Here is a 72,089-nt window from a genome sequence, read left to right on the forward strand (position 1 = left end):
TCGTAATTACGAGAAAACTATCGCGTAATTACGAGGTAATTATCGCGTTATTACGAGATAATCATTTTTTATCTCGTAATTACGAGAAAAGTATCTCGTAATTACGAGAAAATTATCGCGTATTTACGAAATAACTATCGCGTAATTACGAGATAAGATTTTTATCTCGTAATTACGAGATAATCATCGCGTAATTAAGAAAAACCTATCGCGTAATTACGATATAAGAAGGTTTTTTATCTCGTAATTACGAGATAATTATCGCGTAATTACGAGATAATCATTTTTTTATCTCGTTATTGCGAGATAATCATCGCGTAATTACGAGAACACTATCGCGTTATTACGAGATAAAAAGTTTTTATCTCGTAATAACGCGATAGTTTTCTCATAATTACGCGATGATTATCTCGTAATTACGCGATAATTATCTCGTAATTACGCGATAGTTTTCTCGTCATTACGAGATATTTATCTCGTAATTACGAGAAAAAAAAATTTGTGACCCTTATAGGCTTTCGTACTTTCGTAAGTTAGCACAAAACATTAAAAAACGAAATTTTCAAATGTTTTGAATTTTTAATTTCCATATACTTACTATTTGACCATATGATTTACACAAATAGCAGTTTCTTGTTTTAGAAGTGTAGCAAGTGTTTAATAAGGCTACCATTGTTGGATGCACAAGTCGGTTTGTCTAAGGTCCAGGGTAAGAACTGACTCAACCCCCCAACCCTATTTCTACCATTTTTTATTATGATGAAATCAAAGAAAATTAGTTTCAATCCACCTTTCCATGTGAAACCCTCTTCATCAACCTTAAAGATTTTTCAGATTTCAGACAGTAATAATAAATTAAGCATACAAATTCATAACTTGAAGCAAAGATGCGTGTCTTTCTTTTTGACGCTTTTGAGTTATAATTTGCAGTAAATATGAAAAACAAATTATGTGCATAATAAATATGATACGTGCCTGGATTTTTGTTTTTAATTTTTATTTCTAATTATTTTTGTAGTTACGTTGCTGTCGTGGTACTTTATACATCTCCTTTCATTCATAAGCCAAGATAAAAATTTTATTGACAGTTAGTTTCATGTCCAGTAGCAAATATTTCAAACACATTCAGGATGAGAACAAACTATAAATAAATGTAATACCTTGGTTCTGTAATAGGAATCGACCGGGGAAAATGAGGGAATTTCAACAGTCACCAGCTGAAAATGTGGGTATATTGGACAGGGCATGAATTTTCTCCCTTGCATCAGGCTACCCACGAACCCATAAAAGAGTTGCTGCAAAAATTCTTAACGTGCAGGGAGTGTGGTACTCTCTCTTCACAAGGCCTCAATTCGTCCCTTTTCTAACCAGACGTGGTTGCGTATTCAAACATCCCGCACCACCAAACGGATGCTCCATTTTGCCAAGGGTTTTACTTGTGGTCGGAGGAAAACCATATTTCTATACCACGAGTCACCTTTGGGGTTCAAGGATGAAGACATGCTTCTGTACATGTCTTGTATGTACAAAAAATGAGAATAACACAGGCCTGTATATACGTAACATATATATGTACAGGCACTCTTTCATACATTCAATTAAAAATATGGACTTAAAATATGAACAATTTTATTATATGTTATGAATTAATCTAATTTAATATGGCCATGTTCAGATAATATTATGTTGGTATCTTCTTCTGAAAAAAATAGAGCTAAATTTCCCTGAATATATTAGACATCCGGACAATTTCCAAAGAGTCTTCATCATTATCAAAATTTAGAGTATGGTATCTTCTTGTGTATACTTTAAAGGTCTAACCACATCATTACGACATTTCTTTAAAAACATATCACCTAATTATGGATCGAAGCTGCAACTTAGGTAGATTGTTACAAGTATGCACATGTACATTTGTACCACAACAATGAAGAAGAATAGCATACTTTACCAAAACCAATAAAATTGAGAATGGAAACGGGGATGGCCAAAGAGACAACAACTCGACAAAAGAGCAGAAAAAAGCCGAAGACTACCAATGGGTCTTCAACACAGTTAGCAAATATCGCACCCGGAGGCAGGCTTCAGCTGGCCCCACAATAATAATGTATACTAGTTCATCGAAATGGACGCCACACTAAACTCCAAAGTAACGCTCCTTCTTGTATTTCAGAAAAATCATTTAAGTTATTTTAAGGATGTCTTTCAATGCAAACATTTTTAATCTCATTTTTTAATATTTTGTTTATACTTACTGTTTTAAAACTCTCCCTTACAACAATAAATAGCACTGAATAACCTTTTGAATTAATAGATAGATATGTGTAATTTTTTTTGTAAAATCTTCAATATGTATTGATTTAGACTCTAGAATACTTCGGATTTGTAACCTCCAAGTAAAAAAACTTGTTGAATAATAAGATGTTATTTTTTTTTAAATATTTAATCGAAATATTACAATGCATGTATTTGAATAAATCCGTGTGGTGGTGGATGAAAACGACAACTATTTCACATGAAGGAGCCAAACCAGCTACGAAACTCTTATTCATCTGTTAATTGATCTTTATACATGACACGATATGTGGTTTATAATTATAATTGACGTAATGTCCAGTGGCAAACATTTCAAATATGCCCAATAAGTTAGCAAATCGAATTATTCATTTATTTATGGTCTTCAAAAATCGACGATCGCGGAATGAAGGGCAGGAAATTAAGACTTCAAACGTTATAGCAGGATTGTTAAGTATGTGTGTGGATTTGCCTTGCAGAAAGATAAATGCTCCTCGCAAACAAGACTTCAAACTTAAAGTTGACATACTGTTGCTTCGTATTTATGCATCCGATATACCAAACAGCTAAAGTACAGCCACCTCAATAAGGGTCTTACATCCGAAAAACCTGGGCCAATAATTTGGTTTGAAAAAGGGATAGTATAGTCATGCATATTTTTAATTCAGGTTACAAAATGTTCAAGCTTAGATACATTACATCTGGGTTAAAAACAGCTAGATTCAATGCAACTTTCTTTAATTTATATATAGTATATATAATTTGAAAGGAACTTTAAGATTTTCAGGGATATATAGTTTTTAAAATGATATTATTATGAATGAACGCTGTTACATGTTAATCTAAATCACATTAATATAAACTGTATCTTGGTAATAAAATATCTTAATCACATTAATTTAAACTGTATCGTGGTAAAAAATATCTAAATCTCATTAATATAAACTGTATCGTGGTAAAAAATCTTAATTCAACTTGATAAATGTTGTTAGACATATACATGCAACACTTTGACATATGCTTGGTTCAAATAAGTGCAGCAATTTTGCAATTTCAAAATGAATTGAGTGAGTGGTTTAGTGTTTTTTGATTGGAAGCATTTATGTAACTTTCTAAGACCCCATCTACACTTGTAAAAAAGATCGATCTTTCTTGAGATCGACCTTAAAAAGATCGATCCTTTATCTAATGTAAACAGGAAAGATTGATCGTCAATCGGACTTAAAAAGTCCACCTCCAGAGGTGGTTTTAAGAAGATCGATCTTATTTGAATCGATCTTTTTTCAAGGGTAAACGCTAAGATCGATCGCGATCGATCTTTCTTCAAGTGAATGATATATTTAGATATGAAAATAAATCTGCGCATGTTCGGCGCCAAAACCACATGTGTTAAAAAACGATGGATGGGAAAAGATTCCACCGTTTTTGGATCATTCTTCTGAATCGATAAATTCTAGTTCTTTGCTGCAAATCCTCATCTTCAAAGGCATTGACAGTTTGTTTTTAAGTGATAGTCTTCTCCCATTTCTTTGTTTAATGACGTGTGACGTGTGAACCAAAAGGATAATTGATAACTGCATACGAAATTCCAATGATCCAACTATTTTCTCCATAATTTTGCAGTGTGTGATAGTTATAGTGCACTCGTTATTATTCAATTCTATTTTTACGATTATTTGTTTACGAAATGTAAAGTAATCAGGTCAGACTGGTTTTGTTTATGTTGCAGTGTAAATGCACTAGATTAAATAAGATCGATCTCGATCGATCTTGCTTGTGCAAATGTAAACGCGAACTGGTCTTTTTAAGATCGATTTAAATAAAGATCAGTTCTATTTCGTACAAGTGTAATATTTTAAAGAAGACGTGTTTCATGTAGTATATATACACAAATTCAATGTTGAATCAAATGCTTATTTTATACTTGTTTCCTTCAAATTTAATCAATACTGAATGGTAATAACTGTGGACAATCAATAACAAGCTTTTATAGCCGACCATTGGGGGTGTTTTTTGTTCTCATTGTTGAAGGCCGTACGGTTGCCTATAGTTGCTCACATCCACTGCATTTGAACTTTGATGGATAGTTGTCTCTTTGGCAATCATACCACATCTCCGTATTTTTGTTTGTTTGTATCCATATTATTTTAAGATAAAACATGATGTTATTATTTCTTTTTTTCTTGTTTTGCTTATTTTCATTTTCATTTTTCGTTCAATCATTTTGACTTTTCTTTTTCGTCTTGTTTTATTTTTGTTTTGTTTTGTTTTGTTTTTTTTGTTTTTTTTGGAAAGGGGGAGGGGGTGGGGATAGTTTATTTTTTTCAATAATTTTTACAAACCCTGGACCATTCTAATTTTTTAAATAGAAAAATTTTACGTCGCTTTTTGTTTGAATTCAATTATAAAAATTTTTTTTTTATCTAAAGGAAAGTATTAATTGGTTGAGTAAATAAATTATTTATACTTAACTCTTACTATTGCATTACAATTTTTATTACGTTTTCAAGTGTACAGAATATCCTGCACAGTACCTCAAACTATTTTTTTATAAAAAAAAAGGGAATTAACCCTTATCAGGTATCTATAATGACAATATTTCATGGAGTTAGTTTTCGAGCGAATCTTTGTCGTATTTGTGCAAGTGAATATGTATTCGAATTTATAGTCTGATTAATTGACAACAATGGATCGTGAATAACGCAACCATTACGTTCGTCAGTGTAAATTTTTTAGCAGAAATTGAAAGTTTAACTGACTGGATGATGATGTGAACAGTGAATAAATCTAACGTTACGGCGCTTTTTTTTTTGTTCTTTTAATTCGTAATTCGTCAATTCGTGACACATTTACATAAACTGGACATTGTTGTAAAGATAATATGTTGTACATTGCGGGGAGCGATGGATCTTTGAAAAATATGTTAACATGGGGTATCTTTTCCGGGGGAAACTCAAAATGTTGTTGATTTTCTTCAAAATTAGACACCTTATTGACGAAATTGGATTAGGATACCTACAAAATTTTATTGTTCTCAACTTCAGGATGATGCATGCAAAATTTTGATGTCTGTTTACGTTTCTATTAATAGCGCTAGGTCCCGATAGGATATTAAATTGTTGCATATGATAGCGAAAAATAAACGTTATGGATAATATTACCGATTTTCACATTGTTATGAAATATAGATATAAAAAGGTAAAGTCTATAACTTTTAGCCTAGTTTGATTTTAATTTTTAACTGACATCGAATGAAAAAGTTTTTTTTTTGTAATTTTTAAAGTGTCAAGTTAAGTTTTGACAATAGATTGTAGATCAAGTGTTTGGTCGAGTGAATCGGAGTTTAGCAAATGTTCAATTCTTCTCGAAGCTGAAATACGGTCAGTGTTGAAACTGAACTGAATCTTAATTCCTTCTTGTCTAAAGTCAATAGACGGAGATCGGGAAGCAATTATAGAGGCTTGACCACTGGCGATAGTGCGTGTATTTGAATTAAGATAGCTTACTTGTGTCTTCTTGAACTCCGACAAAATCTCATTGTTCTGTCTTTGTAGAGCCTTATTCAAAGAACTATTAAATAAGGAAATTGCATCAGCTGTTGAAAGATCACTGTCGTCTTCTTTTAAAGTTAGTTTTCATTCATTTGTAATTACCGAAATTTCTTCTTCAGACATAATACACGTGTCTATTCTTTAGGCTATAGCGAGGGTCGATGGTCAGACATATGAACGCACGGTTCTAAGAGCAAACAAATTGTCACATGTCATAAATAATCATGAACAGACAACGAACTAAATTTTATATCTTAATTTTAATTCCAATTTACTGAGCTGGACAACTTTGAATTTTCTGAAACTGACAGTATCAAGATGCTTGATTTTTTTATTGACAACATATTTGTTATGTTTGGAGGATGTGTTTTTCAACAAACTATCGGCATTCTCATGGAAATCAATTGTGCCCCTCATCTTGCCGACTTGTTCCTTTAATCTTATGAGGCTGACTTCATACAGGAACTGCTTAGGAAGAAAGAATAGAAATTAGCAATTATCTTTATCTTTATTTTCCGCTATATAGATGACATTATCTCACTTAATAAAACAAAATTTGGTGATTATGTTGAAAGCATCTATCCCATCGAACTAGAAATAAAGGATACAACAGATACAGTTAGGTCTGCCTCATATATTGACTTTTATCTAGATTTTGACAATGAGGGTCGGTTGAAAACAAACTTTACGACAAAAAAGATGATTACAGCTGCCCAATTGTGAACTTTCTATTTCTATGTAGCAACATTCCAGCAGCGCCTGCATACGGAGTATATATCTCCCAATTGATACGCTATTCCCGGGCTTGTATTTCCTATCATGATTTTCTTGATACAGGGTTGCTGCTCACAAGGAAGCTATTAAACCAAGAGTTCCGAATGGTGAAGTTGAAATCATCCCTTCGTAAATCTTACTGACGCCATCACGAGTTGGTTGACCGTTACGGAATAACCGTTTCACAGATGATATCGCATATATTCCTTATGTCTTAACTACAATCCCGTTCCCTTTTCACGAATGTGACCTACCGAATTAGACTATTCACCGGGTTTGTAATAACATGAGCAACACGACGGGTGCCACATGTGGAGCTAGATCTGCTTACCCTTCCGGAGCACCTGAGATAACCCCCAGATTTTGGTGGGGTGCGTGTTGCTTAGTCTTTATTTTTCTCTCTTGTGTCTCGTGTACTATTATTTGTCTGTTTGTCTTTTTCTTTTTTAGCCATGGAGTTGTCAGTTTATTTTGGATCTATGAGTTTGAATGTCCCACTGGTATCTTTCGCCCCTCCTTTTAACTAGAAGACAGAGGCGAAAAATACGACAGAGATATTCAACCTGACAGGCTTCGAAAAGCTGTCAACATAATGGCAAAAAGTGACCATTATTTTTGCATTCGATGAGCCCAAGAAAAATACTATTCGCCTGAGCTGTACATTTGCCGATATTGACATTTAACTGATGGTTGTTTCACAGGGGGAGTGATACATTTATAGTAAGTGACGCAATCGATCTTGATCCGTTTGTAGTCAAAGTGATTTCTTAGTTTGTTGTTTACCTTCTTCTTCTTCTTCTTCTTCTTCTTCTTCTTCTTCTTTTTCTTCTTCTTCTTCTTCTTCTTCTTCTTCTACTTTTGTTTTTATGCGATACGATAATCATTTAACTATTGCTGCCTGTACGTGACAGTGAATGGAGGTTTTTCGATTTGATGGTCGCTAGCTACACTATTTAGATTGCTAATTAATAATGAATACAGTTTTAATATTATTTCGTCCTTAATTCAATTGCAAACAAAACTTAATAAAAATATGACCAATTCTATTGGAGTTCGTGAATTTCAGGAATATCGGCTGTTGAAATATAAGTCTAACAAACTTAAAAAATATCTTTCAATATAAATACCCAGGTATGAAGCAGCCATTCATGATTTCAAGTATCCTTAAATCAAGAAAATCAGGAAAATGGCCATTGTTATATTATAGTTCGTTTCTGTGTGTGTTACATTTTAATGTTGTGTTTTTGTTGTGTCGTTGTTCTCCTCTTATATTTGATGCGTTTCTCTCAGTTTTAGTTTGTAACGGATTTGTTTTTATCTCTATCGATTTATGAGTTTCGAACAGCGGTATACTACTGTTGCCTTTATTTATATATTTTTATGTTCTGTACCAAGTCAGGATTATGGCAGTTAATATCAAATAGTTCGTTTCTATGTTTGTTGGCGTTTGTTTTTGTTGCACTTCTGTGTTCCTGTTGTTCCGTTGTTTTCCTCTTATAGTTGATGTTTTTTCCACAGTTTTGATTTGTAACCCGGATTTGTTTTCTCTCGATTTATGACTTTTGAACAACAGTATACTGCTGTTGCCTTTATTTATAGAACTTGACGAGATGGCTATTACCTTTCGTATTTAAATATCATTCAATGATTACAAGAACAAGGACCTCCCGTGCTGCTCAATAGGAACCTGTATTGCTTGATTAATCGATTTATAATTTACGCAAATTTTAGCACTATTGTGTTATTTCGTGGCGGCCAGTTTTTATTGACGGAGAAAGCCAGAGTCCCCGGAGAGAACCACCGACCTTCGGCAGGAAATCTGACAATCTTAGCGGACCAAAGTTCTCATTTTTGTGTAAATAAACCCAAATGTTCATATAAAGTCGTATACGTTGAATAAAAAAAATCCATCATTTCAGATAAGAGTCTTTGTTGAATAAAATTAGCAAATAATATTTAAAAAACTGTGAAAAGCTATAACGAAAATATTTATAAGAAGTTAGCATTGTTAGTAGGTAAATTATTTGTATGCTGTTTGACAATTTATTATATGCATTAAATATATTGTGATATATTCAAAACTTATTTATGAATTTTTATTATAGAAATTATTTCAGTGCCAGTAAAATATACATCACCTATGCGAGAATACTATGACAATTTGCCCACTACATCGTGGTCTTTAACATTCAACTCATTTACATTCAGAGATAAACACCCAACTACTAAGATCAATACAAAAAGAACAACCACAACCCAAAAGATTCAAACAAACGATACAGGTAAAGAAAAAATATATATGTCTGTATATGCTACTTCTGAAAGCTGACCTCATGAACACATTTAGATATCAAGTTGACACAGTTATACACAACATTAAACTCTGTAGATCTTATTATTTCCAAAATATACAAAATTAACTTAGTTTACACGTAAGTGAAAGGATGAGTTCATTATGTTGTAACACGATTTATAGGAGATGCTTATCCTGATGACGCATCCAGTATCGATCCCATTTTATTTTGTTCTTCTTATATTTGTATGCTCTTTTGCATTTTTGAGATTTGAACATTGTGAAACAGCTGTTGATTCTAATTTCGAACTTATCCTCTGATATTCTATTTTTTTCAATCAATGAATGAAACATTAAAATGTAACTTAAGACAAAAAGTGAAAATGTTCTTAATTGTTGTCCTGCGCCTTAACATTTGGCGAAAATCTTATCCAGACATTGTAAACATTAAATCTACTGGAACACAGAATGGAATTGATTTCCGCCAATATGAATAATTATATAATAGATATAAGAAGATGTGGTATGAGTGCCCATGAGACATCTCTTTCATCCAAGTCACAATTTGTAAAAGTAAACCATTATAGGTCAAAGTACGGTCTTCAACACGGAGCCTTGGCTCACACCGAACCGCAAGCTATAAAGGGCCCAAAAATGAATATCTGCATTTAAAAACATAGAAGTCAATAATATAATGTCAAATTATAAAACATTTTCCAATAATATTGTTTAGTAATAAATAAAGTAAGCTGGTGGTATTTAATCTGTTGATAAATAAAGCATATCGTCCTATGCATGCCTACACTTCAGAAATAGTTGCTTTGAACTTGAAAAAGGTTTGAATTTAACTATCGTTGGTCATTTATAAGTAATGATTTTATTGTGATTATTTGCAGGCTTGAATAGCAGAGAAATTATTATTTATTCGATTTGTGGCTGCGGGTTTGCTATCGTTCTACTACTTTGTACTGTTTGTCAGCGCCGATACAAACAGATTTATGGCAACTTAAAGAGGTATCAGACTGGCAATAGAAGACATATTCAATTTCCTGAGCTACCAATGGAGGACATTGAGGGAATATATGAAGAGATAGAAGAATCAAATATGGTATATAACGTTCACAACATAATTGATTATAATATCACAACTGATGACACTAATGGCAGTTATGTTCTGCCTGACAGTAACGACTATCTTACGCCGTATCAACCTTCTGATGAAGATGCGCATACTAATAGCTTAAATGACAATAAATCAGAATCATCAGTATCATTAGGTGGAAATTGTCATACCTTAAGTGATCACGAATCCACTTCACCAAGCTCAGACGTACAATACAGAAGATCTAGCTATCTTAATCCATATCAACCAATTATTCATTCCGCAGATGATCATGACTATTTATCAACTCATAACAGGGACTATTCCGGTTCATCGGGGTCAGGAACAAAAACGAGTGAATCTGGTTATTTAAATCCATATCAACCAATGATTCCAGACACTAGTTTACATGAATATAAATCTTTCCTCAGTATTTCAGACGATTCGGGTTCTTCGTTGTTAGATACATCTACTGACGAAATAAGACTTAAATTTCCACATCCAGTGAGTTGTGTATTTTCTAATACAGTTTCAAAGAACTTAGATATGATGACTGATGATTCAAATGAAAAATTCCAAATTCAAAAGGGAGAGAGTTACTTGGACTTGAAATAAAACAAGTTGATTCACTAAATTATTTCTGCAAGGACAATTTTCGTTCATTCAAACCAAAATAGTAAAAATAGTAAAATATCTGAACAATGAAGAAGAATTTCCATATCAAACAGATTTCGATTAAATAAGAAAGAACCGGGAAAGAAACATGACCATCTCTTCATAGTTTACGCAACATCCAATAATTTTGAATCTGATGTTTTGAATTTTGTTCTATGAATGGGACAGGCAGATGGCACAAATGAAATTTTATATAACGATAATCATTATATAAGAAATTATTGTAAAGCGAACTTGAGGGGTCCATCAAAAGGTCTTCCAATTATTGAGGGAGACTTTTGCTTTCATTTCATTTCATTTTAGGCGATAAAATGTTATCATGTTTTAACTTAATGCTGAAATTCCGCATACCATATGTAAACTATATTATCATTCCAATTGGCCATGTTTAAATACTAATCAATCCTCAAAACTTAATGCTGACTTTTCAAACCGTTAACCATATGTGCGTGGTATAAATTTGAACTCTAAAAATCGTGGAATTGCATGCTTTTGTACGTAATCATGTATGTCCTTTTTACTTAAATTAAAAGGTATTCCTATTACTGTTGAATAGAATATGATATTTGATATTTCGCAGCATCAGTTTTCAAAATTTTGTCCATGTTAGAATTGCAATAGAATAATGACATTTAATAATACTCCAAGAATTTTCAATATTGTCCCGATTTACACATAAAACCTCTGTTAAGCACAGTTTCGGTTACATTGTAAGAAATATAGAACATTAGACAAACAATCAGCGCTAGACTTGGTTCTGAAAAAAAATCTCGAAAGTTTTACATATTAAACATTAATAGCAATATTTCAGTCTAAAAGGTCATTTTGATCTGATCAAGTCTTACTCGACTGAATTTACCGCAAGAGAAAACCGGTAAGACTTTTTCAGACGTTCATACGCTGTTTCGATGGAGTTCCGTAAATATATATTGATAAGTATTATATCTCGAAAACGTTTTAAAACAAATTGCAGTCTTTGCGATTCGATATGAACTTTAAATAAAATTGAGAATGGAAATGGGGAATGTGTCAAAGAGACAACAACCCGACCATAGAGCAGACAACAGCCGAAGGCCACCAATGGGTCTTCAATGCAGCGAGCTTCCCGCATCTACTTCAAGACGTGCGTGATTTCTATGTAACCATTGACACAATTTAATATAATATTCTATATTTTTCATTATAGATATTCACTGTTTTAGCAATTGTTTGCATGTGTACAAATTCCAAAAAGTATTATCAAACCACTTCGCCCTATTTTTAAATAATGTAAAATAATTATTCTTTGCCAACTATTGAAATGAAAATATATTCTGAGTATCTAATTTACTTTATTCTTTCTTTGCTTTTGACATTTGTTTGATACAGTGTATTTACATGTCAATAGCAGTGCAACGCTAAAGTTATTTTATCAATGGAAGTAAAATGAAATATAATACTTCCATGTTTTAACATACACAAGGATAAACTGGGTAAAATTGGACATCATGTTTTGTTAATAAATGTAATAAGAATACAAGCATGTTTTAAAAATTTATTTAGCAGTTTATTTTTATCAATAGATAATGTATCTGTAAAGAACGATTTTCATACTTTTCTGACATTGTGTTACCGTTAATTACTTTGATCAAGAAATAATAGAAGACAAAATATGCTATAGAAAAATAGGAAATGGCATAAGTTAAAACCCAATTGATAAACAGAAACTGTATATAATTAAAAATCTAGTGTACGGTTTATATTTCTCTTTCGTAGCTGATTTGTTTCTCATTACACGCGTTTGGTTCTTCATTTTAAAACAAGGAGACGCTTTCTTTATTTTTATCAAAGAGCAATGAAATAACGTAACGAACTGACGTGTACTAATAACCGGAGCAGTTTATAGCATTTTCATTTCGATAAAAAAAATGCAAATAAATAAAATTGAAGGTATTTGTATTATACTCTTACATTCTAAAGTCTGTTAATAAAAGTAAATGATTGATAGAAAAACACTGATTGTATTGTATCGATCGTAAAATGAACGTTCAGTATCAAAATTACACATCGATGGCCACTTCGATGTTGAACTGATTCAACAGAAAATTAAAGTTTGATTAAGTTGAAATGCAGTTCTATAGGTTGCACTTTGTAAATACAGCTGTTTCACAAGCCACGCCTCTTTTGGGGAGATATATAATATTCATATATATTTTAATTTGTTTACGTACTGGTTCCCAGATATGATCTCTATGTTTCATCTCATAGAGAAATAACTTTGGAATGTAACTGGTATAAAAACACAAAGGTACCGGTGAAAAATGAATTGTGAGGCAAACCAAAATTAAAGGTATGAATAGTAGAGAATTTTAGTATAAGTTTGAACTCGTAGAAGTTTGGGGCATATAAATGTTGAAAATATAACGCACAGCCCTATGTTTTGACCTTTGAATAAAAAAGTAGTGCATATCAACTTTCCATTCTGGGATATAATTTCTTATGAAACTTCATAGTAAAAGTTGCACAGCTTTAGCCGCAAAGGGAGTTCCTATGGAAAATTGCTTTATCTATATTTACAGAAGTGCAACCTATATTGGGTGAAAAAAGACAACATATAGAATTTCACCAAATCTGGTTTATCTCAGAGATTTAAATACAATTAACTCAAATATAAATATAAGTTTTATAAATATTTCATGTAGATTGAGAAAATCCAGGGCCTTAAACATGATGACTCAGCATAAATTCACAGTTTACAGTATGCATAGTTTACTTAAAACCCTGAATGCAAAAAAAAATTCATAATGTATGCATATTTTTAATTCAAATTGTATAGAAATGCTTATATTAATTCTTCGCATTCATTGAAACTAATAGATCATTGATGAATATTGTTGTTCGGGTGTTTTGTCCTGTGGATTACCCAAAAGAAAGCCGTAACACCTGAATTTGTTTTTTTTTTTTTGTGACCGCAGCAAAAAAAATACAAGCTAGAAATTCAAAAATAACTCAATAAAACTAACAATAATGTCTTCTATCATAAATGTGTACTAAACATTCCATATACACAAAAACAGCAGAATAATTTAGCTAAATTGAGGCCCCAGTTGCAAAAATAAAAACAGTGAAAAAAGCCTACACCTGGGTCATAAAACATATAATTTAACCTGTAAATGCTATGATTTTACTATTATTCTAAAGTTCTTTTGTATATAAAACAATAATGGTACTTGAAAGTTATGAAAACAAAACAGATGTTAGCAGTCAGTTCGATGATACTTTTAGCGAATTCTTACATCAGACTGGTAACTTCATAAAAACAACTTTGCAAAATTGCAAATATGGCTTTGTTTAAACACTTCTAGCTCATGTATAACTAAATTATGTTAGAAATATGGTAAGAGATGATATTGTTGCAACAAGATTCTAAACTGACCATTTGAGGCAGAAATTGTGAACTTTATTGACAAATAGGCATACATAAAGATGTAGACTGGAGACACAGGCATGATTGGATACTTTATATAATTTTGAATGTTGGAGTGATTTACTACAAAACTTTACATTTATAGCATTCTGAAATGCTTTCAATTTGTTATCAGAATAGTTTCAAATAGGTTCTAGCCATTTCATCTCAGCAAACATGTATATAGGGTAAGCTGACAATATTTAAAGTCTTGTTTGTTAATTCTTTAAACATTGATACAGGGGTGGATGTATACAATGTACTGTAAAAGAAAAGTTAGAGTATATGTAGTGATTTCTTTACGGCTATAATTCTGATAAATAAGTATTGTTGTAGAAAAAGTGTTTTTCAAGAGTTTTCTATTTGAATAAATGTTAGTTCATACGCAACAATTGTAACATTTATTTATATTTAATAAACATGTATGTCAACGAAAGGACACGAGTGACATGAATATGCATAGCTTTGTTCTAGCCTGAAAAGGTGATCGTATGTCGGCTATAAGTCATGTCTACGGGATGCTTTGTTGTGATTCCGAGTCAAATTGACCTATGTTCCAACTTTACTCATAAATAATGCTTATGGAAAAGAAGTATATATATCAATCTCGACTAAGTGTTTTGTGTTGCTGAACTAAAAACCTTACGCACTCATTTGATAAAGAACTTTCAGTTTTGAATTTCCCTTGGAGTTCGATATTTTTTATATTTTATATTATTATATTTGATTTTCGGTATTTTTTTCCAATGCATTTGATTCTCTTGAATGGAACTTTATGTCAGAAACCTTGGTAAAATTTGGCTTTAAAAGAAGTTTTATATTATGTATTCAAACATTGTACACAGACATAAAAGGCTGCTTACTCTACAATGGTTGGGTATCCAGAAGTTTCAATATTTTTTTGCGGAATTCTACAAGGATGTCCAATTACGTAGTTAGCCTTTGTATTGGAAGTTGAAATTATGGCAATTAAATTAAGACAAAAAAAAAAACCACAACGGTTTAGAGGTGACATTAGATGGTAAAAAGCACTCACTGAAAATATTTCAACTTGCAAATGACACAACCCTATGTCTTAAATCACAAAAAGATGTTATTTTAGCAATGAATTTAATTAAAACTTTAGGAAGCTTATAAGGTCTACAATTAAACAAGTAAAAACTGACGGATTAGAAAGTAAGGACAAATTTGAAAACATAAATTGGAAAACTGATTACATTTAAAGTCTAGGTTTTTATTTTGGTTATAACAATCAGGATTATCAAAAACTGAACACTGATAAAAAGCTTTAAAAATGTGAAAAAATAATATCAAATTAAACTGGATGAAAAGAAATTTAACATTAATAGGTAAAATAATAGTTATAAAATCATCCTTGCATTTCTTCCAAAATTAACTTATATTGCATCAAACATGTACATACCAATTAAAAGAAATAATACAAAAGTTTAAAACTCTATTTCATACGGAATGAGAAAAAAGATAGAGAAAACCTATGTAAAGACTAGTTGGGTTAGAAATGATTGACATAGACATGTATCTCAAAGCACTTCATTTACGCTGGAGTTTTAAACTTAAACAAAACGCTGGTGATAATTGGTCAATCATATCCCAAGTTTACCTAAACAAATTTGGTAAGAACCTTTTGATATTCAAAATGACCATTGAAATAATTAATATGTTAGACAAAAATTATTTTGATTTCTTCCATTCCTAAGTTTTATCAGCAACCGATGAAAACTTGGATTAATGTAAAAAGTAAAATCACAAAAATACTGAACTCCGATGAAAATTCAAAAAAGGAAATTCCCTAATCAAATGGCAATATCAAAAGCTGAAACACATCAAACGAATGGATAACAACTGTCATATTCCTGACTTGGTACAGGCATTTTCTTATGTAGAAAATGGTGGATTAAACCTGGTTATAAAGCTAGCTAAACCTCTCACTTGTATGACAGTCGTATCAAATTCCATTATATTGATAACGATGTGTGAACAAAACAAACAGACATAATAGGTAAAAATGTCAAAAATGGGGGAAAAGCAGTCAACATTGGGTAATAATCTTAATCACTATAAAAACAAACAAATATGTAACAAAGAAGCACAAAATGGCATATAGACCAAGCATATTAGCAAAAATTAAAGACAAGAATACACAAATTTACCATAGCACAATAACACAATGATGGGATGTATAAGTACAGAGCCACGTCAACAAATGCGTAGCTAAATGACCATACGGGACAAAAAATAATTTTGAAAGTAACTTAACGTCAACTTTCCCTTTTGGAGAAAAAAGTAGAATAACAAAATACCGAACTTCAAACGAATAGAAAACAACTGTCGTATTCCTGACTTTGTACAGGCAATTCAAGGAAGTGATATCTTTTTTTTTTGATAATTTTCTAAATTTGAAAAGGTGGATTCAAAACTTCATGTTAAAATGAAATCATTACTGACTGACTTCTTTTACCAATAGTTCTTTTAAGTCCGCTGTTTATCAATTTTAAAAAATCTGTCATTCACAATTAGTGCGATATAAACAAGAATTGACATTTGTATATTTGGCATGTCTAATTTTTTTTTTGAAAAGGAGATTCTACCTTTATTCTAATTGCTTCATGCACGTTTACTGGTTGAGATCAGTATATCCATTCCTGGTGTTGATGTTTTCAAAGTTTTATCAAGTTTATTTGTCCACATTTGCTCCTCAACGCATACATAATGAATTAAATTTTATTCGTTAACTGTTTTAATTGTGAATATTTATAGGTTTGCATAAAAGAGAAAAAATTATCTATTCAATCGGTGGCAGTACATTTGTATTCTTTATACTTATGTGCAGAGTATGCAAGCAACGGTATAAAGTAGTCTATGGAAATGTTGAGAGGTACCACACGGGCAATAGACGACGGATTGATATAACAGACAATCCACAACGGTAAATTCCTCTTGGAGAAATTGGGGGACTATATGAAGAGATAGATGAATCAAATATGATAGATAGCATTGTTGACCTGAGGGAAAACAATGTGTCAGTTACCTATTCTAATGACAGTTATGTTCAGCCTGATAGCAACAACTATCTTACACCGTACCAAACCTGCTGATGAAGATGTAAATACTAATACCTCAAATGACAGTAAATCAGAATCATCAGCTTCAAATAATCAACCCATAAGTGATCATGAATCTACTTCATCAAAGTCAGACGTGCTTGGGGAAAGATCTGGCTATCTTAATCCGTATCAACCAATTATTCATTCAGCAGATATTCATGAATATTCATCTACTCATAAAATTGATGATTCCGGCTCATCGGGGTCAGATACACAAAGGATTGAATCCGGTTATTTGAATCCATATCAACCAATGGTTTCTGACAGAGATTTACATGAATATGAATCTGTCCTTTGGAGTTCAGACGGATCGGGTTCCTCGTTGTCAGATGATGTACTATAGGAATAGGAGTTTGTTTTCCATGTCCTCTTCAAGATCTTACATCGGACATTTTTGTTTTGTTTTGCAATACTGCCTGATTTTCCAATCAAACCTCTGTTAAAAACAGTTTCGATTAAAATGTTAAAGGGATTCCACAACAGACAACAATACATGTTAATGTACCTTTCCAAACAATGAGTGCCGGACATGATTCTAACGATATTTTTTTTTATCTTGAAATGCTTAGATTTTAAAATAAGACATACTGTTGTTTCTTATTGTATTCTGAACAGAAAATCAAACGAATTTCGACTTTCTGTTATGAATTGTATAGTTATCTTTCTGGATGATAACAATTCTCAATAAAGATTTTACAGACATTTTACCTCATATTACTCAATTGGTTTAATGACATTTTGTTCACTTATACTAAATATTTGTATATAAAGGATAAGGGGTGAATGCACACGACAAAACAAAACTCATGGAAGTAAACAATATATCAATGGAACAACTTGTAGTTGCTCATAATCAAGGCAGATGCTGGGATGCTTTCGGTCTATTGTTTGAATTCTTACATGTGTCTGAGATTAGATCGGTGTTTGTCGTTGTTCCTTCATTTTGTTTGGAGTATGGTTATTCAATGTTATTTGTTCCATGTTTTGTACTCAAGCCTTTTTCCTATACGTAATTTTGCAGTTCCGATACTCTTATCTAAACATTGCTGTAAACACAAAAATTGGCTGTTGGATATAAAACAATAGAAAATGATATATCAATTCAGGGCGCAAAATCCTTACCAGTCTCTCCAAATAAATCCAAAACATTGAAAGGCATAACATCTAAACAATAGCAGGCACAGTATAGGAAACAGAAGGGTTGAAAATGTTCCTTGGTTTCTTCATTGCGTTTGACTGAAACAATTACACGAATCCTTATATTACTTCTCGCGAAATCTAAACCGACGCCCACATACATAAAAACTATTGAAAAAAAAAACGGAAGTCGTACTTTGTAAAAAAATTCTCTGAAACTAAAATTATAAAGCTGCTTGATTGATTGATGGACAACATATTTGTAACGTATGGAGGACGTGTTTTTCAAAATATAATCGGCATTCACTAAGGAACCAACTATGCTCCTCTTCTTGTCGACTTGTTCGTTTATTCATATGAGGCTGACTCCATACAGGAACTTCTAAGGAAAAAGAAAAGAAGTTAGCAGTATCCTTTAACTTCCCTCTCCGCTATATAGATGATATTCTCTCACTAAATGACTCAAAATTTGGTGACTATGTTGAACGCATCTACCTCGTCAAACTTGAGATAAAGGATACAACAGATACAGTTAAGTCTGCCTCATATCTTGACTTACAGTTGTATCATTGGCACTCATACCACATCTTCTTATATCTATTTACATCTAGAAATTGACAATGATGGTCGGTTGAAAACAAAACTTTACGACATAAGGAAATTATTACAGCTTCTCTAATTTTTGTGCTATTTTCACATTTCTTGATCGATGTGTGAAAAATATTTTCCTCACTAGTGAACTATTTGTTGTAGGCAAATGACTGGTCGAAATTTAATTATGACGTCAAATTTTCTTGGTTTTTCTAAATTTCCTATTGTGACGTCATGAAAAAAGGCGACCATGCCTGATGACGTCACATATAAAGAACACAATTTTCTGCAAATTTTTGAAAAGGAAGGATAAAAATCATTCGAGAAACAAATTCCACCACTATAATTAGTGTATTACGATAGTTCTCCACTCTCAACAGTTAAATTTTAATTATTTAAAAAGCTCGGCAAGCTTCGCGCTTTAAATATTAAAATTTAACTGTCTCGAGTGAAGAAATATCGTAACACACTTGTTGCAGTGGTGGAATCCATATTTCCCAAATGTTAACGTTTCATTTCTATGTTGTAATATTCTAGTAGCGCCTGCATATGTAGTACATATCTTCAAGTTGATACAATATTCAATGGCTTGTATTTTCTATCATGATTTCCTTGATGGGGGATGCTGCTCAGAAGGAAGCTTTCAGACCAAGAGTTCCGAGTGGTGAAGTTGAAATCATCCCTTGGTAAATTTTACGGACGCCATCAAGAGTTGGTTGACCGTTATGGAATATCCGTTTCACAGATGACAACTGATATGTGACAATTGTCGTTACTACAATCCCGTCCCCTTTTCACCAAATGTGACCTACCGAGTTTTACTTATCACCGGGCTTGTACTAACATGAGCAACACGACACGTACCACATGTGAAGCAAGATCTGCTTACTTTTTCGAAGCACCTGAATCACCGAGTATTTGATTGGGATCGTGTTGCTTATTCTTTGGTTTTCTATTTTGTGTTTTGTGTACTGTTGTTTGTCTGTTTGTTTTCCTTTTTATCCATGGCGTTGTCAGTTATTTTCTACTTATGTGTTTGAATGTTTCTTCGGTATCCTACGCCTCTCTTTCACTAAAGACACCATTAGTATATTTGTATTTGTAAAAAAGAACGAAAAGAAGTGATCAATCTCTTTTTGTTTTTTTACGACGTCACTTACGTTGACAGAAATTATGATTGTTGCTACGATAAATATCCATGGCAATCTTCAACAATGGTTTGCATCAACCAAGTAATCATTTTGTTAGAAAATGTTTCAAACATTACGTATTGTATTTCAATTTCTAGTGTATAAATGATGTAATTATGCTATAGTTCCAAATCACTTAAGTTAAAAAAAAAGAAATGTTGACCTTAGATGACGTTTTCTGAACTGTTTGGACCTTTTCGTTTTATGCTATAAAGCCTTTTGTATGTTTGATTTCCTTTGTTTCTAGTGTTTAGCTTACATGATTCAGTATATTCAAGAACAAAACTGTATTCCGATTGGAACATAAAAAAAAATCTCCTTTAACACATAACTTCTTGTATCGGTAGTAATACAATAAGATCATAAAATTTATATACTGATATGAACCTGCAGAAATCCTTTTACTTCATTCACGTTGCCTGTTTGGGAAAAAAGTAAAATATTATTACATAAGGTTATTTTTTTAAGTAGACTAAGTAGTACTACAAGTTTATTTTAGGCTTCAATATAGTAAAATGTAAATCTCATGAAGTACTATCTGCCAAAAAATGATATTTTATAGGATTAGTTTACAGGCGGATTATATCTAAACAATATCTTTGCAATTTGTTTTCAGCTATTGCGATTGACTGAGGTTTCGATTGTTTACAACAAAAGCTTGAATAGAAATTCGATTGATGATGAGTTAAAAAGATAAAAAAAATAATAAACAAAATACTTGATCATGATACTTTTGTGAAAGAGAAATTTAGAGACAATAACTTTCTTTATTACATTTGAAATTTATTCTTTATCATTCGTTCAAATGAATGGATACTAAATTTGGCTCTCTAGGGTTACAATGCTTTCATTTACAATATACCCCCATGTACTAAACGTGTACGGTTCATTTATAAAACAGTCTGAATATCGTAACTAAGATTGATTTGTTCCTCTAGCCTACACAATATTAACATTTAGACAAGGGGTCAAGACATAAGATAAAACAAATACAATCAGATAGTAGATAAATGATATTATAACATGTAAACCGGCTGTGTATTCACACGCACATAAATGTATAAAGCATTCCTGTTTTTTTTTTTTGTCATTGTTGGTAAGTATAACTTTTTAATAATCGAATGAAATACAGAACTCATTGTGTTCTTCCTATTTTGCGGATATTTCTACTTATCGGTCTGCTTGAACGGATGTTCAAAAGCAACAACTTTTAAACAGACTGAAGGCCGATTTTGCGATAAAATTTTCATTGGTTTGTGTTCTATTTATTTTGAAAACTGAGTGGCAGATCGCCGAAAAGCAGCAAAATCCATTTTTTTAAAAACATATCAAATTCCAAAATTAAGCATTACGTCCATGTGTGTATCGTCAGCCCAGCTGTTAGCATTTCTGTGCAGACATGAAGTATCATCGATGCGGTCACCTTTTGTAAATTGAATGTCAATAAAAAAAATTCATAGATGTACTATAATTTGTCACAATGATTTTGACTTTTGTTTTCTATACTCATCACATTGGTAATTGATGTGGCATCCAAATGGTTTTAATTCGAGAACCACCGAGGAGTCTTGATTTAATAGATACCTTGTAAGAAAAAGCCCTCTATTAAGGTTTACACAGGAAGTGATGTAAAATTACATGTTTTATACATTTTGTGCTTCCAAAGCGCTTCCTTGAAATTCCCAATATTTATAATACTATGGATATCATCATAGGAATGCGCACTTGTCTGCTAAAAACTTATCAACCAAAGGTTACAAATGCAAATGTGTCGTCAGAAACAAATACAAAATAATATTAAACAAACTTGTTGTCTAAATAAAGCTATCAAAATGACAAAAACGAAATGTTGGCGCACATTTTCAAAAAATCAAAAATAGACAATCGGTAGCACGACAAATTCATGAGATCAAACTCATATAAGATAACGGAACAAAACCAGCCAATGCATTCTTACCGCGTACCATCAGTCATTAGTAACACGGATGCGGTGTCAAACAACCCTTAAATATTCAAAAACACATAAATGCATTATACAAATAGAATCACAACGGAAAAATTGCTCAACAATCACTACGTAATGATTGTTGACAGAACATAAGCATGCAGGATATCTCGGTTTGAAAATGTCAGCACCTTCTTAAAATAATTGTATATCAGCCAGGCTAGTTTGTTATATTGCTTGACTAAATTGAATTAAAAATGTATTACAAACAGGAGATCATTTACTTGAAGACGTTTAACTATTGTAGTGAGTGGTCAATATTGTCGTCATTTCAAGTCAGAATGTAAAGAGACAAGATGCCATCATTATGACAAACTTCAATGCAATGCCCACGCTAATGTTTGTCAATGTTGGTTACCAGGAAAAAGTGAGTTTATGTATTTCCTATCTATTTCCAGTTTTCCCACCGTAGTTACATATTATTTTAGAATTGAAATACAAGTACTAGCTTTTGACATACTGTTTTAAGTTTACAAATTTTAGATTTTTAACTTCATAACAAAATTTCTCCGTTAGATTAAGACTAAGAATACATTTAATTTATCCCAAGAGAATACATCTTATTTATCCCAAAAAAATACATCTTATTTATCCCAAAAGTGATGGTATATGATGGTTTCAAGTTCAAAACTGCTTGAATATAGTTACATAGATATGGAAAGTTGACAATTGGAAAGCTGAAATTATCTTTTTTGTCGTGAAGATTTGGTCCCAACCGATCCTCAATCAGCGAAGTTCTACAGGTAATTCGATATATGAAGCAGATTTGACTGTATATGTTGTATTTTTTTATTGAAGTTCGATGTGATGGCTGCGTTCAACATAGGTACCAATCTTTGAATTATTTATCGAGAGAACCTCATCTATATATCAGAACGTGAAGTAAAAGGATAATGACAGCTTATGTTCATTCTTTCTTCCAAGTTCTTGTATAAACATACCAATAGCGGATGTGACAATCAAAAATCACAGGTCAAAGAAGGATGGACATCGTGATTGTTAAATGAAAAACAAACAGTCTACAGATAAATATTAAGTTTATGAACAAGAGATTGAGTACTAAGAATAAAGGCAACAATAGTATACCACTTTTCAATAGACATAATTCGATTAAGCAAAACCAAATCCGGGGTAACAAACTAAAACCGAGATAAAGACATCAACGATACGAGGAAAGCAACGGAACAACAGAAACACTGAACTATAACAAAAGCAAACGTCAACTTACATAGAAACTGACTGTGGTAACAAATGCCATATTCCTGATTTTGAACAGGACCAAAATCCATGTTAAAGTCAAAGAGTGTAGGCATTAATCACCCGTTGTATTGTTCATATCAACATTCAGTAATTTCTCATACTCCTTAAAATGGCTTCATAGAATAGCAGTGAACAATTTGCTATGCAATGATAATAACAAATTCCGTAAGACCATCCAAGTTACACATCGAAGGTTAGACAATCCGATAACTAATTGAATTGTATTTATTTTACGTTTTCATCTTTAATGATATAAAAAAAATGAACTCAAACCCCTATTATTCATGTTAATAATCACTATATTATATTTTAGCATGCTACACCATGGAAGACGAAGAATGTGCACACGCCTGCTTTTTTTCAAATACGGTGTATAGCTGCGATTTCGGAACGTGTGCTTTTTAAACTTGGGGCAGGGTAAGGGGGGTTGAGCGATAGATTTGTATAAGACAAGTAGTGCACAAGAAGTTGGTTAACGGTTCTATTATTGAACCCAAACATTAACATTTGTTGTTAACATGAAGACACCGTCATATAGTATAGTCTATTAAGTAACAAGGGTCGTAGGTTGTATACGGTTAATTGTCCATATAGTTGTACAATATCAGAAGGCCATATATGAAAGCTTTTTTTAACTGTAACAAAGGGCATGGTCTGCTAGGTAGTCTAAATTTAAGAAATACGGGGTCCGTACAAAAAATAATGTCCGAACTACACGGACTCCTTAACTAGAGTGACTCCTTAACTAGGGTGTGCTCTGACACGAAAGCTGCTCAACCAGAGGTATAAGTAAGAACGAGTGAAATCGACACTACATACGTTTTACGGTCATCATCATGAATTGGTTGAAAAACATGATGTGTTGGTGTCTCAACTCAATATCGACATGTTTGCGCGGTTTCAGATATTTGTATATAGAGAATATCATATGGCTTTTTCAATATCACATCCGTATCAACCCGAGACACCAATATAATCCCAAGAGCTCTGCTCGAGGGATTATATTGGTTGAGGGTTGATACGGTGTGTGATATTGAAAAAGCCATATCATATACACTTTATTATATACATATACCTCACGTAGATGTTTTTTATGTGACATGACGTCATACAGATTATAGGTTCGACATGACGTCATACAGATTAGGGGTTTGATAAAGCCTTTGCAACAGTGACTGCAATCGATGACGTGACTTCATACAGATTAAAGGTGTGATAAAGCCTTTGCAACCGTGCTGATATCGATATCATCACGGGTGGCTGATGCAGCATGCTTGCCAATGATTGTATTACACATACAATTTATCTGTATTTCTACTAAGTATATAATAAACATGTATAGTTGTCTGATTACCTCATTTCACAGTATGTATTTATATGGCGGGTGGTGCATGCATAGCAGGAGACGTTTAACCTGTTGACTTAGCAGGCCTCGCTCCTGTTAGAATTCGTGCGATTTCCTCAGTTTTTGTTTGTTATCTTGATTTGTCTCTTCTTATTCGATATACAAGATTGGAACATTGGTAAACTACTGTCGTCGTATTTCATATCTTGATCTTTTCCTTGATATTGACGCAGATGGACGACTTTAAACAAGAATCTATGACAAAGGATTAAGCTTTCTTATTGTCAACTCCCAATTTCTCAGCAGTTAGAAACCATTTTTCCTATCAAATGGAGTTTACAATTAATATCACTCCAGTAAAGCCCGAGGCCAAATATTTGAAATCCTAAGGCAAACGTTGAAGATCTGATAAAACCAAATATAACCTCCTATATTCCTTTGGTTATTCTTTTTACTCTATTCTGTTAGCAACTTGTTATCTTATAAACATTTGGTTATATTGTTTCCTCTATTTTGTTAGCAACTCGTTATCTTATATTCCTTTTTATTGGCCTAGATTTATCTATTCCTTTAGCAACTCATCATCCTAAATTCATTTGATTGGCCTAGTTTTCTCTATCCCTTTAAAATATCATGTTTTGTTCTGTGGTAGGGGACAATTTTCACCAGTCTTTTTGCAACTCATTATCCTGCATTCCTTTTTTGTACCAGTTTCCTTTACTTTAGCCTATTCATCCTGATTTCCTTTTGTTTTAGTTCCAGATTTTTCTATTGATTAAGCAAATTATTGTTCTGATTTTGTTTTGTCGAAATTTCTCTAATCCTTGTACACCTCATTGTTTTTTTCATGCTATATCCTAGTTTTCGCTAATTTCTTTTTTTTTTTGCATTTATTCTCTATTCTATAATCTCATCAAACGATCCTCAAACAATAGGCGATTGGCTTATTTACTCCTTATATGGTACAGAACGAAAAATAGTTGATTTTTAAGAACAAACTTTTACAACTATAACATGGGTTAGTTTAACTTCCTTGCATGACAGTCATTTTCTGGTCCAAATTATAATCTTTGTGTTGATGTTATACATGGATCGGGGAAATATTTTCCTATGGCAAATCACAACTGTTGTCGCTTTGTACTTCTTTATTCCATAGAACTAAAGTACGTCAGACTCAATAGCTTAGTACGTCCCATAAGTGTAACCTTCTCCCAAACATATATTTAATCAACGTACCTTTCTGCGCGGAAGTGGATACTTATTCAATCATACTGCAAAGACAAACGGACCTTCACTGGTAAGAGGAGTATCAAGGAGACATTTCATCATAAAGAATTCAAACTAGTACAATTACTGGTACGATTACAGTATGAACAATACGATTTCTTTTTTAATAACCTTCATGATTTAAAGTTTAAAGCTTAACACTCGTTTAACCGCATATGATCTCTCTCTCTCTCAGACAAAATCTTACAAGCGGTAACCATACGAAAGCATTTTCGCTTTCATTTATTTATTCATCTCCTTTACAAAGTTATTCCAAAACTTTCTTATTTAATCTGTGATATGTTGTAATAAATTAACTATCTGTTAATTAAATTTTACAAGGTATATAGATAAGTTTCAACAGAAGGTTATAAATGTTCAAATTTCATGCAGAGTTTTATATCAAATGCCTCATTAATGTTACACAACTAGCTTGTTGCCGCTGAAAATACTAAAACAAACACATAATTATAAACGGAATTGATTATTAATCAACGTTTTGTTAACTTATGCTATCGTTAATTATATGTCAGGTTCACAGTTTAAATTTGTTTACCACATATATATCGAATTTCAAAATAATGACACACTTATCACAGATCAGTACAAGTTTTATTTTTCAATATCGATTGTGTATTGTTCCGTAAATAAACGATATGTCAGAGTGCAATATAATATTTTGTGTGAAGGACATGTGTAATGTACATGTTATTCGATATAATACATAACTTTGTCAAATAAGATGTTTGGAATATTGAGCTCGACGTTCTTGATATTGACAATATCACACAATAAAAATGACATCATTTTCCAACAGCTGCTAATATAATGAATTCATGAACACATTCTGTTTACTGTATATACTTTGTATAAGAACGTTTATCAGGTATGTTATATTTTCTTTCAATGGGTGTTGGTGTTTTCATTTACATCTTTTCGGTAATAATATATGTGCACTTGATGGTTTGGTAAAAAATTTTATTATAAAATACTCGTTCGGGTACAAAAATGCGTTTTCCTAACTGACACATTGTCTAAAACAAAATCTGCAGTTCACAAACACCAAATATAGATACTTAATAGCACGAGCCACAATCAAAACGGAGGACGAACACGGTGCTGCTGATAGGTCTGTAGGTAGCAATTCCACTTCCCTGGTGACATCTGTTGTGATGCTCAAGGCCAAAAAAAATTTATATAAAGTCGCATCGGGCGATGTCACAAATAGGGTAAAGAGGACGGCATTGTTTCTCTTTAATATGTTCACACTACTGTCCATGGAATTTTACCTTAAAGTTTATGAATGTTCTGAAAATCGCTAGGTAAAAATACTTCTTAGTGTACGGTTATTACTTACGAACACATATCAAATTTTATCAGCAGAATTTTTTGAAATCATTCCAAAAGGTCTACACAAATCTATTCATAAAACGTCCATTTAACTTAAATATGCATATATTAAAAATAATTAGTCACTAAATTCTCAGTAAACTAATTCACTAGTCTTCAATCAGGACTTATACTACAGAAGTTTGGCGCTCAAAGTTTTCTAACGTATCCTTTTTTATAAAAATAAAATATTATCTTTGGTAAATAATAGTTTCGTTTATTGTGTCGATTTTTTTCTGACGTTTTCACATTCATGTTGCTTTATGTTGACCACTAAAATAGTAGATTTATATATTTATGTTGAGCTATGTAATGCATTCATATCAATTGGAATGCCATCTGTGTGTCCTATAATTTGGAATAAGGATTATTAGGAGTAAAGATATTTGTATTTGTATACTTAATTGAATGTATAAGAGTAAAACATGTTAGCCAGTAAACTCTTGATTATCGATATCATTATTACTCTATTCATTATTGTTATTTGTAAAAGGACAATCGAGATGAAAGACTGGAAAAGAGAAATTCTGGAGGGTGTGGAAATCGTATCATTCCCTGGCTGTGTCCCGGGAGTCATTTTTGTTTACGGAGAGAAGTCACAAGCAATCCTTGCTAACAAGAGGGGACACGTTTTATGTGCAGCAGGTTTGCATTCTTTTGATATATTGCACTGATTCTTCTATACTGAAAAAATTTGCTTCTAGTAAGTATATAAAAGTGTTTATCTGTCTCTATTGGTTACATTTCTACCGTTATTATACAAATAACATTTTAAGAGGGAATTCACAATTTTATTTTCCATATCAAATTGTCTCAATTGTTTCGTTCTGTTAATTCAACCATTGTTTGAACAATGTATATGAAGTCAGTACTTGAAAGTTGCACCTTGTAAATACAGCCGTTTCACAAACCACGCCTCTTTTTGGGAGATATGTAATATTCATAGACATTTTGTTTTGTTTACCTACTGGTTCCCAGATATGATCTCTATGTTTCATCTCGTATAGACATAACTTGGGAATGTTACCAGTATAAATACACATGAATAGCGGTGAAATTGAATTCTGAGGAATACCTAAAGTGAAAGGAGGGGTGGTACATAATTTTAGTATAAGTTTAAACTCTAAGAAGTTCGGGGCATATAAATATTGAAAATATGCCGCACATCCCTATATTTTGACCTTTGAAAAAAATAGTAGTGCATATGAACTTTCCATTCTAGGATATAATTTTTTACGAAACTTCATAGTAAAAGTGTTACAGTTCTAGCCGTAAAAGGAGTTCCATTGCATTCACTATATTTATAGTGCAACCTGAAACATGCTGTGTTGAAGACGCTTTGGTGGCCTTGGGCTGTTTTCTGCTCCTTGGTCGGTTTGTTGTATCTTTGACACATTCCCCATTTTCATTCTAAATTTTATGTAAAAAAGATATCAAAGGCCAGAAAAAACTTTCAATGTCGAAGTATGTATAGTAAAACCAAAAGATAACAAAAAACATCATAAAACCTACTAATAGCGAGGGGAAGTATCCGAATAGCAACACTGATTATCCATAACATATGTTTCTATTTTCTGTCTTCATCAATTATATCTCTTTGAAATACTGATAAAATGACATCGAGATTTTTGTTGTTATTTTATTTTTATTTCTATTTGCATTTGATAAAAACATCAATACATTCATGTTATTTATATTTAGTTTATCGGGAATTTCAAGTAACATCAGTTAATTGATTGTTGGCTGCTTATGTCTAACGGTAAATATTCTTCTTCTTTTTTATATATTTTCAGGAGAAATACATATTTACGCCGCATAATTTATCTTGCTTTCTGCTAGATTGATACCTTTAAAAACTTCAATGACTTTCAATATTACAGTCTGCTGAAAGACATTTAACCCTTACCTAACACATCTTTCTAACTCGAAACCGACACACTTTATCAACGGCCGTACGCTTCGTAGAGATACGGAAAGTAATAATATCGCTAAAACATCATCACGGATTGCACCATCGACGCCCCGCACTGACGCGCATGCAAACGCTAATATTATTTATTGGCACTAACACATTAACTTACAATACATGGTCATGACAATTCTGATCGGTTGGAAAATATCCAAATCGAGGCTGCTCAAATAGTTACGGGATTACCAAGTTACACTAGCCGGAACATTATCTATATAGAGACGGGATGGAAAAAAAATTAAGTGTTAGACGGGAGGTTAAATATTTAGCTATGTTTTATAAAATTATTGATAAGCAAGCGCAAGATAATTTGGTTTCGGATTTTGTATCAGATATAAGTAATTATAACTTGCGTTATAGTCAAAATATTACTATCCTGTAGACCGTTTATCAGCTTATTTTTCGTCATCTATTACATTGTGGAATTCTTCGGACTTGAGATTTAGACAGATTCTTACCTTTTTCCTTGTTTAAACTAAATTTGCATAAATTATATTATAGAAATGATAAATCTCCGAAATTTAGTTCCTCAGATCATTTGCATTATGTTTTACACGCAAGGCTGCATGCATAAGAGATGTGGTTCTATCAATAAAAATGTCGAACTCTATTTACTATATCTGTACCAAGTCAGGAATATGACAGTTGTTTTCCATTCGTTAGATGTGTTTGAGCTTTAGATTTTGCCATTTTATAAAGGACTTTCCGTTTTGAATTTCCCTTGCAGTTCGGTATTTTTGTTATTTTACTTTGTATAAATGTTTCAACACCTAGAAATCTGATGTTAAACGAGATTAATGTTTGTAATGTCAATATTACTATCGATTTCTTATTATCTGGTGATGATGCATGGAGTACTGGAAAAATGATGTTATTTGTTTATATAAAAATACAAAACGTTTTCCTCTGCATTGACAACCTTAAGTAACTCTGTAAACAACACACGTGATTAAATATATTTCTACATAATGGCAATAATCGAATGATCTTGATGAATAACTACTTTCGTGGTATGTTATCAATAACGATTCTATGGATTTTAATGACAGAATACGAATCAAAAATCAATACTACACACCGATAATCGGTGTATTTGTTTTTATTCATATTGTAATTAAAATGCACTCGACTAATATCCATTGCTTCGTTTCAACAAGTTTCCTTTAATTGTTGTGTCCCTATGATTAAAATATTTGTTAGTATGATATATTTGATGTGTTCTTTAATTAATGTGTATATTGGAGAAGACGTTACGAAGTGGTAAAACTTGTGTCTAATCCATTTGTCATTTTGAACAAGAAAATATGTTTAAACGAAACATGGTTATGACGTTACAAAAAGTCTCCAAAATAACAAGACGCAATTAATTTGTCATAAAGAACTCCAGAATTGTTCCGGGAATATGTTACCTTAGCTGTATTTGGGAAACCTTTCGGAATTTCGGGTCCTCAATGCTCTTCAATTTCGCACTTTATTTTGCTTTTCTAACTTTTTCGATTCGAGCTTTTATAGACGAAACGCCTGCCTGCGATTGAAATTTGAAGTTTTAAGAGATGTTAGTGTTGTTAACGTGTCGCTTGTTTTTTCGCATATGAACCGTTCAAAAGAAAGCTGTTCTGAATAAAAAATTGTGAACCATTTACTTTCATTCATTTAACGCCCGAATGTATCAATTTGATACTACTGGAAGTTGAAAACTCCTAAATCAAACAAACAATTTCCCCATTGACAGTATGCATCTCTGATCAAATGTGTATGCTTTATTGCTTTCACAATCTGAAATCGTTCTTAAACTATAATTTTCGTTGATATGATCACAAATTTGAGGGTGTCTGATTGCATCTTAAACAGCATGCCATGGCCATCCTATTCTATTTCATTTGGTTTAAAATCAGTGATGTTTTAATGCCCAGGTTTTACATGATCTATAATTGATTGATGTTAGCTCATGAAAACAATTTACTGTTGATTTATACTCATTCGTGGGATACCAATTATCGTGCTTTTTTGACAAATTTCAATGGTCAACGAAGTACAAATGTTTTATACGCTTGTATGCAGACTTTGGCAAAACCACGAAATCAAATATCCACGAAAATACATTTTTCCCCAATCCACGACAATTCTCATCCACGAATTTAAATAAATCAAAAGGAATTCATTTAGCAGTATAAGTTCTAGTATATGTATTGTAAATAAGAAGTATTAAGGTTTTAAGAGCCAATTTGACGGTTAAACTTTTTTTATCATAGAATTCTGTGTATATTTTCAGCTGAATATGGTAAAGGAAGAATCGTTGTATTTTCGCACAATGTATTTGTTAATAGTTTTGGAAAAAAAGATACGAAACGCCAAAATAAACGATTCAACGAAAATATCAGAAATTGGATAACGAAAAACACGGACAAGGGAAATGAGATACCTTGTTTTTCTGAGTATATAAATAACTTTGATGAGCTACCTCCTGAATGTAGGATATTAACATGGAATGGGCTTCCGGTTCGGACAGAAGATAACAGTGTATTGAAATTACTTGATTGGATAGAGAGGGGAGGCGGGTTAATATGTGGAGTGTGCCCATGGGGATTCGAGGAAGTTTATAAAATAGACGTTGAAAATATACCACTTAACATCATCTTCAAGGCAATAGGTATCGCTTATGCTGGAAAATTGATGTACAAGAATGATAACGATTTAGCGGAAATCTTAGTAAAAGACAATATGGCTGATTATGCAAAGCCCCGTGATCTATTTGCAGCCATAAACAAGCACACAGAAAAGATTAATAGATTAGGAGGAATAATACACAGTGTATTGCATTTACCGGAGGAACTGTATATCAATCACAAACCACATGTTGTAGAAATGATTCTGAAATTATCACCAGAAAATGACCATATACCAACACGAAGTAAACCCGTTGAGTCACATGGCGCCAAAAAAGCTGCCATGCTTATGTGCGATATGATGATCAGAGATGGTTTAAAAGGGAATGTTGTATTAGCAGAGGGAATTCATGAATTTCCCGGAACATTTGAGAATACACCGGAAGTTCAGTCTATCGCATTAGAATTTTCCTCACAGACGCAAAAATTTCATTCAACGGGATGTTACCTTCCTGCTGGTTCTATCATGGAAGTGTCGTGGAGCAAGACGAAAAAACCATGGAATCTTATAATTGGTCTTCATGGTGACGAACTTTACAATACTGATTCTAAGTTAAAACGATGGCCTAAGATCAGAATAAAGAAAGAGCTTAAAACAAACGAATTAGGAAATCTTCTTTCAACGCCACTAAACATTTGCAGTCCATTTGGAGGACTAGTTTATTTACATTCGCCTAAAAGTACAAAGGATAAATTACAATTGAAACTACACAATGTCGTACATGCTCCCATGTTTACCTACAAAACGGCAGGTACATGGGAATCTGTAGAACGTTACAAGCCAGGGCTATGGTGTGACATCATTGGTGACAAAATAACCTTGACCTTACCATCCAAATCGGTAAGACAGCTTTCAGATCCAACAATAACGATGAAAGTTTGGGATTCTGTAGTATCTGCCCACATGGATTTACTTGGAAAGGATCCATCCGATGGCAGAGGACAATGGGTCGTTACAGATGAACAGCCGTCCATTGGTTATATGCACTCTGGTTATCCAATCGTCACCCATCTGGACATGGCAAATCCTAATAAGGTTCGTTTCCAAAACTGACAAAGAAAATATTTTTAGAACCTTTTTATACTTTGTACTTTATATGGCCTTTTAACCTTTTTTTATTCTAGCGTGATTGATGAGTCATTTAAATTTGGTATATGCAATGAAGTTTATTTGTTATAACAGAAATAGCAAGTGATATTTTGCAATGAAAACATTGACTTTTATTTACCGGAATTATATAGATAAAATGCATAGCTGGAATATTGTCTGAATGACAATTCTAAAACTCTACTTGGGAAGATCAGGCCAGCTGTAGTACCGATTATTTTAAACCATGATAAAAAGTTCTACCACATATTATGTGTCCGTTTACAGTTATTCGTCGATATTTCACCTTACTTTCTAAGTATATCTGAAAAAAATTAATATGCTTATTATTCTTGTTAACGAAAATCATGTTATGCAAATGGTATGAAGTTCCGTCTAACTAACTTTCATGTCTTGCCCTTTTCCTATAATATGGGAGAATTGAAAATAAATGTGGATAGTGTCCACATGTGGACACAGATGATGCCCCCGCTTGCATATCATATAGTTATAAAGGGATATAACTGAAGAACGGTAAAAGTGACGCTACCCACATTTGAACTTGATCTGAGTTTTGTGATAATAAGCATTGTGTATAAGATTCATAACATTTGGTTGAGGCAAACTCAAGTTAGAGAACTGAAACAAATAACAAATTTTGGGACTTACGTATGTACGTACAGACGGACAAGGGTAAAACTTAATGCCCCCACCGCTACGGCGGGGGCATAAAACATGTAAAACAGTTTGTATTAATTTATTTACAAAGTTGGATTATTTAATGAAAAAGATTTATTATTGCATGAATCGTTTTGCATTTGTACGTACATCTACGAAGACTGCTTCCTGTTATCCAGAGACCACATCTTAAACGTAAACAACAGGAAGGGAAGTTGGGGAATGTTCCATGAACTGGGACATAATTTCCAGGATTCTATGTGGACCTGGGTTAGTACGAAGGAGGTGACTTGTAATATATTTACTTTGCACGCTATGGACGTAATTTGCCATGTAAAACCATGGGATCATCTCTGGGTCAGAGAAAAGTTTGAAAATGCTAGCAACTATCTCCGGGTAAGGTATATCATAATTATAGTTTCATAACGAATGAGAATGGAATATCTCTTTATATCAACTCGAGTTATCTAATTTCAGTATAATAATAAACGAGCCTTCGGCGAGTTTATTATTACTATTTACATTAAATAACGAGAATTGATATCAAGCGATATCCAATTCTCACAAGTTGTTATGGTCAACACTCTCATTGTGTTAAATTAAAAATTCCGCAAATCGTTGATCTAGTCTTTTGCACATGCCAGTATGACGTCAAATGTCCTTTTCCGGTGTCAAACAATAACATCAGACATTTTAAGACTTTTTGTACGCTTCAGAATGTAATAAAATTTAACAAAAAGAAGATTGTCAGGTGAAAAGTGTGAGTGTTTGTAAATTATTGAAGAAATCACAGATGGCCGTTGCCATGGACGAAATGTGCATCGTCTTAACCTTTGTAAGTCATCAATGACCTAACGAATAGCCAATGGAAATGCCGTGATATCGTCTTATGATGCTGGATAAGCCAATCAAAATAACGCCGATTTTCATATCACTTTTTCGTATCACACTCCGTACAGTGTGATACTAGAAATATCTATTCATGCAAGAAATAGATAAAAGGCCACAACCATAAGAGAAGTAATATTTATGTTTTTTTTATCAATTTTATACAAAATCCTTCTTCTTGTTTTGCCACTCTTAAACGCAACAAATTAAGGCGACAGTAGTTTACTGTTGTTCAAAATTTCAATTGATATTTTATAGTGTGTCTTTCTATGTTGTGATGTTACACTATTGTTTCAGATAAGGGTGAAGGTTTGGTACCATTAAAACGTTTAAATCCGCTGCAATTGTTTGCACCTGTCTTAAGTCAGGAATCCGATGTTCAGTAGTTGTCGTTTGTTGATGTGGTTCATAAGTGTTTCTCGTTTATCGTTTTTTTTTTATATATAGATTAGACCGTTGGTTTTCCCGTTTGAATGGTTTTACACTAGTAACTTTTGGGGCCCTTTATATCTTGCTGTTCGGTGTGAGCCAAGGCTCCGTGTTGAAGACCGTACTTTGACCTATAATGGTTACTTTTATATATTTTGACTTGGATGGAGAGTTGTCTCATTGGCACTCATACCACATCTTCTTATATCTATTTTGGTTGCTTGAAATATACGGCTTTGTGTACATACCATCTGCTGATGAAAGTAACTTTATAAACTTGAGTTGTATGCCATGAAATTATCAATATTTGCTAATTCTTTGCCGACTGGTTGACTTTTATCAATAGAAAACTAAACAACATGTATACGAAAGAAAAAATATTACAAAAATACCAAACTCCAAGGCAAATTCAAAACTGGGAAGTCCATATATTCATGTACGTTTTATATTTTAAAAGCAGTAAAAAGTTTGATTGATTTGTGTTAACTGACAAATAATACACTTATCTTTATGTCCCAATCATTACTATATGCTCTTTAAATACGGCGGTGATCAGCAAAATTATTCTGTGATCATACCATAAACTTATTGGAAAATCCAGATTTTCAAAGGTTTTAAATTGTATAGACATACACTCACTATTATTTATAGGAAGGTGCAAAGTATGACAAATGGTGTTCTAATCCTGGTATAGCGTTGTTAGTGTATGCACAGTTGGCGAGGGATTTTGGCTGGACTGCTTACAAATCTGTATTTAGGACTTATAACAAACTTCCGAAAGACAAACGACCATCAACACAGCAAGAAGAGGAGTACATGTGGATACAGACCTTTTCCAATGCAGTCAAGAGGAATCTTAACCCTGTTTTCGAATTTTGGGGATGGCCGATTCAGCAGTCTGCTATTGACGAGTTGAAAAGATTTCCTCCATATCTCCCTGATGACGTGACAACAAGCGAATTTGCAAAAAGACAGAGCGACAAAAATACTTAAAAAGTACGAAGATAATTCTTCTGGTGCTTGCCCTACTCAGAAACCAACACACAAGGACAATGCTAATTGTCCAGGTAATGATGGTTCTAATAAGACTGATCAGTGTGATGTAAAAGGTAACGGTATAAAGGAGGATGACAAAGACAACAATTCAAGTTCATGTTCTGTTTTATAAGTAGATTGAACAAACGGACTTTTTTATATTTAGTACTTAACATGCTTGTAAATATTGAAATAAAAGTGAAGTTCTTCATAGTCACTTTTTATTCGTCACTTCTCATGTTGAACGTTTTGACAACACTTAAAATCACTTTAGCTTTAATTAAATGTTGAAGTTAATGTGTATATCAGTCACTTTTCAGATCAAAAGTCCAGCATGTCTTTTATGTCAACAGTGAAATGATTAAAACATCGGGAATCAATTTTACTTTTAAACAAATTGAGACAGAGCACGTTAATGACCACGTTCTTGATAATTTAAATGATCAACATATTTCGAAATGACCAGTCAGATATGTATCTTGCATGCTAAAACTGAAACACTGTCAAAAAGCACTTGTTAGTGAAGTCCATTTTCTCACTGTTATTGGTAAAATAGCTCTATGAAGGCTAAACCATTCCAATAAAATGGAAGACTCTAATGAATGTAGCAATATAATGACACTAAAGTTCCATCTTATCCCAGCGTGATACAACAGAATTAGTTCTGTGAAGTCGAAGGTCAACCAATACAACAGACGCCTTATGCTATCGTTGAGTTGCTTGAGGTTAAAATTATCCCTTTGAATTAGTACAAAAGGATACCACAGATTAAGATGGCAATGTATGCAGAAACATTCCAACAATACATGCAACGTTACTTCAATATTCCCCAGCTTTAGAAGCATGTGGTTCTTATCAGATTTCTTTGAAACAGAGTTGCTCCTTATTAAGAATCTGCTAAACTAGGGTTCTTAAGGTATCCCCAAAAGGTTTTACTGTAATTGTAGATGTTAACTGTGTCAAAAATGACTATGGATATTTTCTATTGGTTGCATCCACAGTCACATCTTTTTTTGCCTTGATTATGGATGAACAGTAGAAATGGTGTCATTAATATCTTTCAACAGCATACTAGTTCATCCTACTTTGTCTTCCTATAGTACATTGCGAAGTAGTTTATACAATAATTCTTACACCTGAATTTAAACCAAATAAGTAAGAGTGATCTAAAAAACTATTGAATCAGTTTTTTTTTTTTTTTTTTTTTTTTTTCATTTTAATGTAATGTATAAATTCATTCATATATCGATGTATTAACAAACCATGTTTCAAGCTGATAGCACAGTTAGGCATTCACATTTAACACATTGAACTTGAAAACAAAATCTCAATTTGACAGACGTATTAATACATTTTTTAGATTGAGGCAAAAATACAAGACACATGAACACTCAAATCAAAATATCTTAAAACATATAAACCTAATTAAAGGAGCAGTTGATAGCACATACAAGGTAGACAATTATATATATACAATGTAGAAAATGTACCTCTTTCATGAATTTCGTTGTAAAATGGTGCCAAAGTTTAGAAAAGTGAGAAAATAATCCTGAAACAATTCCGTAATTCGTTTGTAACATAAATTTTCATTGGACATTGACAAATATTTTGAAGGGTTAGATTCCACGTTCTACCAGTCCGTAACTAAGGAAAGGCCACCATTTTTAAATGCGATTTTTTTTGGTATGTAATTTTGCAAAAAATAAACAAAAAATTCACATATTGTGCCTCAAAGTCTTCATTTTGTCAATATTTTAACCATTCAGAAGCGTACAAAAAGTATAAATACGACTAGTGCCACATGTGGTGCTAGATCCTGTTCCACATGTGGTGCCACATGTGGAGCAGGATCTGCTTACCCTTCCGGAGCACCTGATATCACCCCCAGTTTTTGGTGGGGTTCGTGTTGCTTAGTCTTTAGTTTTCTATGTTGTGTCATCTGTACTATTATTTGTCTGTTTGTCTTTTTATTTTTGGCCATGGCGTTGTCAGTTTGTTTTCGATCTATGAGTTTGACTGTCCCTCTGGTATCTATCGTCCCTCTTTTATATCGGGAGTATACCTATGACGTCACATTGTTTAGTTGCCAAAGACAATGTGTCAGTTTCACGGACTTTTATTTTATGGCAATTTTGAAGCCAAAACATTTACTAACTTAGAATTTATCTTAATATGTGGCATTGATCGCAAATATCCGTTTACCTAGGTCAGCTTGGCGTCGCTAGGTATACTCAATTTGCGACAGCAAAATTTATGTTTTATAAAGGCAAAGCTTAAAACATAATACAGTTATCTCCTAAATAGTAGGTGCATAACTTCAACATATATGCCATCTTCCTTTGAAGATTAAAAGGATCTGGGTTGAAAACTGTAGGAGAAGTTGTTTCCATATGTGAGGTATTAATTATATATATACAATGTAAGAAATGGATGCAAAACACAAATAATTCATATAAAATTTCAAAAACCAGTTATATAAACACTCTTGTAAAGTCTGGTGTAATATGTGAGCTAATTGCTAAGGTGGAAAAATAAGTTACTGGTGAGGGTTAAAACATGTAAACAGTACCTGCAAAAAATACCTACAAAAAATTGTATTTCAAACGAAAATATAAAATCATGAAATCATAAAAGTAAACCATCCGGAAAAAAATCATTTACAAAAATTTGAGAAAAAGGAAGTCGAAGATTTTCACTCCACTAGATTTTCATGAAGGTATAGAACCACTAATTCAGGCCCGGTAGGAAAGAACATACAAGAAAGTAGTACATATTTTAAACAAAATAGTTCCTATGCATAGCCGTATCTTTGTCAATAGGTGAAATATCAGGGTAGTTTTGGTATCAAATGAAAGTTTGGGGACTTGGAATCACTGTAGAACCCTTGTTGAAAGTTTCTTTTGAATAATAAAGAAGTATATACAATTTAATAGAAGGGCACATTTGCCCTGTTGTTCAGATCAGAAGTACCTGTTTTTATACTATCAAACTTCCGTGAACAAGTACGCTCTAATATGCAATTAAAGGTATGTTGAATATTTTAGCAGAAATCAGAATAAGGTATAGTTTTGACATGAAAAAGCTGCCACTTTATTTGAACTTAAGACGAACTAGCCATTAATGCTTGAAATTGCAGAATTTAACATAGAAAGTAATGGGGGTAAGAATAAGTGGTTTTATACCTGACACAAATGACAATGTAACAGAGCAATTGTGAAAGTGTGCAAATAACTGAATATTGAATTCTTGTTAAGTTTCAACTTTCATTAATTTAGGATTTTCTATGCTAGGAAATGTCCAAACTAAGACCTTCTTATTAACATTAAAGGATTTTGGATTTTCCATGCCTTTTATTGTTTTTTTAAAATCAACAATGTTGAATCTAAATTCAATGAACAGTTAAATGAACAGCAATCATCTGCTTGTTTTATGACAGTTTTCAGTACCAGCGTGATATTTGTTTTGTATGGATAAAAGTCCCCTTGTATGATAAAGTATCATTGCCCTTCCTTCATTCTTTTATAATGCCAAATCAAATAAATGAATAAAATCATATTTCATCTTAACAGATCATGTATAAAAGGTTAAAGATTAACCTTAAATGTTTTGTTTATTTTCGATTTGAACTTCTACAGACTATCAACAGAGAAACATGTTCACTAATTTGTATTTAAAGATAAGTCTAAACCATCTACTTCTAAATAGTATTTTGAACATGAAAAAAGCCGGAATTGAGATTTCAAATGAAAATTGCAAATGTATGTTCAATATCAATATCATCAATATATATACTATCTTAACCTCCATGTTAGAAATGCCTTAATTATAAATATAACATTTGTCATGATGTATCATCTTTAGTTTTATTTATGGATTTAGTATGAAGTATATCTACAGTAGTTTTATGACAAGGATGTAGGTCAAGGTCACTGGATCCTATAGTAAATTTATTGTCTGAAGCTTTGTATATATCTTATCCTCTCCCTATCTTAACAATCCAACCAGTGTTGAACCTAACAATAAAAAGGTCAAATGTTAAACATATTTTTTCTGTGATAATAATATACAGGTAAGTAATATTATTTTAAACAACTAATGTAAAGATTTCTTTACTTAAGAACGCAGTTTAAGAATGATGTAGCAACATTCCTTAACTTTCAAATCTAGTACACTTACTTAATCTCCCTGTCATGTAGAACATCATGATAGGACAAGGTGAATTGATTTTATTCCTTCTCTATATTAACTGATTAACTAATCTCCCTGGCAATTAAAGAATCATGATAGGACCAAGTGAACTGTATCCCTTAACTCAATTCCTGCCTAATCACTCTTGACAATGAGAGAATCGTGATAGAACCAAGTGAACTGTATCTTTTAACTAACTACCTGCTTAATCACTCCTGACAATTAGAGAATCATGATAGGACCAAGTGAACTGTATCCCTTGACTCAGTTAACTACCGTTATAATCTCTCTTTATTGTGAGGAATCATAATAGGACCAGTGATCTCCATGGATGAAAATTTAATCATGGAAGAATTTTCACCAGGACAAAACCCAACATGATAGAAATTATTTCATTTCCTTATTTTGTTGTAAGAAATAGTGGACAGTATGATATATGCAAGCTCTGGAATCTGAAAATTAGTAATTAACTTGAAAGTAATAATAAATCCGCAATACCAATTATTTTGGCAGCTATTAAAGTCCCTTCAGCATTTTCAGTTTTATTTCAAAATTTATATATGTAAACTTTTCCCTTGATCTATAAAATTCTAAACTCTCAAATCTGATATCGGTTAGGACAATTCTAAGGCAGTAATTCAACAACTCATTTTGACAAAGTTGTTATTAGATAAAAGTAAGAAGATACCAAGGGTTAGTCAAAATCTAAGAATGGACAAACTATACCATGATAAAACAAAAACAAACATAGAGAACAAGACAAACAACAGTACTGTAAACTGAGATGTTATATAAGAGTAAACAGTTCCTACTCCACTAGTGGCTCCTGTGATGTTTTATATGCTTTAGTTATATAGCTTCAAATGTATTTATGTAAAAATTTAAATTGTGAAGCAACTGAACCATGTCAGCACTATAATTCAGCAAAATTAATTACCTTAAATAGATTAAATCAAGTTTCTGTATGATTACAAGTAGTAGTATACATAACTGTCAAATCTCCTGAACAGAGTTATTTCCCTTTATCACTAAATCCCATCTGAAGGATAATTTTTAACTTAAAGAAGGACATATCTAAACAAGGATAAATTTTAACTTATCTAAACAAAACTGAATTGTTTTTAGAAACATGGCTAGCCAATGTCTAGCGGCAAGTATTACATGCATATTCAAATGAAAAACACATTAATTAGATATGAGTATGAAACCTGCTTTGTACAAGACCCACATAGTGACCAATATTTTAAACGTGTTAGTTCCCAGGGTTAAAGTCTGCAGGAAAACAGGTCAAATTACCATGACATACTATTCTTACTCCAACCGTGTGAGACCCTCATGAGTAGTCAATGTCGTTAAACACCACCCTAGTAGTACTCTAAAATGACCAGTCTTTGCTCTTACTCTAAATGCTACATGCTTATCAGCGAGCAACAAATGAATTTTCAAAAACTCACAACCACACTACCATAAGACCACTTGAGCAGAATTAAAGTAAGATCTATACTATTTATATTTGATGTAATATCTTACTTTAATTTATATGGCACAGATTATGATGAAAGTCTTATTATGGCATGGTTCTACTCGAAATATTCAAAACTGTCAGTTATTCAATGCTATGCACCCAGATTGGGGCAGTTAACTCATGTAAGGAAAGAATAATGGGCAGACATGGATGTGGAGAATGCAATGAAAATGGTTGACTTTTAATGTATTAATGCGGCTTGAATGATCTAGTTATTGGAGGTTCCTTATTTCCACTAAAGGACATCCACAAGATGACATGGAACTTATTAAATGGCACGGACCAAAACCAGATAGACCACATAATTGTAAATTGAAGACAGAGAAAGTCTCTGATGGATGTCGGTGTTAAAAGGGGAACAGATTGTGAAAGTGACCACCACCTTCTACTTGGGAAAATTAAACTTAAACTGAGAAAAGTAGTCAGACCACAACATAACAGAAAAGCATATAACATCCATCGCCTTAAAGACAACCTGATAAGACAAAAATGTAACATCAGCATAAGAAACCAATACCAAACATTACAAAATATCAGTAAAAACAACGACAACATTGGTCCTAATCAAAATGAACACAGGAACAAAGTAAAAACTATGTTTAATGATACAGCTGACAATGTACTTGGAATTAGAGACAGTTAAAGGAAAAGGTGGATTACAGATACAACCTGGAATGTTATTGAAAAGAGAAGATTTACAAAAAGTATGTGCAATCAGACAAGATCAGAAAGGTTGAAAGTAAAGCTGCAAAAAAAATACTTAGAGCTAAATAAAGAAGTTAAGAAAAAAAACTAGAGAAGACAAACTGCAATATATTGAAGGATTTGCCAATGAAGCAGAAGAGGAGTGCAAACATGGAGAACTAAGTACTGCATATAAGATCAATAAACAGTTTTGTGGGAAAAGTAACAATGACACACCAGTTTTAAGCAAGAATGGAGAGGTATTAACATCGGAGTCACAGAAACTTGGGCAGAACACTTTCGGGAAGTTTTAAACAGAGAACCACCAGACAAACCAGCACAATTTGATAACACTAAAGAGTAACTGGGAATAGATATACCAGAGGACGAAATTGAACTTATTGAAATAAAGAAAGCATTATGCAAGCTCAAAAAAGGTAAATCAGCTGGAGTAGATAATATAAATGCAGAACTCCTTAAGTCAGATGTAGAAACAACAGCATCAATACTACACACAATATTTAGTAGAATATGGAGGGAAGAAGTTGTTCCTAAAGAGAGAGGAGGAAGGACTACTGATTAAACTTGCAAAAACGGTGATATGAAGAATTGCAACAACTGGAGTGGTATATCTTTACTTTCTGTACCTGCAAAAGTATTCCTTCGAGCTATTGCCAAGCGAATAGTATATGCTTTAGATGACACTCTGCGAACGAAAAAAACAAGCAGGTTTTAGAGCCAATAAAGGGTGTAGTGACTACACTCAGAATTATCCATCGTCATAAACTTTGTGGACTTTTAAAAGGTTTTTGATAGCTTGGACAGAGCCAGCATGTGGGAAATAATGAGAATGTATTGCATTCCTGATAAAATAATTACCATGATCAAATTATTTTACAACAAGATCAAATTATTTTGCAACAACTACAGATGCTGTGTCCTACACAATGGAACCTAATCCACCTGGTTCAATGTACAATCTGGAGTAAGACAAGGATTCATCATCTCTCCCCTTCTATTCCTCATTGTCATCGACTGGTGCATGAGAAGAACACTTGGGAATAGAACAACTGGAATAAGATAAGATAGCAGATCTAGGTTTTGTAGATGACATATGCCTATTGTCAACAAATCGAACAAATATGCAGAACAAAAGATCCAAGACTTCATGAGACTGCTCTATTTGTAGGTTTAAAGATAAAGATAATAAGCCTTAATGACAAAGTAGTAAACAACCAATTACACTTAAAGGAGACAACATAGAAGAAGTGGAAATTTTACTTATCTAGGTACTAATATCAGCCAGGACAACGGCACTAGCAAAGATATAATGACAAGGATCAACACAGCCAGAACTTCTTTTTGCAGACTTCGAACAATATGGAAAACAACATCAATATCCAGGTCCACAAAAATCAAAAGCTATAATAGGAATGTAAAGTCAGTTTTGCTATATGGTGCACAGTCATGGAGGGTTATAAAATCTGACTTCAACAAACTGTCATCATCCCATTATACGTGTCTTCGTAAAATTGCAAGATCTTCTGGCCAAAAACCATAAGTAATAAAGACCTATACAACCTAACCTTACAAAGAGACATCTGAGCAGAAATTAAAGAAAGGCGATGGAAATGGATTGGCCGTGTTCTACAAAAGACAAACATGACATAACAAAGATAGGTCTTCGATGGACACCGGCAGAGGGGAAAAGAAAGGGAGGGAGACCGAAAGAAACATATATTTTTTTTGAGTTTTCACAGAACTAGTACACATTTGGTTAGTGGCCAGCTAAAGCCCGCCTCTAGGATTGGGATTTTCTTGCTGTGTCGAAGACCCATTGGTGGCCTTTGGATGTTTTCTGTCCTTTGGTTGGGTTGTTGTCTCTTTGACCTATTCCCTATTTTCATTCTCAATTTCATTTGTTGGCATGACAGATCATTGATACGATTATACTTATAAATTAACTATTTATAAATTTCAAATTGTTCGAAAAACTAAGGATGTATCCCAAGCCTAGGAATAGACGACCTAAGCTGTATATGGTAAACCTTTTCGGAATGTTGTGTCCTCAATGCACTTAAAATCGGACTTTATACAGTTTTTAATTTTATGATTGGTGCGTCACTAATGAGTCTTTGGAAGACATAGTAGCCTTGGAATGATTGTTTTACAAACTTTACATCGACATATTTGTATAAACTCACCACTGCATTTAAACGTGACGTTACAATAGTTTAAAAGAAGTCAAAGTTGAATGTCGACCATTTATAGCTATAAAAAACAGGATTATGTTTCGTTGGGTTTGATATCATCGATAAACTAAAATTAAATGTGTTGGTCAGGATTATAGTTTAAATATGTAAAGATATGACAATAAAACATTTTTTGTTTTAATTTGTAATGGACCCACGCATCCTAAAAGTCAACAAGCAATAATCTTTGATTGTATTACACATAATGTATCCTCTCTATCAAATTGTTCTATTGTTAAACAGGAAAATGTTACACTTAGCACGTTCCAATTATTTTGATATCCGGTAAAACAATATGTTGTGAGAGTGTGTTCTGTTGAAACCGACAAATGTTCAACTATTATTATTTCTTTGAACATAATTATGGTTATATTACTAGTTCTTTTGGTTTCATCATGTTGCATAGGGTCTGATCTAACTGGACACTGTACAACACTAGACAGGTAAAGTTTTTTCCTTATAAGAATGTTGAAAACTTCTATATAATATCAATTGTACTATTTTTTTAGAAGAAATTTATTTATAATTTCTCATGACGCTTAGGGTCAAATTACCGTTCATTAACTTGACGGTGACCGGCAACCAATGGATCTGACCGGACGAGAAACATAGGTCCGTACAGTCATGTAGTGCAAGACATCATAGGGGTCAACAATTCTTAAAAACTTAATATTTCAGAAGGTAGAAGACCTGGATCATTCATACTTTGTATATAGATGCCTTATCCTATGAAATTTCCGTCTATCATATTTCCATTGTCCTTGACCTCATTTTCATGGTTGACAGTGACTACTTGAAAAAAGAGTTCAGATTTTCTTAAATATTAATTTCTCCCTTGTTATGAGTAATAGGATTACTATATTTGCCAATATTTGGTACTAGTATGTGCGTACCTTGTAAGGTCACCATGCCCATCAGATAGTTTTCACTTGAACTCGACCTCATTTCATGGATCAATGAACAAGGTTAAGTTTTCGTGGTCAAGTCCATATCTCAGATACTATAAGCAATACTATTAGGTCTACTATATTGGTGTATGGAATGATTGTAAGGTGTACATGTCAAACTGGCATGTGTCATCTGACCTTGACCTCATTTCCATGGTTCAGTGGTTATAGTTAATTGTTTGTCCTTTGGTTTGTTTTTCAATACTGTATGCAATAGGTCTACTATATTAGGTGTATGGAATGATTGTAAGGTGTTCATGTCCAACTGGCAGGTGTCGTCTGACCTTGACCTCATTTTCATGGTTCAGTGGTTATAGTTAATATTTTGTGTTTGGTTTATTTTTCTAATACTGTATGCAATAGGTCAACTAAATTTGGTGTATGGAAATATCTTACGATGTACATGTCATTCAAGTATGTGTTATTTGTTATTTTTACGGTTCATTTCTCAATGTAATTTTTTGTTTTTTAGTCTGCTTTTCGAATACTTTTAGCAATAGGTCAAATATATATGGTGTATGGAATGATTATAAAGTGTATATGTCTGTCTGACAATTATTATCTGACCATGAGCTCATTATCATGACACATTGGTCAATCTTTAGTTTTCCTGGTTTAGTTTGTTTCGTAGATACTATATGCAAATGTTCAACTTTATTTAAAGCATGCAATGATTGTTATGTGTACATATCTGTCTGGTAGGTTTCATCTGACCTTGGTCTAATTTCATGCTTCGTTATTCAATGTTAAGTTTTCCCGATTAAGTTTGTTTCTTAGATGTGAAATATGTCAACTATATTTGGTCTATGGAATGATTGTAAAGTTTACATGTATTCCAGTTTGGTTTATCTGACCTTGGTCTTATTTTCTTGGATCATGTTTAGTTTATGTGATAGTAGTAGAAAAGCTTTATATTTGGACTATCAACATAATACCAATGGTTAGTAAAGATTCCGAGACATTTCAGTGTGTGCACACTTGTTTTTTTTTTAATATTCATTTACTGTTGCATCATTCTAAGCTGTTTTATTGAAAACATTTCTATTTTTTTCCCAATTCTACTCATTGGCTAACTTGCCGGTCCAATATAACTTATTTTTATTGAAAGAATAGAAGCACTACAAGTACTAAGAAAAATATATAGTATTATTTCAAATTGCATTATTTCGTACCTCCGTTGCAGCTGCAATGCAATGGCCGAAGTTTTTGGTTAGGTTCATGTTTTGCTAACTCTGAATCTTTATATGTAGTGTTTTGTTAACTGTTGAACATTGCCTTTTTTGCGTATCATTTTGGAAATGACATTTTCTGTTGTTTTTTTCTAATTGCCTTTTTTAAGTACATTTTCACTATTATCTTCAATTTCAACATTCAAGAACTTTATTTATATGGTTTGAATCTACTGAGAAATATTTCCTAGGAGTAAATCATCACTTAATTATGACGCCTTTGGATGTATAAGTACTTGAGTCAATGTTCTGGTTGTGTACGTCTATTACATTTATGTAATAGAACAAACCTTAAAGTTTAGAGCTATAGGGAAACATAATTATTTATTTAAATTAACACTAAAAAACCGGAACAAGTACGCAGGAAACATAATAATAAGGGGACTTTGTCCCCTATTACAGTAGAAAAATCAATAAAAAAAAATAATAAAAAAAAAAAAATCGGGAAAATTTCCCGAAATTTTCATTGTACTTATGAACTCAAAATCGTTAACTTTTTTAAACTTTTTTTTTCAGACTTTTTTTATTTTCCCGCATCTGCGCAAAAATCGTTTCCGGTATCGTTTAGGCTCGGGATTTTAGTAAAATGTTATAGGGACGTCCCTTATAACAGTAAGCAAATCAATAAAACTACCAAAAATCAACATAAAAAATCAAATCACTAATAAAATCATAATCGTAAACGTTTTTCTAACTTCCAACAGTTGCATTTTCCCTGTTCCGGTTCTGCTGACGGAAGATGCCATGTAAGTCACACGATTTCCCGAAAATTTATATATATGAATACCAAAAAGAATATGGACAACCACACAATAACAATTAAATTTGTATCCTTTTTAAATGTCCTTTTTGAATTTATGGTAGACGTTTCTTTAATTTAATTTTGTTTTTCGTTTGATATTTAAAGAAAAGACATAAAGATTAAAAAATGTATGAAGTCATTATAACAGTTGTCAATAGGTCATCGCCCTGATTGATGATGATTTTAACACTTGTCGGTCATGATACAGATCCGCTTCTTAACAACTCGAAACTCGAAAATGCTTCATAGCAACACGTCTTCTTGTTTACATTAAAATAACAGCGTTTTCTGTCCTTTTTACCATTTAAATGTACAATTTTTTAATTCAGATTTTGATTTGATAAAAAACGTTACCTGATGATAGCGTTTCTTTGTTTACATTGCAAATGACGTCACAACTTTTAAATTCCCTAACAATAGGACCAACATCGGAAACGTTTCTGTATTTCCGTTTCTTTTCCAACAGATTCTGAAGTTAAAATATTCCTTGAGTTCTCTGGGGAAACTCACCGCTGATCAATCAGGCAGGTGTTTGCATTTGTACAAAGATCCGTAATAAGCAGTTAGTAATCATCAAAAATCTGATGGATACCTGGATACCATAAGAAGAAGTCGACTTTGTATGTTCTGTTATTCGAACATACAGGCTTTTTTTAAAACCAGTGATCTCACTTTTTTGTGTATAATCTTCAAGAAAATTAACTTAAAATCGTTCTTATTATTTCATTTAATGTGTTTTCGAAAAGGAATCAAGAATAACGGACAAGATGCGCAGAATAAATGGCAAAAAAATTAAGGTGATCTTGTTTGATTTTCCATAATCGAGTCTATGTACATGTGCAAATTAATGGGGGTAATGTTTTAAACGCAGCTAATTAACAAAAAACAAAAATAACACGTTTTATAGTTTTAAATCGTACCTTTTAATAAAAGATTTTAAAAATTGAACTCAATCACAGAACAACTTTTCTTTTTCATATATTTTAATAATTTTATTAGTTACAAACACACTGTCAAAAGAAGTGACATTTAAACGAAAAATTGAAAATAACTATTGACATAGATTTATTTTATCTTAAATTATAAAATCATTCTACATGGAATGTGTCATTTACATCTACATATCTTCATAATGTACCTACAGGTCTTGAGCAGAATCGACACAACTTTTGTTTTCTCCATGCATGGCTTAGCATCACACGAGTAAAAAAATTAAAAAAATTAAACAATGAGAAGTCAAAAGAGAAATCAACTTCACATCACCAGATCTATTAGTAAAAAGTGTTGTACCGCGATGTAGTGAACATGGTGAAGAAACACAGAAAAAATATTTCATGTCTAGCAACGTTTCCCTTGTCACATAAATTTAAACGAATGGTTTTATGTTATCACCTGACACATTCACTGCAGTCACTTGCAAACCCATTTCTCAATGGGCATGCATCAGAAGGATATATGATGTATAATGAATTATACAACCTTCGATCAGAGCTTAACGTCTGAATCAAGAAAATTAGATACTTTCATGGCCACTCTTAGGGTTTTTCTGCTCTATGTATATATAATCTAATTTTGGATGTAACACGTCTTCTGATTGGCTGAAAGTGTTTTGTCTATCAGCTCATAGACATAATTTTGTCATGTGACCGTGACGTCAACAACGTTTTTATCATGATTTACACCTTTTAAGAATTAAATTATAAGGAATGACTATAATATTTTTCTGTCTATTCGAAATAACCTAAAAAATGTGGTGCACACTTTTAAATAACTCGCTACGCGGGTTATTCATTGTGCACCGCATTTTTGATGTTATTTCTTCATAGACAGAAAAAATATTACAGTCATTCCTTAAATAGAAGTAGAAACACTTATGCCAATTTCTATACTGTTTTAGAGTGGGAAGTTTCTCAGTGTTTATGAAAATAAGGAGATGTGGTATGATTGCCAATGAGACAATTATCCATCAAAGTTCAAATGAAGTGGATGTAAACAAAAATAGGCCTTAAACAATGAGAAACAACCATACAGTATAGTCGGCTATAAAAGGCCCTGACATGTTTGTTTGGGATTGGTTTTTTTTGCAGTATGTCGTCAGGTAATTTAACTTATTTCTGTACGTTTTTAAAAGATATTAACTGCTATCAGCTATTCGTGACATTGTATAGACTTTTTGTTGACTTTCGAGTACTTGGCAGAAATCAACAAAGTGGAATTACTACTTGAATTCTTCATGACATTTTCTGGTGTTAAACAATCTGAATTAGTACATGATAACTTGACTTTCTCATCCGCTTGCCTGGTATCTAACCTACTAAATGTACCTGCTTGTCAAGTGTTTTCAAGGTAAAAAAAATATACCTTAATTTTACTGTATGCTATGTATCGATAAGTTAAGCTCTTTTTAACTGACTTTAATAGTTTTTCTTTTCCAGCTAACATGTTTAACCCCGCCACGTTCCGTATGTGCATGTCCCAAATCAGGAGCCCGTTATTCAGTGGTTGTTTGTTGTTGTACATAATGTTTGTTTTTCGTTTATTGTTTTGTACATAAATCAAGCTGTTAGTTTTTCTAGTTTGAATTGATTTACATTTGTCATTTCTGGGCACTTTAAAGCTTACTATGCGGTATTGGATTTACTCATTGTTGACGGCGTATGGTGATCTATAGCTGTTAACTTTTATGTCATTACGTCGTTTGGTCTCTGCTAGAGATTTGTCTCATTGGCATACACATCTTCTTATTTGTATATTCTATTCGTTAAAGACTATGCAAAAAGAAATTGGCTGCCGGACTATATAAAAAACACAGAACTGTTCAAGTTTTAATAAGTTGCAGCCCTCAAGCTTCAATAATGTTATTGTCTATTGTATTGGTGGTAGAGTGTCTGACATGTCCGGCACCCAGATTCAATAGTACCCCATATCACCTACCACATGTTCCATGTAACCTGAGATTACTATATCAGTGGTTATAGGAATCTCAGATGTAACCATTTAGTTTGAGAATTTACCCTACAGGTTGACTTTGCAAGTGTTTGTGGACATAGCATAACTCATAATTGTTGTACAAAAGGGAACTCACTGATGCACGGTAATAAGCAGATGAGGTAGATACATGTCATAAAACAGGTATCATTCTTTTGTCATGTGTTACATGCAGTTCTTTTCCAGTAGTTTGCAGGTACGTGGTTTAGTCAGTAATTCTGACGTAACAAGACTTATCCATGTAACCCTTTCAGTTTTTGTTATATACAATATCTGTATTAAAAGTCAATCTATCGATCAAAATATAACACCTCTATAATTGAAAATGTATTATATCTTTTTATAGGTTCACTGTAAATGCATCATATACTTTGTAATTTTGTAAATGGCTGGCTTTTACCGAGACTTCCATAGAATTTGAAAGATATTAACAAATGTATGATGACATATACTTCTGCATAAATAAAGGGCATATATTTTGATTTTAACATTTTAATAGAATTTCAATTCAACCAAAATCATCAGATTATCTAAATTATCGATTGATATCAATTTACGTATGCATTATAAGAATTATTAATAAAGTGAAAATAGTTTAATAGACGTTTTATATAATTATTATTTTTTATGTCTTTTTTCACACCATGCAATGTGTATTGCCAGATTCGATAATTATAAGTTAACCTCGGTTAAAGAGTGATCAGCGTATCTAGTAATGAAAAGCCTCACCTACAGTGATGCCCGGGTGCTTAATCCTTGCTGAGACGTATAATACTTCTAATAATATGTAATATATGCTTCTGTTTTTAATGTATAAATCATGTTGTTTTCTTATTAAATTGAGTTACTTTCTCACCAGAAATTATGCTGGGAATTGCAAAAAATGTTTCTATATATAAATCTGCTGTTAACGGGATATCGTAAAGTATTCTACAGGTTTTCTGACTTCGTCCCCTTTCACAGGTAACACCTGCCTCATATTATGGGGACGAAGTCCCCAATTACAGTAGAAAAATCAATAAAATAAAAAAAAAAAAATAATAATCAAAAATTAATCTACTAATGAACTCAAAATCGTTAACTTTTTTTTCTAGCTTTTTTTATTTTCCCGCATCTGCGCAGAAATCTTTTTCCGGTATCGTTTATCTCGGGATTTGAGTAAAATATTATGAAGACGTGCCTTATAACAGTAAGCAAATCAAAAAAACTAAAAATCAATATAAAAATCAACATATAATAATGAAATGATAGCGTTTATTTGTTTACATTGAAAATGACCTCACAACTTAAATCCCTAACAACAGGACCAACATCGGAAACGTTTCCGTATTTCCGTTTCCATTTTAACAGATTCGAGAGTTAAATATGCTTAAATTAAAAAAATATTTATACGGACATCGTCCCCTTTCACAGGTAACACCTGTCTCATATTATCATTTAGTGTGTTTAAAATATCAGAATGACAAACATCATATCAGATTCCATATTTTGTGTAAGAATTAAAAAGAGCATGCAGCCGTTTTGATTTGATGAACCAAACGTTATCGAAAATCAACAGTTGAACGATAAAAAAATAAACATATATAGACTACGTTAACTTACTTTAAGAATGATTCTATTTTATTTCCTAGCGAGCAACAACCACAAACTGTCCATTTCGAGCTCTGGCGTTGTTCAAAATACAACTGACTTTGCAATTTCAATTGTGACGTCAGTCACGTGCAGCCCATGTTTTATTGTAGTTTGCCGTTTCAGAATCTAACGCATTCTGGGTAATATTTCCTAAAGCGTACACCAACACGTTGTGATTGGTTTGAAAAGTGATAAACAATAGAAATTCAACCAATGACGTAACATTATTTTCATTTTGGTATAGGAACAATGAGATTACCCATAGTCCTTAAGATTCTGAAAAGGCGAATTATAACATGTACATGACTTTGAAGGACGTCATATTAGAACCACCAATTAATTCAATTTCCCATCTTTAATAGTCTTCAAATGTTCATGTGATGTTTAGACATGCAGAAACAATTCTTTCCTCCGTTTTTTAGACGGAAGTACAAGAAAACGTCGTTAAAGCAGAGTCTAATTTTCGATTTGATTTAGATTTTTGGGGTTTTAACGCCACTTTTAAGCACCGCTTTTATGGCTATTTCGTGGCGGCCAGTTTTTATTGGTGGAGGAAGCCGGAGTGCCCGGAGAAAACCACCGACCTTCGATAGGAAAACTGACAGTCCTAGTCAATTAAGATTGGAGTCGAGTGCACCCGCACGAGCGGGGTTCGAACTCACAACCTCAGTGTTGACTGGCTAGTGATTACAATAGTAACTACTTAGACCACTCGGCCACCGAGGCCCCTCTAATTTTCGAATATCAATATTATTTATCGCTTCAATAAATGGACATTACGTGAGATAAATTAAATAAATAGATATAAGAAGATGTGGTATGAGTGCCAATGAGACAACTCTCCATCCAAGTCAAAAAAAATTTCATGTTACGTGTTCTTTACGATTCTGTGCTTTTTTCGTGCTAGTTCTTGAATTTTTACAATTATGTTAACGTTTTACTCAATTTAAAGACTAAATATTCTCATTTTTTAAAGGGAACAGACACGTTAATATTAGGGGCGGATAAAAGGGGAGCTATGGTTATTAATCCATATTTTTTAAGCACAAATGGTATTGCTACACAAAACTGAGAAAACAATTGTTCTGTATAGTTCGTTAAACATTTTTGAAAAAAATGGCCTGCTTTACGCGGAAAAAATGTTATGAAACAAGGGAAAAACGTAGGGTTACCCAATTATAAAGTTTATATAATAAATTACCTTAGAGTATGAATAGTTTATTTAATAAACGAGAGGCGAAAGATGCCAAAGGGACATTCAATTCCATAAGTCGAAAATAAACTGACAACGCCATGGCTATTAACTTGACAGTGATTTTTAACATTTATCTCTTAATTATTTAGTTTAAACATGATAAATGAATCGTAGGGTGTCTCTTTAACATAAAATAGGCCGTTAGTTTTCTCGTTTGAATTGTTTTACATTATCATTTCGGAGCCTTTTATAGCTGACTATGCGGTATGGGCTTTGCTCATTGTTGAAGGCTGTACGGTGACCTATAGTTGTTAACTTCTGTGTCATTTGGTATCTTACGGAGAGTTGTCTCATTGACAATCATACCACATCTTCTTTTTTATAAGTATCAAGCATGCATATAGTGTTCAAACTTGCACCAACTGTTCAGGATTCGACCTCTACGGTTGTATCAGACAGAACTCGGCGAAGCATTTTATTCTGCATGTCCTACGATAAATTAGTACTACGATTGGATATCTTAACTTAAGTGGTTTTATGAATACGGGCCCTTGTCCTCCCTAGATCAAACATCGACATGTTTTATTTGAGATAAAGAAATATATATGTGGGTTTATGATTATATGAACATTCAACATTTCTTTTCAAAGTGAAAATGTTTTACGAAATACCAGTTATTGTTTCGTGTGTGTGAATGCCATGCCCATTGTGTTAAATGTACTCAACTTTTACAGTCCTACACCGAATCCAAGAAATTGTATTTAAATTATTTAAGAAAGTTGAAAGACATATGCTTAGCTAATAAGTAATGTCTGTTCCTTTCAGTTCGGATGAAAAACCGATTTTAATCTATGTTGCACATATTTCCATAGGTCAAAATCTTGTCCATTTTCTCTTCCCAGACACAAAACAAAAGCGACGTATATTCAGATATTTACCTTTTGTAATTTATTTTCATGCTCATAATTTGGAAAGAAGTGGATCATTTGGCAATCCCAGCAATATAATTATGTGGTTGAGATTTTATATATAAAAGAAGGAGATGCGGTATGATTGCCAATGAAACAACTATCCACACAGTTCAAATGAAGTGAATGTAAGCAATAAAAGGTTACCAAACAAACAATTAGAAAATTTTGATATCCAGTAGAGTAAAACAAAACTTCAGGTCTTCATCTGGGGTTGCAAATTTCAAGTTACATAAAACTGACTTAATAATGTTAAGTAATTGTCGTATGTGGATAAGTTGACTTTCCGAGTAAATTTCAATTCCAAATACTTTTATAGTGAATTTTTGAATTGACTGTTGCAATAACTATCAATTATAAAGACACTAATTTTCCTATTTAAAAACACTGCTTGAAACTAACCTATGTTACACTTGAGCGTAATTTGACGTCAGCAATGGGAAAGTAAAAGAACGGGAAAATACAGTAATTTGCTAAATATTTTCTTTCTCAAAACCGATGGACACTAATTATCAAAGGAACCCGTTGAAATCTATACATTGTTTTCTAGTTTTCTATTTCTTAGTACAAGTCTTGACAACAAAAGTATAATCTGTATTTACACAGATGACTATCATTTCCCATTGATTAGTGTTTCTCACCTTATAAGCATGATCAGATCGTGCAAACAAATGGGGAACAGTAAATAAAGAAGTTCAGCATATGTTTCATATTTAATGACAAGAAAGGACCAACGGAAACATTTTAGATCCTTTTAAGGTATATTATACCAACAAAAACCTAGACAACGGTCTTGTGAATATTAAGCGAGACATTTTGTAAAATAGTCTGTTATTTGTTGTAGTAACTACAGTATTATGCTACATCTGCAAAGTATAAAGACGGTTTCAAGTTAACTGCAGAAATAATATACGAATTTAAAAATTAATAGTTGTATAAACTGAACATTTACATTAAAACACATGTAAATTGATTAGAAGATGTGGTATGATTGCCAATAAAAACAAACTATCAGTTTCTGTAATTGCTGTATTCAGTCAACCTAGTGATGCATTTATGTTCATTCAGATCGAATTCTTACAGCTTTCATATCTATTGTCTGTCTGTCTGTTTTGTATCCATCATGGTAATGAATTTGAAATATTAAATGAACATTCATCAGTATTCATTTAAAGCGTATCTGACCCAAAGAGTCAAGTGGGCTCTTCCCATTACTTTGCGTCCGTTGTCCGTCGTTGTCTGTTACATTTTAGAAATTTTTTTCCGAAACTAGTAGGTAATTTTGAACCAAACTTAGCTGCAATCACCAATTAGGTATCTATTTAAAAACATATTCCCGGTGATCCAGCATACCAACCAAAATGATCGATATTGTTTACCTTTAATTAAAATGAAATGAAAACCGTTATAGATAGAAAATACCTGACAGGGTTACAGTATTGATTTCCCACTGTTCATGTCATCAAATCTGGCAGACGACAGTTGACTCCTTATAGGTTTATTTTTTTCTTGAATGATGAAAATTACGCTTATGTGTTGGGCGAAACCTAAGTGCATAAAGAGAAAGTGTAAACACCATAACAAAATCTATAAATAGACCAACGAAACCAGAATTGTATGTCCACTTCTTTTAAAAGTTATAAACTTTTAATGACGATTTTCATTCATTATTTTAGGGTGGGGATCTTTAGTAGATAGAGAGAAATTGAAAACTGAAAAAGAAAATAATTATGTTATACATGTACATGATCAGAAAATGAGAAATCTAAGTCATGACTTATTTTGTGGTCTTAAATGTATAATTGTTGAAAATGCACATATATCTTGGTGAGCGACACTAAATCTGTAAATTTGTTTAATTTCATTGATTCCGTTTTGTAATAATCACGAAACGTCTGCGCGAAAACATTTTCCCAGGCATTTGGGACAAAGTATTTTCAAAAACATTTTGTTTAGGAATGGAGATAGTTTTTTCGTTTTTTTCGTCAAACGAGATTTATAATTTTCATTCAGTAAATAGGATTATCGGGCTTACCTTAAGTGACGTGAAAGTCTTCTTTTAGTAAACTAAAGGTCGTCCTAGAAATTAGGGGGAAATACCCTAATTCACAACAGGAGGATGAGTTATGGTTTTTGTTGATATCGTTAAGAAACTTCATAGCGTGTCTGGACAACTAGTGACTGCGATTTACAGAAGCCAATTGTTTAGCTAAATTCCTACAACCGAAAGGACTTAGCACAATTCGGCTATTTTGAATTTTCCTTTGTTCATTTGTCTCATATAGTAAAACACCATATTTAACCCAATACAGAGACTATATATTTTAATAATTGTAAATTGTTCAGTTCAGGGGGAACGACAAGGTTTTGCTGTAATAATCATGAGGAAGTTAATGGTAACTGTATAAGTAAGTAGAAATAATTAATTTTGATCGTGTACACTGGCATTGCTTTAATCACGATTGTCGCAGTAAATATAGTGTTATTTTTCCTGCTTGAATTTGAAATTTGTAATTGTTCTTACTGGGCATTCAAAATAATATCGATGTGGCAACACAAATCAAATCAAAGATAAAAATAATATGCTACCGAAAGGATCAGCGGTTTGTAATAGTTTTTTAGGTATCATTTTCAATTAAAAGAAGAAGCTACAACTCATTTACGTCGATTTTAGGTCCTTAGATACCAGTGTTGTCTGTAATTTTAGCGATTGTGTCCTAATCGTGATTGTGAAAGTTATGGAGGGTGATTTATGCATAGCAGGAGACGCTTAACCTGTAGACCCAATCGGTCTTGCTCCCTTTGGAGTTCGTGCGATTCCTTCGTTTTTTGTTCGGAACCTTTATTTGTGTCTTTTAAATAGATTGACAAGATTTGAGTATCAATGAACTACTGCCGAGTAGTCGTCCGTTATTCGAAAGAAACTGACATTTTTTTTACGTTTTCGTCAAACAAACACCCAAAGACGAATGAATATATACACAATATGTCCAGTTTTTATTCGCCCCGAGGCTATATTATTTGATGCTCTTCTCTACACAAAATATCATGCACCAACTTTATACACAGATCAGGAAAACATGATCTTGTGAAAAGTCAAAATCAGAAAAAAAACCAATTAGATAATAGGTATTATTCCGTCAAATCATCATTGATTAGCGTAATTACATGTAAACAAAAAAACATACGAAATATAGTGATTGGACATCATCAGGATAGTAAGAACTTTCATCAATACATGTAAGTCTAATATGTGAAATACACATATTTAAAGAACAATTTCTTTATGTGTACGACTTATAAATAGTGCCGTTAAATGCTGGATGCTGAATTTTTATTCAAATCCAGCACGTGAAATCAGCCTTTAACAATAAATAGATATGTGGTATGAGTGCCAATGAGACAACAATAAGCTGTATTGTAGTTAAAACATAAATTAAGTACTAAACGACAATAAGGCCTGTTCGATTGGCTAATCTCTATCCAGGTGGAGCTTTTTCATCCTTTTAATTCATTCCAAATTTTGTGAAAAATCTTATTCTCTAATTCTACAGTATAAGCCCTACAGGCTGCGTTCCTAACATCTGACTAAAACAAAAGCACTAGCTCCAATCTCAACCCAAAAATCTTAATGCTTTGAAATTCTGCTTTTAACACCTTTAAAGTTTTGACATGCAGAAAATCTAATTATTCAAGAAAATGAACTTGTGACATAGATTTGTCAAGATTCCGTCATTATTGTATCATAGCGAGCGGATAAAAAACATAAATCTATACACTTATCATTGACAATAACTGAATCATTGCTGTTTGGCTGTTTGACAACACTTTGGGTGAAGATAAGGTTCGCGACCACGACCATCTTACGGGCACATATCGCGGTGCAGCACACAATGAGTGTAATTTTGCGGTACAGCTGCCTAAATTCGTTCCCATCGTATTTCATAATTTGAGTGGGTATGACGCCCATTTATTCGTGAAAGAACTAGGAACTGGAGAAGGGAAGATTAACTGTATCACCAACACCGATGAGAAATATATTAGCTTCTCGAAGAAGGTTGGAGATATTGAGATGAGGTTTATTGACTCCATGCGATCTCTACTCTCCTCCATCGAAAACTTGGCAAAGAATCTGACCAAGGATAAATCCAAGGCAACGCAGAAGTGCTTTGGTGATAAAACTGAACTGATAATTAGGAAGGGAGTATATCCCTACGATTATATAGATAGCCCCACCAAGCTGGAGGAAACACAGCTACCACCTAAAGAGACGTTTTACAACAAACGCAGCTGTGAACATATTTCCGATGAGGATTACGCTCACGCCCAGCTGGTGTTTAAGGAATTCGGTTGCCGGACGATGCGAGATTATCATAATCTATACTTGGAAAGAGATGTGGCCTTACTAGAAGATATTTTTGAGAATTTTAGGAATAACTGCATGAAAACTCATACGCTCGATCCTGCACACTATTTCACATCCCCAGGGTTATCTTACGAAGCGATGCTAAAATTCACCAGGATCCGACTGGAACTTCTGACCGATCCGGATATGCTGTTGATGTTTGAAAATGCGACTAGGGGAGGCGTGGCCATGATATCTCACCGACTTGGAGAGGCTAATAATCCATATATGAGCAATTACGATTCATCACAGCCAACCAAATTTCTGACCTACCTGGATGCCAACAACCTTTACGGGTGGGCTATGGCACAACCCCTTCCCACAGGAGGATTTGAATGGGTGAATCCAGAAGAGATTGACGAGATTTTGGAATATCTCATAAATATGGGGCGTTGGTAGAAACTGACCTAGAATATTCTCAACGCCTTCACGATAGCCATAACGACTACCCTCTCGCGCCGGAAGCCATGGAAATGGACGGGGTACCTCATTTGGGCAAACGTGAAAAATATACCCTTCATCTTCAGAACCTAAAATATTATCTCTCCCAGGGAATGATCTTGAAGAAAGTTTACCGGATCATCAGATTTGAACAATCCCCTTGGCTCAAACCGTATATCGACCTGAATACCGAACTCAGAGCTCAGGCTACAAGCGATGCCGAAAAAGATTTCTATAAACTGATGAATAATTCAGTGTTTGGAAAAACGATGGAAAATATTCGTAAGAGGGTTGATGTGCGGCTGGTGAACAATGAAAAGCAAGCCCTAAAACTGATAGCTAAGCCAAACTTTGATCGTAGGGTTGTATTTACCGAGAATCTAGCAGCCGTTCACATGAAAAGAACCAAGCTGAAATTCGATAAGCCAGTGTACTTGGGAGCATGTATCCTGGACATCTCAAAGCTCCTGGTGTATAAATTTCATTACGGTTTCATACAGGAAATGTACGGTGATAACGCCCGGCTGCTGTTTACCGATACAGATAGCGTGGCCTATGAAATTCAGACCGAGGATTTTTACAAAGATATTGCTCCTCACGTCCAGGAAAAATTCGATACCTCGAACTATCCAGCTGACCACCCTTCCGGAATTCCAACCGGTGTTAAGAAGAAAATTATTGGAATGTTTATGGACGAATGTGGTGGAAAAAGTATGACTGGCTTCGTGGGACTCCGGCCAAAATTATATGCATACAAAATGGATGATGGAGACACTACCAAGAAAGCAAAGGGAGTTACAAAGGCTGTCATCAAGCAGCATATTACCTTTGACAACTATAAGAGATGTCTTGACACCCAGCAGGAAATATACCGGCCGATGAATATTTTCCGAAGTTACCACCATCAGATCTACACCCAGGAAATTAACAAAGTTGCTCTGTCGGCCAAAGGATACCAAGCGACACATTCTCCCCGACGGAATTAGCACCCTCGCCCATGGTCACTACAAAATCGAGGAACAACATCGCCTGCTATAAATAAAGTATGGGAAAAACGCAGAATAGAATGAAATATCTCGAAAGAAAAGCAAAGTCCTTCGAACGTCAGACACAACAATGGTCAGATGAAGAAAAGAGAAGATGGATATCTGAAATGGAACGTATCGATGCTCGTAATAAGGCTATGCTAGAAATTACCCTAGCCACTTTGCCTCCCGGTCAGACGGAAATGCGAGAAATGATTCAGCAAGGTATAACACAGGAAGGTGTAGTGGCGCACGCTTGTAGACTATTCTTAAATAAATGAGCAGCATACGAGTGCACAATCTAATCCTTCCCCACAAGCCTCTGTCGAATAAGGAATTGGAGAGAGCCGTCACAGCCCTAGGAATCCCAAGTTTCAGAGGGGTGTTTATGCGAGATACCCTACCACCCAGCCCGCGCCGCATCGAATGTGGAATCTTAAATCACGATAGCTGGGAGGGTCCTGGAACGCATTGGACTTGCTGGTATAAACGTGGGCCGGTAAAGTATTACTTTGACTCTTATGGATTGCCACCACCTGCAGAAATTCGATATAGCACCGATGAATTACAGCAGCGAGGCTCGGTGGTGTGTGGTCACTTTTGCCTATTCGTGTTGAAAGTGTTGTCGACTGGAAAATCGCTGGAAGATACAATCTTCTCACTCTATAAATAAATGGATAAGTTTGGATCTCATGCAAGAAAGCGCGCATCCCTCCGGCGAATGCTACAGGATTTGAATATGAATGACAATCGCATTACTAGCCTAGGACATCCCGAGGACAGCTCGGATGCTGTGACAAAAAGGTGGGTGACCCAACAGTTAAAAGATGGTATAAAAGACATCAATGACCTAGAGGCTGCGCTCGAAGCAATCTCGAAAGAGCTCGAGGCGATGAAAAAACACCTGAACGGTATCGAGAAAAAAGTGGCGAAGTGTTTGATGAGTGGTGTCCTGGATATGCAGGGACACTCGATCGTCAATCTTCCAGAGGGGGTGGCGGCACATGAACCGGTGACCAAAGGGTGGTATGCAAAGAACTATGTGGATCTAAGCATGGCGGTTCAAGAGAAAATCAACAACATCGAACAGAAGGTGAAGTCTTATCACACGACGGACAGGAGCCTGCGCGAATTGGATTACATATCTGAGGAGGACCGGCGCTTCGACAGAATCAAGGCGGAACTCATGAAATTATAAGGTACTAGTAACACAGCAGAGTTGTCCTGTCCTATGAATTAGGACAAGAAAACTTGACTAGTCTATTGCACATCTGTGGCTTTGACCCAAGAGTTGAATTCCGTGGGATACCCCCTCCACTTAACGTAAAGCTCTTTCACCCCTCCCCGGGTTCTCCGGCGCAAAACCTTCTCGATGCGGTAGATGTTTTGATCAGTCATTTGAAGTTCGAGCTCATAGAAGGGCCCCTGAATTTCCTCGCCGCTGAAATCCTTGAGGCAATAAGTGGGTGGCTGAGTGTTCAACACTAGGGAAATGGTGAATACTTCCTCGGTCCAGCGGGGTGTGTATCCCTTCTCGAAAGTGCCTTTCTTCTTGGTTATTCGAACCTTATCACCTATACGAAACCGCGCCCGCTGCATGGGAGGGAGGTCTCCATACAAATTCCAATACACCTTGTTTTCATGTTTTTTGAGGCTTGCAATCACAGGAGCCATTTTAATGGATCTATGTTTGGCGGTGTTGTACTGGTGAACAAGATCATCCAAAACATTGATGTAGGTGCGTGTAGAGTTGGCCGAGAAATATTTGAACATCTTCTCTTTCATGGTGCGATTCCAGCGCTCAACCACACTCGACTTCTCCTCATTCTCGGTGGAGTAGAGCTCAATATCATGCTTTTGAAGCAGCTGCTTTACATCATTGTTGTAAAACTCAGTGCCTTTATCTGTCCAAAGCTTCTTGGGCACACGCTCCTTGAACACCGCTTGAAAGGCATCCCGCACCGTCACCCCCTTCTTGTTTTTGAGCGGTATCAGCCAGCCATATTTGGAGAAGATATCGATGATTCTCAGGATGAACTTATTTCCCTTGTTGTCCCTAGAAAAGGCACTCATATCAACAAGGTCGGCCGCCCAGGTCTCATCCACAGCGCCAACTACCACACGGCGTTTTTGAAACTTGCGTCGAACTGGTTTGTGCAACTCCTCAGCTAAATCATCGGTCCAGCGAACTTTTTTTTTTAACACCTAGACCAAATCGAGCTTTGGTGCCGATGATGGGTCCGACGATGCTGCGGTCCATGCGTTCGCGTGTGGTAGGGTTGGGAATGGTGTTAAGCGAGGCTAGCATAGCTTTGTCGCAGATGGAGTTGCGTGCGGTTGTATCCTTGTGCTGGGCATAACAGAGATCGTGGTGATATGAAGCCTGGTCCACTCGATTAATGGTTTTTGACCAAGCATTCGGGGTGCCATCGGGGAGTAGTCGCTTGCTAAGTTTAGTCCCTGGCCCGGTGAAGTTGTATCCGGGCAGATGCATTTCCATTGGTAATCGGTTGATTCGCTTGTTCATGAACCCTGCACCGGTCGTAGCAACAAACTGAGACTTCTTGGCACCGCACACCTTGCAGTTGTCAAACTTCCTCCGTCGCCCGTTGCTGGTAATTGTTTCGCCAGGGTCCGTCTTCTTACGACATTTCACGCTGAAGATCATCGTTATTTTATTTAAATAAATGAACGTCGAAGACATTTCCTACAGTGCCAACGCCCCCAAGAGGAGCAATCACTACCTCCTACCGCAGCGGTCGATCAGAGGGTTGATCATTGGAAAGTCGGACTGTGGTAAGACAACGCTGTTGAACAACCCACTCCTGCGCGATGGATGGCTCGACTACGATCGATTGTACGTCTTCGGAAAATCGCTTCACCAACCCATTTACCAGTTGTTGCAGCAAGCGCTGGGAAAAGGCTTCCCTAAGGAAGATATTCGAGACCTCCTACAGTGCAAGAGCAAGTCACCCTACTCGTTGATTGATGTGGTCAACGCCTTACCACCACCACGACACCCAAGTGGTATCGACACTTTTTTTTCGACGATGAACAGATCGATAATGCTGAGTTTGGGAAGATCGTTACCTGCCTCAAGAACTACTACAATGAGAAGGATCAGCTGCGACAACCCCTATCCAGTTTCAGTGAGGAGCTTTCGAAGTGCGCTTCCTAATCCCCAAAAAAGGCTTTCCAATGGGAGAATACCCCATTGGAAGACCTCAAATCATAATACTAGACTCCCCCGAACCTTCTTTAAACCCACAACTTTTAACCGTCAACCCCTCACCTTGAATACTCTTTTCTCGCCGTAAAAGTCTCACGCCGTAATACTACTTTCCCGCCGTAATACTACTTTCCCGCTATAAAAAGTCTCACGCCGTAATACTACTTTCCCGCTATAAAAAGTCTCACGCTGTAATACTATTTTCCCGCCGTAAATGTCTCACACCATAATACTACTTTCCCGCTATAAAAAGTCTCACGCCGTAATACTACTTTCCCGCCATAAAAAGTCTCACGCCGTTATACTCTTTTCCCGCCGTAAAAGTCTCACGCCGTAATACTCTTTTCCCGCTATAAAAAGTCTCACGCCGTAATACTCTTTTGCCGCCATAAAAAGTCTCACGCCGTTATACTCTTTTCCCGCCGTAAAAGTCTCACGCCGTAATACTACTTTCCCGCTATAAAAAGTGTCACGTCGTAATACTATTTTCCCGCTTTAAAAAGTCTCACGCTGTAATACTATTTTCCCGCCATAAAACGTCTCACGCTGTAATACTACTTTCCCGCTATAAAAAGTCTCACGCTGTAATACTCTTTTCCCGCTATTAAAAGTCTCACGCCGTTATACTCTTTTCCCGCCGTAAAAGTCTCACGCCGTAATACTACTTTCCTGCTATAAAAAGTGTCACGTCGTAATACTATTTTCCCGCTATAAAAAGTCTCACGCTGTAATACTATTTTCCCGCCATAAAAAGTCTCACGCTGTAATACTACTTTCCCGCTATAAAAAGTCTCACGCTGTAATACTCTTTTCCCGCACTAAAAAGTCTCACGCCGTAATACTATTTTCCCGCTATAAAAAGTCTCACGCTGTAATACTATTTTCCCGCTATAAAAAGTCTCACGCTGTAATACTACTTTCCCGCTATAAAAAGTCTCACGCTGTAAAACTCTTTTCCCGCCATAAAAAGTCTCACGCCGTAATACTATTTTCCCGCTATAAAAAGTCTCACGCTGTAATACTATTTTCCCGCTATAAAAAGTCTCACGCTGTAATACTATTTTCCCGCCATAAAAAGTCTCACGCTGTAATACTACTTTCCCGCCGTAAAAGTCAGTCATTAATCATTGTACAAAATACCTTCCAGTCTTCTCCGTTCATTGCTGTATAATCCAAACAAGACAACGTCACAAAGGCAGTTAGCAACACTGCAAATCGATAACGTCTTAGAGCCCGCGTAAAAAGGACTATTGACGTACTTGCTATACAATAAGGGCATTACTAAAATCTTGTGCGTATCAAATGCGCATGCGCCGTAAAAAACGTCACACATCGTTCCGTTACGCTTCACTACACACATCGTTTCATGATGTGCTCCATTCCGCTTCACTTCACGATGTGCTCCGTTTCAAGCATAAAAAAAAAATTTCCCGGTCCGACATTTTTGCCGGATCGGGAAATTTTTTCGAACCCACCCATTTTTTTTTTTCTTTGGACTTAATTTCTCACAAGGTCGTAAGAGAAGTACTCCTGCTTGGTCTTTTTGCTGACTTTAAAGCCTGTACTTCTCACGAAGGCTCCTTCCAAGGGTTCCTTCTCTCTGTTCAGTCCACTGCAGGCCCACACCCTATTCGTTTCTCCTTCTCTGTTTTTCAAGGTAAGGATCTTACTCCTCCCAAACTTCCCATCTACTTCTACCACTTCCAGGATTTTATAGATCACACCGGTTGAGAGTTCCTTCCATTTCAGGGTTTCAAAACTCTGGTCCTTTGCCTTTTCCTAAAAAACATTATCATTGATAAATTCGTTGTCTACGATTTTTGAACTTCTGAGTTCCTCCATCTTTTGAACGAAAGCCATACTTGTATTTACCCTAGGATTACATCCTTCTAATGTGTTTGGGTTTTGTGTAAAAGACATATTTGTATTTACCCGTATTTATTGCGTTTGCATTTTATGTTTGGGGTTGGGGTTCCTATGCAGGATTTGAGCTTAAATTGGCAAGTGCCGCAGAATCGGCCTTTTGACACTTCTAGTTGATTTTCATGTTTAGTTATCAAAGTATGGTTAAAACATCAATATGTATTTACTAGACCATGGTTCCCTCTCCTCAAGCGAGCTGACTATTTCACCTCACTAGTTTTTTTCCTTGGTAGTACACATATTTATATATATAGATAAGGAAATGGGGTATGATTGCCAATGAAACAACTATCCACCAGTTGATAAATAAAGTGGATGTAGGCTCTTATAGACCACATTGTTTACTATTAAACTAACGTTGATCAATTCCAACAACTGGATAACTGTGTTCCTATGACTCCTCATTTGCACCAATTAAAAACGTCTTTGTTTTTTCAAGCCAAAGAAAACATTATACTTGAATAAACTTGTCTTTTTATGTATTGATCACATTCATGGTAACGGTATGATTGTAATGAATACTAGTAATGGTAATCAATACAAGCACTTATACCCTGTTGGTGTTTGCCCCCGATGTAAAGGGGTGGTTTCTTAATAAATATATATATATATATTGACGATTAGACCAGCTTGGTTTGATTAAATGTTAAATATTGCAATGACAATTCTTATTGGAAGCTTTTCATTATGTATTTGGGTTTAGTTTGTTGTCTTTGGTTGTTACATGGTTATCAATTTCTTTTATTCTCGCCCTTTATTTGTTATTGACTCAATTGAAAAAGCTCAGTATCAGAGTTAGGCTTATAACGATAAATGCGAAGGAGATTTCCAGAAATTCATGACATCTAAAACCAGTTGGAAATGTTAATTATCATAAAGCTTCCTCTTATTTCAAAATTTGGGGATTTAGCGATGCTGATAAAGGTAAATCCGAAAAGCCACCACTGTTGAGTTTTCATTATTGTATCTATCGTTTTACCGGACAATGATATGTATTTCAAGTATCTGAATATTGAAACAATAAGCAATTTGTTTTTGGAAAGCAGCCACACTGTTACATTTATAAATTCTGTATCCAATTAATCTTTTTCTTTTAACAGAATGTTCAGACGGATTTGAATCGTTTGATGGCAGTGCATGTAGAGCTTGCCCGGGTGGATTTTGGGGAAAAGATTGTGCAAATACATGTAGTTGTACAGAAATCCAGATGTTAGTATACTGATTATTTCCCCAATTTCTAATATGTTCTTCTTTTATCCATTATTATATATCATTTTTACTGTCGGTAAATTAATTGTGTTGTAATTCAATTCATTAATTGGTGTTAGTTACACTTTAACAGCTATTGACAGGCAACTTTATACAGTTTTGCAAATTTTGAGTTTCTTTCTTTATTGGTTTTACTCTTATTATTATCTTAAAGCATTCCAATGTTATTGATGCTGAAAATAAATAAAGCAGTTGCAAACCTGCAAACATGTCTATACAATTTTATTTAGTTACAAAATTAATAATTGTATATCATTCCTAGACTTTGTGTAAGTTAGGGAGTTATTATGAAAGAAAAAATATAAAAGTATTTTATTGAGAACTGCTCCTTCGTTTCCAAAAGAATGTCCTATTTTCTCAGAATATATCATTTTCGTTATATCCAAATGACTCGGGATTCGAAAAAAGTTAGATGCAGTCATCCAAATTCATTAATCATTTAAATAAACGTATTCTTAAATGATGTCAATTGAACACCGCAGTAAGCCTTTGAATATTGTTGTGATGGACTTTGACATAGCTTCTGTAACTGCAAGTACTCGTGGATTAGTACTGTGTGTCTTTTGTCTTTATGTTAGTTGTTTTTGTGCTTCTTGCTGATCTGGTGAGTCAAAAGTTAAATCACAAAAATATTGAACTCCGAGGAAAATTCACAAACGGAAAGTCCCTAATCAAATGGTAAAATCAAAATCCATTTCGTAATGACTTCTACAATTCGTTCTTATGTTGTGCTGTTACACCACTGTCCCATGTTAAGGGTTGAGTAAAGCACTACAAACATGATGAACCTCGTCACATTTATTAAGTCTGTCCAGGTCTGGAACCTGTAATTAAGTGGGTTTTCGTTGATTGTAGTCTGTCATATTTGTTTTTTTTAATATTTTTGTTATCATATGACAGGCCGTCGATTTTGTCGTTTGAACTGTGTTACATTTTGTCATGTTGGGCTTTTCATTGCTTACTCTACGATATGGGTAAATGACTTTGTAAAAGGTTGTATGGTGACCTATCGTTGTTTAAATGCAAGTAATTTTTTCTTTAGAGGATAATTGTATTATGTGCAATCAAACCACTTATGTCGGTATTTTCATACTGTAAGAATATGCCCGTTTGTCAGATGATATAGTTAGAATAAGGATATTTTTGTTTTTATAACTGAGTTTTTAGGCAAGAATACCAATTGATTATTGATTATTCTTTAAATTTGCAATTTGTTTTAATAATATGTTTCTTGTAGTAGAATATGAACTTACACAGGGTACTGTAAACTTGGATATTTTCGTAATTTCAATGAACCAACATTTTGTGCGGGGTTAAATTCGAGCTCCGAATGATACAATTGGACCTTCACAACAACATTGTTCTTTTCAATCTATTCTCGCATAAATATATTTGCGAATTTTGCGCGAACGAACGCGAAATAAACGTGGAGAAATCTTCCCCTTTACAGAAGTTAAACAACTCTTTTACGCATGTCATAGTTGCTCGTTTATATGAATTTGTCAAACAAATCATTTACAAATTGGCGCGCATAGATATCAAAATGAAAAAAAAAAAAAATTATTTATTTCATGCGTTCTGGATTTCTCTTCATCAGGAACGCTGAAAGCCAAACATTTAAAAGCCGGATGGTTAAATACCGAACCACGATTATTAGAGATACATGAAAAAAAAACGTTACCAAAGGCCATAGCTAATTCCGTCGAAGATTAACTTTGCCCGAAGGATAAATTGCATTGTATGTGACAACATTGTCTTATAATCTCGAGTATCGCATCTTGGTCGCAATAAAAAAAAAAATCGAAATAAGTCTGGATAAAGGAAAAAATGTAAATTACAAATAACATATTATATAAGATAAACACCGTATGTTGTGTTCTGTCTGGTTGGTGTATACACCACTTAACCATTGATTACAAAGCAAATACATAATTTCATTGCAAACTAATCGTTTGATTTTAATAAAAGAACACAGTATTAACAAAAGCAATTTTATAGAGTGCATCTTTTGTAGCTGTGATCATAAATTAGGATGTGTAAACATTTAACTAAGTATGCCAGAAGACACTACAGGTAACGTTGATATATTTAAAATATATACAAAATGGTTCGTTTACTTGGAAGCAATCGTCAACTGATTTATTTTCATTATTATTTATCACATATCTATTTTCTAAATTCGTTTCCTATTTTGTGAACTATTGTTTTTGTTTTATAAATTGCATACTAAATGGTCAACGCCAACAATCAGGACAAACATTATAAAAGTGAAAAAAATTCAAATGTGTGAATGTATATTTCATTATTTAAGTAAATTCATATGTTTTGGCAAAGTTTTTATTATTGCTAAAATTGCGACTGGATAGGTTTCGCGAAAATAAAAACTTGTGCTTTTATTTTTGGTAGCATGACTTCCATTTTTGAAATTGCATTACTTAATGTCGCGTTTTGTCCAACGTTTGATAATGGTAAACATAATGAAAATTTAGTAAATTAATTTTTTAGTGATAATCGCAGATGAAATATCAAGTGCAATATAGATTTGAACGAACGTAATCAATGCATCACTGGTAAATTATTAAGTCAGGGATTTCGTCACCATAAATTACTTAAAACATGTACTAAATACTTTCAAAAAAAGATTTGATTAGTAAATTTGGCTGATTACAAAAGGTATTTCACATCCTAAATTTTACGTTAATATTGTACTTAAAGCGCGGAAATCACTCTGTGATCCGTGTAAACTCATCGAACCTTTAACTAACTTGTTATCTGTCCTGAGTCAGGAGCCTGATGTTCAGTTATTGTCGTTTGTTGGTGTGGTTCATAAGTGTTTCCCGCTTTTTGTATAGATTAGACCGTTGGTTTTCTTGTTTGAATTATTTAACACTTAGTCTAGTCATTTTGGGGCCCTTTATAGCTTGCTGTTCGGTGTGAGCCAAGGCTCCATGTTGAAGGCCGTACTTTGACCTATAATTGTTAACTTTGTATACATTGCGACTTGGATTGAGAATTGCCTCATTGGCACTCATACCACATCTTCTTATTTCTACATATAAGACAAAGATAAAGAAATGGTATAATTGTTAATGAAACAACTATATACATGATACCCAAGGACGAGGATGGAAGAACCTACAAGATCAAGATAAACTATATGTTATTCACAAAGAAATATTCTGATTAATTTAAATGTACATTTAGTCCCAGATTCACAATTAGGGAAACCTGATCAAGCAATAATGACTCAGAAATAATAATAAATTTGAAATACACTTTATTATGTGATGCGTCCAAAACACTTTCCTGAATTTACCAGAAACGCTCAACCCAATGATTATTAAGCCAATAATTCATGAGTACTTAATAGTGTACCTTATCAAGCTGGAATGAGTATCAACAATAATACAATACATATCATATCATGTATTTTGCAAAACGTTTAGGAATTTTGGGTCCTCAATGCTCTTCAAATTCCTACTTTCGTTGGCCTTTATAACCTCTTCGACTCGAGCGTCACTGATGAGGTTTTTGCAGACAAAAAGCGCGTCTGGCGTACAACATTTCAATCCTGGTTTCTATGATGCGTTTATGTAAATAAGTATAATGTTAAATGTGAGTGATATATTTTAGATAACATAGCTAGAATATCAAAAAAGACGTTTAAAATAGTGTGTGAAACCAGTTAAATGAATTTAAAACATGAAATATTGACAAATGCACAATCGAATAGAGAAATTATAACATACAGAAGAAAAACCAGATTACACAACTGAGAAGAAGTAGTAATAATAACCTCTCAAAACACAAATAAGTAATATCAATCGTATTCCAAAGAATGTAAATAATTATATAAAACATTCTTCAAAGTAGAAACAGCTACCGAACAAAGGATACACAACACATATGCATAGTTATAGAAAAAAGCAATTCTTAACTAATGATTATTAATTAATATATGAAGCAGAACGTATTCAATTGGGTACATTATATTATTTTATTCTACAAAAACACCTTGTAAATATATGTTGTATCATATTGTGAATTTGTATGTACGTTGATATATTATATTGTTGATATAATGTTGTTTCAAATTTAAAGTCATCTCAGGACAAACAGATAGATCGAAGTTTACATCAACTATGACAGAATGCATCTGGTTTACAACATTTTTGTCTCATTCGATCAGACCGTTTACAATCAGAGAAAAAGATTCAACTGTTGGGATCAATGCGCGAAAAACAACAAGCACAACATTTATGCCTAACGAAAATGATATAGGTAAAAGTAAATATTAGTGAACACTTCTCGTTTTATTTGGCGTTTTGGACCAACTCGCTGAAGCATTTTATCATCATCTACCTGCAAGTTCACTTAATCTCGTAAGACATGGCTGAAAACCTCGAGAATTTCGAAAATATGATTAATTTATCTCGATGTATTGAAATGTGTAGGAACAATAAAATTGAGAATGGAAATGGGGAATGTGTCAAAGAGACAACAACCCGACCATAGAGCAGACAACAGCCGAAGGCCACCAATGGGTCTTCAATGGAGCGAGAAACTCACGCACCCGGAGGCGTCCTTCAGCTGGCCCATAAACAAATATGTATACTAGTTCAGTGATAATGGACGTCATACTAAACTCCAAATTATACACAAGAAACTAAAATTAAAAATGATACAAGACTAACAAAGGCCTGAGGCTCCTGACTTGGGACAGGTGCAAAAATGCGGCGGGGTTAAACATGTTTTTTGAGATCTCAATCCTCCCCCTATACCTCTAGCCAATGTAGAAAAAACAAACGTACAACAGTACGCACAGTAAAACTAAGTTTAAGAGAAGTCCGAGTCCGATGTCAGAATAGGAAACAAAAGAAAATAAACAAAATGACAATAATACATAAATAACAACAGACTACTAGCAGTTACTGACATGCTAGCTCCAGACCTCAATTAAACTGATAGAAAGATTATGTCTTCATCATATGAATATCAGGCACAATCCCTCCTGTAACTTATTCAGGTCGATATGTCAATTACGAGTATTTTAATTGATTACATTAATAAAACTAATCGACATGATACTGCAAAAGTATTGTCGCCTTGGTATCTTCCGCTTCTTTTTTACATCCGGTTTAATGACATATCAACCATTTCAAACTTTAAATCAATTCACGCTAGAAGTAATT

The 72,089-nt window shown here is 33.8% G+C and overlaps 1 protein-coding gene across 1 annotated transcript; it reads left to right on the forward strand.

Moving 5' to 3' along the window:
* Positions 1–26,849: 26,849 nt before the first annotated feature.
* On the forward strand, positions 26,850–35,952 carry LOC127726212 (TRPM8 channel-associated factor 1-like). Its single transcript, XM_052233512.1, has 5 exons — positions 26,850–26,940; positions 27,937–28,088; positions 31,685–33,114; positions 34,023–34,239; positions 35,812–35,952. Exons 1-4 carry the CDS (start codon positions 26,891–26,893, stop codon positions 34,074–34,076), a joined length of 1,686 nt encoding a protein of 561 aa, XP_052089472.1. The 5' UTR covers positions 26,850–26,890; the 3' UTR covers positions 34,077–34,239; positions 35,812–35,952.
* Positions 35,953–72,089: the final 36,137 nt, after the last annotated feature.

Source organism: Mytilus californianus, unplaced genomic scaffold (genome assembly GCF_021869535.1).
Source record: "Mytilus californianus isolate M0D057914Y unplaced genomic scaffold, xbMytCali1.0.p SCAF_17, whole genome shotgun sequence".
NCBI lineage: Eukaryota > Metazoa > Mollusca > Bivalvia > Mytilida > Mytilidae > Mytilus > Mytilus californianus.

What these genes read in the sequence shown, in the direction of transcription:
- LOC127726212 (XM_052233512.1), top strand. Translation starts at nt 26,891, where the DNA reads ATGAACACATTCTGTTTACTGTATATACTTTGTATAAGAACGTTTATC. An exon ending in ACACGTTTTATGTGCAGCAG is followed by an intron (nt 28,089 to 31,684) that starts GTTTGCATTCTT and finishes GTATATTTTCAG; the next exon opens with CTGAATATGGTAAAGGAAGA. An exon ending in ACATGGCAAATCCTAATAAG is followed by an intron (nt 33,115 to 34,022) that starts GTTCGTTTCCAA and finishes CCTGTTATCCAG; the next exon opens with AGACCACATCTTAAACGTAA.